Here is a 72,089-nt window from a genome sequence, read left to right as displayed (position 1 = left end):
CAGCTGCACCAGGAATCTTAACCTGGAATCCAGCCGCACCAATGTGTCAGAGGAAACACCGTACACCTGGCGACCGTGTCAGCGTGCATTGCGCCCGGTCCGCCAAAGGAGTCGCTAGTGCGCAATGGGATAAGAACATCCCTGCCGGCCAAACTCTCCCCTAACCCGGACAACGCTGAGCCAATTGTGCGCGGCCCCATGGGTCTCCCGGTCGCGGCCAGCTGCGACAGAGCCTGGACTCGAACCAGGATCTCTAGTGGCACAGCTAGCACTGTGATGCAGTGCCTTAGACCACCACACCACTCGAGAGGCCCTAAGTTGGGAGCTCTGGCTTGTTTTTTTTGTACTGTTCCTACAATCGTCAGCTTCGTCTTAAGGAGCTCCTGTCCCAGCTTGTGCGAAGTAAAAAAGTTATTGCATGTGATGTAGCCACGGAGTCCCTGTGTCACGTCCAGGAAAACCCACATCCCTTGGTTCTTCTCAGGAGCTCCTCCATCTGGCTTCCCCATATACACTTGCAAGTTCCACACATATGATGAAACAGCATCACAGGCAGCCCAGATCTTGATTCCATATTTTGCGGGTTTAGAATGTATGTACTGCCTGAAGGTGTAGCGGCCCCTAAATGGCATAAGCTGCTCATCAACAGTAACGTTGGGCCTAGGGTTGTAAAACAGGGGGAAGGTGGTCCTCCCACTTGTCCCACACTAACCTGATTACAGCTAGCTTGTCTCTCTGACGCCGAGCTGGTCTGGTGTCTCGGGTTATCGAAGCGGATAATCCTGGAAATAATGTGGAAGTTTTCCAGAGACATCCCTCCAAATTTGTTCAGTCCAGAATGATTTTCTATATGGTGTCTGGGATGAACGTGAGTTACCGCCATCCGCATCGGCCCTGGTTGCATCCTTATCACATTGGCAGCCATGCGGAGTGGCTCATTCCTTGGGCAAGAAGACCCTTCAATTTCACAATTGTTTTACATGCATATTTCTCCACCTGCAGGCTGCGGATGAGCTGGTTGTTGACGGGCTGGTCCTGGGGCTGGCTGAGGGTCTCACTGTCAGACTCCAAATTGACAGAGACACGATCCTCATTTTCGGACAATTGTTCATGTTCCAAAGTGGAAGACGCTCCTTCCACACTAGCTTCTCTCTGCAAAAATTATTTCTAAGGCCCTCATAGAGCAGCGATTATTTTTGCCATAGTAATTGATTTTGGTAAGGAGCCACACATGCAAAGTTATTTATTTGTTGTGTCCCTCCCCCAATTTGCACCTGGGTGGGGTAGAGTGTGGGAAAATACTTAATTCTTTACAATGTGTCCAAATAATGTATTGTAATAACATTGTGCAGGTTCCCGCAAGACATTGTGTAGTTTCACAGACTACAAAGGGTAAAGAGTGTGAGAAAAGTAGGAGACGGGCAGTGAGACAGACAGACAGGTTATTGGTGCTGTGTTGAAACAGCAGGCCCAGGGAAGAGGAAGACAGACAGGTTATTGGTGCTGTGTTGAAACAGCAGGCCCAGGGAGGAGGAAGACAGACAGGTTATTGGTGCTGTGTTGAAACAGCCGGCCCAGGGAGGAGGAAGACAGACAGGTTATTGGTGCTGTGTTGAAACAGCACGGCCCAGGGAGGAGGAAGACAGACAGGTTATTGGTGCTGTGTTGAAACAGCAGGCCCAGGGAGGAGGAAGACAGACAGGTTATTGGTGCTGTGTTGAAACAGCCGGCCCAGGGAGGAGGAAGACAGACAGGTTATTGGTGCTGTGTTGAAACAGCAGGCCCAGGGAGGAGGAAGACAGACAGGTTATTGGTGCTGTGTTGAAACAGCAGGCCCAGGGAGGAGGAAGACAGACAGGTTATTGGTGCTGTGTTGAAACAGCCGGCCCAGGGAGGAGGAAGACAGACAGGTTATTGGTGCTGTGTTGAAACAGACGGCCCAGGGAGGAGGAAGACAGACAGGTTATTGCTGCTGTGTTGAAACAGCCGGCCCAGGGAGGAGGAAGACAGACAGGTTATTGGTGCTGTGTTGAAACAGCACGGCCCAGGGAGGAGGAAGACAGACAGGTTATTGGTGCTGTGTTGAAACAGCCGGCCCAGGGAGGAGGAAGACAGACAGGTTATTGGTGCTGTGTTGAAACAGCAGGCCCAGGGAGGAGGAAGACAGACAGGTTATTGGTGCTGTGTTGAAACAGCCGGCCCAGGGAGGAGGAAGACAGACAGGTTATTGGTGCTGTGTTGAAACAGCAGGCCCAGGGAGGAGGAAGACAGAGTGTAGGCACACAGCAAACCTTTATGTTTAATTTTGACTTGTTTTCACCTACACACACACTTCTCCACACTTATATTACCCTCGGGTCCAGTAGACCCGAACACCGCATATGTAATATAAATGTGTAGGGAGGTGCACAGTGTGCACTCAATGAAAATGTGTTCTTTTACATGTTTTTCACAGAAAATGGGACAAGGTCAATGAGTCTCAGGTTGAAAAAGTTATTAATTGTATAATCTTTATTTTAGTAAACATTGAAAATGAGTCCCAAGGACCCACAACACCACACAAAGGTTAAATATCTTCAATAAAATATAGGTTAATGTCAATTTTTTGTTTAGCTCACACAGGGCTGACTGCTTGTGAATATTGCCAGCAGACAGTTTTGCTTGTCTTCAAAATGGGGTTCAGGACTTGAGGCCAGTCTGCCCTCTAGTGGAGTGCTGTGACTGACTTCCAAAGTCTTTCCACAGAGTTGCATCATCTCAAGAGGAGCATTGTTCCCTCTGCTCTTGACAATAGTTAAACAGAATAAATCACTCAGTACATTCATAGAAAATGGTATAGTAACACTGTAACTGCACTCTGTATCAAAATATATACACTACCGTTCAAAAGTTTGGGGTCACTTAGAAATGTCCTTGTTTTTGAAAGAACATTTTTATTTTTGTCCATTAAAATTACATCAAATTGACCAGAAATACAGTGTAGACATTGTTAATGACTATTGTAGCTGGAAACGGCTGATTTTTAATGGAATATCTACATAGGCCCATTATTAGCAACCATCACTCCTGTGTTCCAACAGCAATTGTGTGTGCTAATGTAACAGTATAGCTTCCGTCCCTCTCCTCGCCCCAACCTGGGCTTGAACCCGGGACCCTCTGCACACATCGACAACTGACACCCACGAAGCATCGTTACCCATCGTGCCACAAAAGCCGGGGCCCTTGCAGAGCAAGGGGAACAACTACTTCAGGCCGCAGAGCGAGTGATGTCACCCGATTGAAACGCTATTTGCGCACACCACCGCTAACTAACTAGCCATTTCACATCGGTTACACTAATCCAAGTTGATCATTTTAAAGGCTAATTGATCATTAGAAAACCCTTTTGCAATTATGTTAGCACAGCTGAAAACTGTTGCCCTGATTAAAGAAGCAATAAAACTGGCCTTCTTTAGACTAGTTGAGTTTCTGGATCATCAGCATTTGTGGGTTTGTTTACATGCTCAAAATGGCCAGAAACAAATAACTTTCTTCTGAAACTCGTCAGTCTATTCTTGTTCTGAGAAATGAAGGCTATTCCATGCGAGAAATTGCCAAGAAACTGAAGATCTCGTACAACGCTGTGTACTACTCCCTTCACAGAACAGGGCAAACTGGCTCTAACCAGAATAGAAAGAGGAGTGGGAGGCCCCGCCGCACAACTGAGCAAGAGGACAAGTACATTAGAGTGTCTAGTTTGAGAAACAGACGCCTCACAAGTCCTCAACTGGCAGCTTCATTAAATAGTACCCGCAAAACACCAGTCTCAACGTCAACAGAGAAGAGGCGACTCCGGGATGCTGGCCTTCTAGGCAGAGTTGCAAAAAAAAAAAACATATCTCAGACTGGCCAATAAAAAATAAAAGATTAAGATGGGCAAAAAACACAGACACTGGACAGAGGAACTCTGCCTGGAAGGCATCCTGGAGTCGCCTCTTCACTGTTGACCTTTACAATTACAATAGACTTACATGTAATCATTTCCTCTTAACTGGGTAAACTTTGAATGAACAAAAAGATGGGTGCACTCTCATCTTTGTTGAGAGATTAGAGATGTTTATTTTCATGGGTGAAGAACATGGTAAACTCCAGTCCCCAAGTACACTGTCCAGTCCCCAAGTACACTGTCCACCTTGGGGTCATTCTCTTCCTAAGCTGTTTGGACAGACCAGTCTTCAAAATCCCCGCAAGCAAAAACAAATGATTCCTCCATTGAACGAATAAGAGTCTGTTTTTGGACAAGGATCAGATAATGGAGGAAATTGAAATGTATCCGTCCATCCACATCCACAGATGCTCTCAACTTCTGGACAGATCAGGCAATGCTGTGATGATCGGAAGTAGCCTCAGTGACTTCACTCTCTCTATTGTTATGATTCCCTGTGCAGCCCATAGACTTATACTGTATATTAGGTGTAACAGAGGATATTACTGAAAGGACAGTCACGTCATTAACAGTTAACGATAGCCACAAAAACGGCGATATATGCATATAAATAGAATTATACACACCAGATTAATACAACAACAAACACGGTCCAGAAGCTACACATAATGCTAAGCCGTTGCTAGACTGTGACTGAACTCATTTGAAATATCCCTCGTACATTCGTTATTATTACATTAAACCATTGACTGTATGGATTAAACTCACGATACACTGTTAGATCCTACGTAGTATTTTGTTGATAGACAACTAAATAGGCCAATATTCCTTACCGGTAGCGGGTCTCTATAACAGATTAAGTTTTAAAGAATCTGGAAGATGATAAAATACAGCAGCCTACTTCCTAATGTTTTGGAGCCGGCCCGATAACGAAACCTTACCTGACGCAGGTGCATTGACAGCCGAGAGCTACACCCAACTGAAACCGACAGAGAGCGCCCTAAATTCTAATATGTGTGTTTCAGCCACTGTTGTGGTCAATCAAAACGCATAATATCTGTAGGTGACAGAGTCGATTGTCAAGACATGACTAGGCAGTGCATGTTTTTGTGGCTATCGTTAATTGTAAATGACGTGGCTGTCCTTTCAGTTATATCCTCTGAAGAGCTCTTCCATACCACTCCAGTCAAGCAATCAAGGACTATTACTGTGCGTAAACATGTATTTTCTTGGGAAATAAATTCACAGCCTGACTGACTCTTATGGTTTCACATAATGAGAACAATTACATTGGAGGAAATATTTATATCCATCCACATGGTTAAAATCAAAACTACAGACTCAGTTAGTAGTAATAGTACACACTGTTCCTCACTGACAGATTCTGACAAGACTCATGTGATAAGACTTTTTTTCCAAGTCTTGTTGACAGTATAATGAAAATGATTTTGGGCATTCCTCAACACCATTTTACTCAAGGCATGCCATGTGAACTCAGAATAGTAATTGTAAAAGGAAGTGCCAGGTGGCAAATATGTGACAGCAAGTTATTGCCAAAGCATTCATGCAAAACCCCACTGGGCACACCAGTCATTTCAACGTGGACGTTTGGGTAATATTTGGTTGAGACGTTGATCAATGAGAGCTCAACCTTTATTCACCCACTCAAAAAGACAGCCAGAAGTTTGTTGAATTCCCAATTTCAACCAAATTCCAATGAAAAACAATGTCAGATTTTTTGTTTAGTTGTCATCTAAATGTGTTATCACTACACTTTCAGCCATTTAAAAGCACAACAAAGTTCAGATGGGAATACAATGTCAGATATTTTGTATTTATACACAACTTAATGTATTATCACTGTGCTTCATCTAATTGCACATCCAAATTACCTGGAATGCAGTTGAGATTACATTAAAAGTGCATAGTGTAAGTGACCAATGCTATTCAAGATTCTGAACAGATTATTACAGCAATTTCGCTCAAGGTCCTAAACGATATCGTAACCGCCATCGATAAGAAACAATCATTGACCTGGCCAAAGCTTTCGACTCTGTCAATCACCACATCCTCATCGGCAGACTCAATAGCCTTGGTTTCTCAAACGATTGCATCGCCTGGTTCACCAACTACTTCTCTGATAGAGTTAAGTGTGTCAAATCGGAGGGTCTGTTGTCCGGACCTCTGGTAGTCTCTATGGGTGTGCCACAGGGTTCAATTCTCGGGCCGACTCTTTTCTCTATATACATCAATGATGTTGCTCTCGCCGCTGGTGATTCTCTGATCCACCTCTACGCAGACGACACCATTCTGTATACTTCTGGCCCTTCTTTGGACACTGTGTTAACAACCCTCCAGACGAGCTTCAATGCTATACAACTCTCCTTCCGTGGCCTCCAACTGCTCCTAAATACAAGTAAAACTAAATGCATGCTCTTCAACCGATCGCTGCATGCACCTGCCCGCCTGTCCAGCATCACTACTCTGGACGGTTCTGACTTAGAATATGTGGACAACTACAAATACCTAGGTGTCTGGTTAGACTGTAAACTCTCCTTCCAGACTCACATCAAACATCTCCAATCCAAAGTTAAATCTAGAATTGGCTTCCTATTTCGCAACAAAGCATCCTTCACTCATGCTGCCAAACATACCCTTGTAAAACTGACCATCCTACCGATCCTCGACTTCGGCGATGTCATTTACAAAATAGCCTCCAATACCCTACTCAACAAACTGGATGCAGTCTATCACAGTGCCATCCGTTTTGTCACCAAAGCCCCATATACTACCCACCACTGCGACCTGTACGCTCTCGTTGGCTGGCCTTCGCTTCATAATCGTCGCCAAACCCACTGGCTCCAGGTCATCTACAAGACCCTGCTAGGTAAAGTCCCCCCTTATCTCCGCTCACTGGTCACCATAGCAGCACCCACCTGTAGCACGCGCTCCAGCAGATATATCTCTCTGGTCACCCCCAAAGCCAATTCCTCCTTTGGCCGTCTCTCCATCCAGTTCTCTGCTGCCAATGACTGGAACGAACTACAAAAATCTCTGAAACTGGAAACACTTATCTCCCTCACTAGCTTTAAGCACCAGCGCACAGATCACTGCACCTGTACATAGCCCATCTATAATTTAGCCCAAACAACTACCTCTTCCCCTACTGTATTCATTTATTTTATTTATTTTGCTCCTTTGCACCCCATTATTTCTATTTCTACTTTGCACTTTCTTCTACTACAAATCTACCATTCCAGTGTTTTACTTGCTATATTGTATTTACTTTGCCACCATGGCCTTTTTTTGCCTTTACCTCCCTTATCTCACCTCATTTGTTCACATTGTATATAGACATATTTTCTACTGTATTATTGACTGTATGTTTGTTTTACTCCATGTGTAACTCTGTGTTGTTGTATGTTGTCGAACTGCTTTGCTTTATCTTGGCCAGGTCACAATTGTAAATGAGAACTTGTTCTCAACTTGCCTACCTGCTTAAATAAAGGTGAAATAAAAATTGTGAAGATCTCCACAGACCTACGACCTTTGCACGCTATCTTGAACATTCCTACTTTCTATAATTACGTAAGAAGACATTTATAATTACAGTAGGCTAACCTCAAAATGTGCCCATGGATGTGTTAACTTAAGGCTATTTACTGTATTACAAAAATATTATTGAATTATTTTTGTTTGACAACCAATCTCAACATTTAAAGGATACAGTATGCTTAGATATAGTTTCATCTGAACAACTGGCTCAATCCTATTCCTTAGCTTTTATTTTTGATTTAGTTGGAGAAGTGAATCCATCATATCATTTGTCAACAAGATAATAGGATATCATTTACTGTGTTGCAAAATAATATTGAATTGTGTTTGCTTGTCAACCAATTCCAGTTTGACTCCAAATGAATAATTGATATGTTGTAGTCACGTCTCCATCTCAACCAATAATCAAAGTTAAAGAACAAGACTAAATCAAATCAAACTTTATTTAAAGTGCATTTAAAGTTTGATTTGATTTATTTTAGTCCTATTCTTGAACTTAGATTTTTGGTCGAGATGGAGACGTGAATCCAACATATCAGTTATTAATTTGTAGACAAACTGGAATTAAATGTATGACTTATAAAGTATGTTTACATTTCATTTAAAACATTTATTTATTTAACTATGGGACTCCCAATCACGGCCATCTGTTAAACCTATGGGACTGGGACTCCCAATCACGGCCATCTGTTAAACCTATGGGACTCCCAATCACGGTCATCTGTTAAACCTATGGGACTCCCAGTCACGGCCATCTGTTAAACCTATGGGACTCCCAGTCACGGCCATCTGTTAAACCTATGGGATTCCCAATCACGGCCATCTGTTAAACCTATGGGACTCCCAGTCACGGCCATCTGTTAAACCTATGGGATTCCCAATCACGGCCATCTGTTAAACCTATGGGACTCCCAGTCACGGCCATCTGTTAAACCTATGGGACTCCCAGTCACGGCCATCTGTTAAACCTATGGGATTCCCAGTCACGGCCATCTGTTAAACCTATGGGACTCCCAGTCACGGCCATCTGTTAAACCTATGGGACTCCCAGTCACGGCCATCTGTTAAACCTATGGGACTCCCAATCACGGCCATCTGTTAAACCTATGGGACTCCCAGTCACGGCCATCTGTTAAACCTATGGGATTCCCAATCACGGCCATCTGTTAAACCTATGGGACTCCCAGTCACGGCCATCTGTTAAACCTATGGGACTCCCAATCACGGTCATCTGTTAAACCTATGGGACTCCCAGTCACGGCCATCTGTTAAACCTATGGGACTCCCAGTCACGGCCATCTGTTAAACCTATGGGACTCCCAGTCACGGCCATCTGTTAAACCTATGGGACTCCCAGTCACGGCCATCTGTTAAACCTACACTTTGGAATGACTTCAATAGCAACAGAGAATATATTTAGTTATTAAGAGGTCTCTCAATAATAATTCTCACGATAGCACATTAGTAGTAGTCAGTAACAAATATAAAAGCTAAGCACTGCTGGTTAAAAACCCTGGATGGGAGACAAAATGAATAGCTGTACATCAACTCTCCAGCAAGAGTTGCTGCTCAGCCTATTGTTTTTTTTAAATGGTGGATATAACGTTGAAGATCTGGCGTTGTTTCAAAGGTACAAATGAAACGTATTTTATACAAGGTGTGTGTCTATGTTGAAAATTAGTTACAGTGATGACATAATCCAGAAAATTCACCCTCAAAACAGTTTATGTTGATGACTTTTTTCAAATCCATTGCATTTTCCACGTAGATTCTACCTCACAATACATTGACAAATTACGTTGAAACAAAGTTGTTTTAACCAGTTTGTGCCCAGTGGGAAGTGATGCAAAACAGCAACAATCAAGAGGACACGTTCTCTGAAATTCTGAGTTTTTTAATCCTAAAGTCTTCACTAAATTACCTTGAGGATCCCTGCTATAGTGAGGGCCCACAATATTAAATTCAAATGAGATATAATTTCAAATGAAAAACCAATATAATGCTGTTCAGTCGTGTGGTCAGGTGCCACAAAAAGGGACTTAGGAAAATTACAATTGGCTCAGAACAGGGAAGCACATCTGGCCCTTGGATGTACACAGAGAGCTAATATTAATAATATGCTCGTCAATATCTCTTGGCTCAAAGTGGAGGAGAGATTGACTTCATCACTATTTGAATTTATGAGAGGTATTGACATGATGAATGCACCGAGCTGTCTGTCTAAACTACTGGCACACAGCTCAGACACCCATGCATACCCCACAAGACATGCCACAAGAGGTCTCTTCACAGTCACCAAGTCCAGAACAGACTATGGGAGGCGAACAGTACTACATGGAGCCATGACTACATGGAACTCTATTCCACATCAAGTAACTGATGCAAGCAGTAAAATTAGATTTAAAAAACAGATCAAAATACACCTTATGGAACAGCGGGGACTGTGAAGCAACACAAACATAGGCACAGACACATGCATACACATATGATAACATACGCACTATACACACGTACACATGGATTTTGTATTGTATATATGTAGTGGTGGTAGAGTAGGAGACTGAGGGCACACAGTGTGTTGAGAAATCTGTGAATGTATTGTAATGTTTGAAAAATGTTATAACTGCCTTAATTTTGCTGGACTCCATTAGCTGCTGCCAAGACAGATCCATAATAAATACACTGCTCAAAAAAATAAAGGGAACACTTAAACAACACAATGTAACTCCAAGTCAATCACATTTCTGTGAAATCAAACTGTCCACTTAGGAAGCAACACTGATTGACAATAAATTTCACATGCTGTTGTGCAAATGGAATAGACAACAGGTGGAAATTATAGGCAATTAGCAAGACACCCCCAATAAAGGAGTGGTTCTGCAGGTGGTGACCACAGACCACTTCTCAGTTCCTATGCTTCCTGGCTGATGTTTTGGTCACTTTTGAATGCTGGCGGTGCTTTCACTCTAGTGGTAGCATGAGACAGAGTCTACAACCCACACAAGTGGCTCAGGTAGTGCAGCTCATCCAGGATGGCACATCAATGCGAGCTGTGGCAAGAAGGTTTGCTGTGTCTGTCAGCGTAGTGTCCAGAGCATGGAAGCGCTACCAGGAGACAGGCCAGTACATAAGGAGACGTGGAGGAGGCCGTAGGAGGGCAACAACCCAGCAGCAGGACCGCTACCTCCGCCTTTGTGCAAGGAGGAGCAGGAGGAGCACTGCCAGAGCCCTGCAAAATGACCTCCAGCAGGCCACAAATGTGCATGTGTCTGCTCAAACGGTCAGAAACAGACTCCATGAGGGTGGTATGAGGGCCCGACGTCCACAGGTGGGGGTTGTGCTTACAGCCCAACACCGTGCAGGACGTTTGGCATTTGCCAGAGAACACCAAGATTGGCAAATTCGCCACTGGCTCCCTGTGCTCTTCACAGATGAAAGCAGGTTCACACTGAGCACATGTGACAGACGTGACAGAGTCTGGAGATGCCGTGGAGAACTTTCTGCTGCCTGCAACATCCTCCAGCATGACCGGTTTGGCGGTGGGTCAGTCATTGTGTGGGGTGGCATTTCTTTGGGGGGACGCACAGCCCTCCATGTGCTCGCCAGAGGTAGCCTGACTGCCATTAGGTACCGAGATGAGATCCTCAGACCCCTTGTGAGACCATATGCTGGTGCGGTTGGCCCTGGGTTCCTCCTAATGCAAGACAATGCTAGACCTCATGTGGCTGGAGTGTGTCAGCAGTTCCTGCAAGAGGAAGGCATTGATGCTATGGACTGGCCCGCCCGTTCCCCAGACCTGAATCCAATTGAGCACATCTGGGACATCATGTCTCGCTCCATCCACCAACGCGACGTTGCACCACAGACTGTCCAGGAGTTGGCAGATGCTTTAGTCCAGGTCTGGGAGGAGATCCCTCAGGAGACCATCCGCCACCTCATCAGGAGCATGCCCAGGCGTTGTAGGGAGGTCATACAGGCACGTGGAGGCCACACATACTACTGAGCCTCATTTTGACTTGTTTTAAGGACATTACATCAAAGTTGGATCAGCCTGTAGTGTGGTTTTCCACTTTAATTTTGAGTGTGACTCCAAATCCAGACCTCCATGGGTTGATAAATTGGATTTCCATTGATTATTTTTGTGTGATTTTGTTGTCAGCACATTCAACTATGTAAAGAAAAAAGTATTTAATAAGATTATTTCATTCATTCAGATCTAGGATGTGTTATTTTAGTGTTCCCTTTATTTTTTTGAGCAGTGTACAAATAAAACTGTGTCTGTCACTTTGGCTGGAACTAGAGCACGTCTTCTGCTGTGTATGCAAAACAAGAACCATGGTATGCCACGGGGTTATGCAAGTTACACTCCTCAATTGAATTAACTCAAAATGAATTATGAAGATGGGTAATTAAAGGCAGAGTATAAGTTATTAGTCCGCTCTGCACTGTTCTCACATTACCAAGCCAACGTGGGGATTCTTTTCATACTCGACCGTTCAACATCAACATTTTACAGGTCTTGTATTGGCGCAGTAGTCTCCATCATGTGGTGATAAAACATGTTTTTCTCTTGTTATAACATGGCCCTCAGTCATATAGAGCCAATGGGGAGGGGGATTTTGAAGCTGATGAAATTTGCCATGTAATGTGCAAATGTTTACTAGGCCTAATGTCCACATGTCCATCAGAGCTACCGTATGTTACTCAACCAAAAACCATGGTAGGAACTGAAACGATCTATATGTTGCCTATTTATTTGCACATTTAACCATTATAGGTCTTCACTCATTCATACAGGCAAAAATACAGGTAACTGCCAAAATAAAGGAAACACTAACATAAAGCGTCTTAATAGGGCGTTGGGTCACCATGATCCCCCAGGGCTGCCAGAACAGCTTCAATGCGCCTTGGCATAGATTCTACAAGTGTCTGGAACTCTATTGGAGGGATGCGACACCATTCGTCACAAGAAATTTCATAATTTGGTATTTTGTTAATGGTGGTGGAAAACACTGTCTCAGGCGCCACTCCAGAATCTCCCATAAGTTTTAATTGGGTTGAGATCTGGTGACTGAGACACACACACACACACACACACACACACACACACACACACACACACACACACGCCCTTTAAACACCCTATACTCCTTTGAGACCCCTCTTTCAAAGTCACTAAAGTCTCTTCTTCTAGCCATGGTACCCGAAATAATGGGCAGCTGGGAATTGTTATACGTGACATGATGGGATGTTTTAATTGCTTAATTAACTCACCTGTGTGGAAGCACCTGCTTTTAATATACTTTGTATCTTTCATTTTCTCAAGTGTTTCCTTAATTTTGGCACTTACTGAACCTGTATTTTATCATATCAGAGGGAGTCAACCCAAATCCACATTAGTTGTCCTAATCTGGTTCATGGAAAATCTGTTAAATGTTTAGTATTCATTATACGATTAAGATGTTTTTCATTGCAGTAAATCACCATTAACAATGCTTTATTTCTCTTTCATTTGCTAAACAAATACTACAGTGGATTTATTCACTTCTTGACTTTTTCCCTTTTGCAATTCCTTCCTAAGTCCCATGACAAGAGCAAATCTCAAATCTGTCTCAGATTGATGTAGAGACAAAGCATGGAAATGGAGGGATGTAACTAACTTGCTCTTTCTCTGCCTCAGCTTTCTCACATTTACAGATGGGAAGTACATTTACATCTACTGCACCATCAGATATCTCTCCCGTAAAGACATGGGCAGTTATATCAAATGGACACAAAAAAAGTACACAGAAACATGTTCTTGATTTTCTGAGTTCACTAGTTTTCCGTTGAGGAATGCATGCATTATTTCTGGAAAGCACATTTCTTAGACTAACACAATTTTGTGCAGCTCTGTCTTTGTGGGCACAGAGGGCATTATTGTTGACATGGTCCATGAAGGACTTTCGGATTCATCAGCATTTCAGGTGGAGACTGGAGATGCCGGAAAGTATACATAACATTGATTTTATACTTAAATGGCAGACAAAAGGGGTCCTGTCCTATAAGAAAATGATGGAAAAATCTAAAATATGCATGACTTAGGATCTCATGATGTTTAGTTTCCAATGGTGTTTTCATGTTTATGGATGGAAGTTGTTTGTACAAGGGTATAGGTATGTATCTGTGTATATGAGCTGTGTTTGTGTGTTTTGTAGGCTACAGATGTCATTTGATGCCTAGATGTCTGGGAACCTTAGGTTGGTTGTTTACGGTGTGCTTACTGGAGCCGATGCCTAAATATCACCCCTCGTCCTACTTGTGTGACCTTTCTTTGAGCATCTTCTCACAGGATTCTACACACTTCAACTTTTTTAAAGGAGGTTTTCTGGAACTGATCTAGGTAACATCATATGCTGCTGGATGGCGCTAAAGACACATACACCTTGCATAGCGGCATACAGTATTTCTTCTCCACATACTATATAGTGACAATGAGGGCAACCTCATAGTCAATATCTTCAGCACCAAACCAATGTCTACATATTTTACCTTTATTTAACTAGGCAAGTCAGTTAAGAACAAATTCCTATTTTCAATCACGGCCTCAGAACAGTGGGTTAACTGCCTTGTTCAGGGGCAGAACAACAGATTTTTACCTTGTCAGCTCGGGATTTGATCTTGCAACCTTTCGGTTACTAGTCCAACGCTCTGCCGCCCCAGGTAGCCTGGCGTGTTTCTATGATCTGTGGTTAAAAAGATAAGAAGAAAGGGCCTAAAAAATGCTTCTCTGTGACATCACAGGGTAGAATTAAAAGTAAGAAAAAACATGATTTTCAATACCTGCAAGGTGTTTCTAGCCAGAGGGAGGACATTTTCTTGCTCCCCACTTTGCCACGAATGTCATAGTGTTTGAAAATCAATGTTTTCTAAATGTTTTAACTTTTGATGATGTCACGGGGTAGAGCTTTATTGTTTATTTTATTGAAAAAAAAATGTTACCCCCTTTTTCTCCCCAATTTTTCCGATCTTGTCTCATCGCTGCAACTTCCTAACGGGCTCGGGAGAGGCGAAGGTGGAGAAATGTGTCCTCCGGAACATGACACGGCTAACCGCGCTCCTCAACACCCGCCAGCTTAAACCGTAAGCCAGCCGCACCAATGTGTCGGAGAAAACAGGTGCCTGCGACCGGGGACAGCCTGCAGGCACCTGGCCGACACAAGGAACCACTAGAGCACGATGAGCCAAGTAAAGCCCCACCGCCAAACCCTCCCCTAACCCGGACGACGCTGGGCCAGTTGTGCGCCGTCCTATGGGACTCCTAGCCACTGGGGGTAGAACTTTTTAACGTTATATTATTTTCTACAAAATAATGGAAATGTGCCGGTTTCACATATGTAGACACTAGTTTGGTGCTGGAGATAATGAATATGAGGTTGACAAGTGGATGAGTTGCCCTTTAATGCTGGGTTTCTGATATTATAAAATATTGTATGGTGCTTTTCAGGAGCATGAGATCCACAAAGAAGATTAGGTATAGCCTGATTATTTTGAATGAGTACAGGATGAATGGGGATACAGAATTGTCATGTTTCTCTTGGCCCAGCATTGATTCTGGTTTGGATTTGTTGTTTGATCCTGTGCCAAAAGCTAATGCAGTATCATCTAACAGCTCTAAAAAAAGGTCTGAAGAAGACTGGCAGTAATGTATATGCAACTGTCCTGAAGTGACCAAGCCATCGAGTTGGAAATATGGAATTCATTAGAATCTAACCAATACAGTATAATAATTAGGTGGGTGTATATATTTGTTCTATTTCAAACATGTACAAGTGTGTATTACAGTTGAAGTCGGAAGTTTACATACACTTAGGTTGGAGTCATTAAAACTCGTTTTTCAACCACTCCACAAATTTCTTGTTAACAAACTATAGTTTTGGCAAGTCGGTTAGGACATCTACTTTGTGCATGACACAAGTAATTTTGTCCAACAATTGTTTACAGACAGATTATTTCACTTATAATTCACTGTATCACAATTCCAGTGGGTCAGAAATTTACATACACTAAGTTGACTGTGCCTTTAAACAGCTTGGAAGATTCCAGAAAATGATAGAAGCTTCTGATAGGCTAATTGACATCATTTGAGTCAATTGGAGGTGTACCCATGGATGAATTTCAAGGCCTACCTTGAAACTCAGTGCCTCTTTGCTTGACATCATGGGAAAATGAAAAGAAAACAGCCAAGACCTCAGAAAAAAAATTGTAGACCTCCACAAGTCTGGTTCATCCTTGGGAGCAATTTCCAAACTCCTGAAGGTACCACGTTCATCTATACAAACAATAGTACGCAAGTATAAACACCATGGGACCACGCAGCTGTCATACCGCTCAGGAAGGAGACGCGTTCTGTCTCCTAGAGATGAATGTACTTTGGTGCGAAAAGTGCAAATCAATCCCAGAACAACAGCAAAGGACCTTGTAAAGATGCTGGAGGAAACAGGTTCAAAAGTATCTATATCCACAGTAAAACGAGTCCTATATCGACATAACTTGAAAGGCCACTCAGCAAGGAAGAAGCCACTGCTCCAAAACCCGCCATAAAAAGGCCAGACTACGGTTTGCAACTGCACATGGGGACAAAGATCGTACTTTTTGGAGAAATGTCCTGTGGTCTGATGAAACAAAAATAGAAGTGTTTGGCCATAATGACCATCGTTATGTGTGGAGAAAAAAGGGGGAGACTTGCAAGCCAAAGAACACCATCCCAACCATGAAGCATGGGGTGGCAGCATCATGTTGTGGGGGTGCTTTGCTGCAGGAGGGTGTGGTGCACTTCACAAAATAGATGGCATCATGAGGGAGGAAAATGATGTTGATATATTGAAGCAACATCTCAAGACGTCAGTCAGGAAGTTAAAGCTTGGTCGCAAATGGGTCTTCCAAATGGACAATGACCCCAAGCATACTTTCAAAGATGTAGCAAAATGGCTTAAGGACAACACAGTCAAGGTATTGGAGTGGCCATCACAAAGCCGTGACCTCAATCCCATAGAAAAATTGTGGGCAGAACTGAAAAAGCATGTGCGAGCAAGGAGGCCTACAAACCTGACTCAGTTACACCAGCTCTGTCAGGTGGAATGGGCCAAAATTCACCCAACTTATTGTGGGAAGCTTGTGGAAGGCTACCCGAAACATTAGACCCAAGTTAAACAATTTAAAGGCATTGCTACCAAGTACTAATTGAGTATATGTAAACTTCTGACCCACTGGGAATGTGATGAAAGAAATAAAAGCTGAAATAAATCATTCTCTCTACATTATTCTGACATTTCACATTCTTAAAAAAAAGTGGTGATCCTACCTGACCTAAGACAGGGAATTTTTTACTAGGATTAAATGTCAGGAATTGTAAAAAACTGATTTAAAATATATTTGGCTAAGGTGTATGTAAACTTCCAACAACTGCACATTACTGCCCTGCATGTACAGTATACTGCCTTGCATTTGTGTTGTATTGATCGCCCTCTGCCAAAACATCATGTCTAATGTACTCTGGGGTAAAACGTCACTTAATGTCGAATACACTTAAAGATGGGATAATAAATCAGTGTTATGGTTTATGGATGACCAGCTATGTTTCATCTCTGTTCTCTCTATATAAGTGTATGCTATATAATGTAAAACACAGGTCCACATCTTAGATGTACACCAGCACAGCCATGGAACAGCCCCAGTCAGTTAACCAGACCGCAGTAGTCTCTGACCAACAACACACACAAGGATTGCAAGTAGACAAACTACAAACAAGGTCTCTCATCCTAACCAGTTGACAATCTATTACGCAAAGCAAGCTTTATGATTAGTGCCTGATTAGTGCCTGGCTTTTAGTGCCTGATACTGTCTTTTCCCTGTGTGGGTTTGTACATGATGCTTGTCTGGCCTGGGTTACTATGCAGCGGTCCTACTCACTCTCTCTTGCTGTGAGCTCATACTTTATTTTAGCCCAGGCTCTTAAATCATTTAACAGGAAGCATCCCTTTGAAAACACACCCAGACTCAGACAAGGTGACTAGGCACCACTGCGGCACCTCAAATTTTTCATCATCGTCCCTCTCTCTGATGAAACCCTATATACACACTCTCTAAAGTCTGTGTTTAGCTCCTCTTTTGCCTTTCCCTCTTATACACGTTTCCCAACAACTGTAATATGTAGCATGTTGTCCTGTGAGAGATTAGTCTGATCTATACTGCTGGTGAGGGGGGGCTGAAGAGAGGGGTGGGGTGCAGCCCCTCCCATAATTGGGTTAGCGTGCTGCTCCGGAGGTCTATGTTTACAGGAGAGATTAGAAGAGCCCTGCGTCACTCCAGTGTGGACTGCTCCGACTGTGGATGCTGCAGAAATCCCTCTGTCTCGCCGGCCGCTTGTTCGTTCGCTCACTCCCTCACTCTCCTCTCTCGCTCTCTCTCTGGTCCTGCGACTCATCCCTTCCAGCTGTGACTGACTGAGAGAAGGCAGTTTGAGGCAGAGGCTGCAGTTCCAGCCCCGCCAGGCCAGGGAAACTGCCAGAGCTCATCAGCAGCCAGGGCAGGGCCGTTGTGCTGCCGACTGCCAGTCCCAGGACAGGACCCCCTCTCCCTCCCAGGACCCCGGTGGACCGACAACATGTGTGACTGTTTCAACCTGGGCTTCCCCAACTGGCATGGCTCACTGGGCACAGGTGGGCATCCCTCTCTCTCTTATCTCTGTTTCTATCGTTGTCCTCAACTATTCTCTGATTCAGTGCTAGAGCTCAGCATGCGTGAGTGAGTGTGTTGGGAGGCTGCTGCTGCTAAGAGCAGAGTGCTGAGTCGTGTTGCTGACCTGCTGCTTGTCTGCTTGCCTGCAGTGTGTGGATGGGTGTGTCTGCAGTGTGCTGCCTGGGTGTGCCTGCTGCATAGGGATGTGCTTGATGTGTTTACATGAGTTGATGTACTTTTTTCCAGGTGTATAGTCATTATCCAAGAGCCCAGGCAGAATGTATCAAATGATGAATGCACAGTTCGCCATCTGTCATTCACTATGTAAACTTCACTTATTTAAGTTTCATATAGACATATTTTGAAGGCTGAACTCATTGACAGTTTGTAACATAGCCCATGTTTGCTTGAACCATTTAAAATGAATTCAGTTTTGCAAACATTTCTGGGAAGGTTTAGAAGTAATTGATCTTTAGTTGAAATTGTGATAATAAAACTTTCCTTTATGGTCACTAAGAATATGTTGTGCCTTTCCAATGTTAGCTACGGATTTTTCTTTTCTTTAAATGTTAGATTTGTGGACATTGTTATTAGATTTTGACTATTTAAATTATTGGGTCATTGACATGTTCAAATAATGTTTATTTTTGCATATTATCTTCACTTAAATAATTACATTTTCTTGACTAATGCAGTCCATATCGTCTCAATGTTATTCTCTAACATAATCTGTAAGGGTCCATCCCACTGGGGAAAAACTGATTGAATCAACATGGTTTCCATGCTATTTCAACAAAGAAAATCTTTGTGATGACGTTGAATCAATGTGGAAAACTGATTGGATTTTTTAACCTTTCTTTTAGCCTAAATCCAATGACAGGGTGACATTTTTTTGTTGATTTCACTTTGAATTCATGTTAGTTGACAACTCAACCAAATGTCAATCAAAACTAGATGTTGAACTGACGTCTGTGTCCAGTGGGATAATACTACAACATGAACTGCCTTCACAAAAACTGTGTAGATGCGTGAATCCAATTGTGCTCTAACCAAACAACTCTGACTACTTTCCCAAAGATGGTGGAGAAGATTGCCTGTGTCTGATGAATCTATGTTGACTCAAGGATTTTTTTTTTTACACTTATCTGTTTGTAATTAGAATATCTGGAAGCTTTAGCTACCTTTCACCACTTTGTAATGCAAACTGGGTGGACATAACTGTCCTGAAAGAACTTAATTTATTTGAAAAAATGCATTTGTAATCTTTTTATACAACACACTATTGTGAATTTCACATTGCTTTCTGATTGATTTTGTACGCATTGTGCGGCAGGTAGCCTCGAGGTTAGAGCGTTGGGCCAGTAAATGAAAGGTTGCTGGTTTGAATACCGGAGCCTAGAAGGTAAAAATCTCTGTTGCTGTGCCGTTAAACAAGGCACTTAACCCTAATTTCTCCAGGGATGCTGTTCAGTGGTGACCCTGGCTGTGACCCCACTCCCTGTGGGTGTCTCAGCGGGAGTTGGGATGTGCAAGAAACACATTTCCATTACACACTTGTGTGTAACAGGACAAATATAAGCATTCCATTTACAATGCAGTATTTAGTGTATCATATTTTTGTACAAAAAGTGCTTTACTTGGGCACAGGTTCAAGATTATGGAGGAAAGTGAATTCCTAGGTCTGGGAGGGACTGAAGCCAAAATGGGGCAGGGATAGTGATGATCTAATGAGATATAAGTGCCCTCTCCCCTGAGCAGAGACCTGTGCCAAACACTGGCCCAGAATTACTGTAATACATGGTCTACTCAGCATTAGAGCCCATTGAAAGTCCATTTAAGATATCATCAATGATATCATCAATTATACACCATATACATTGGCAATCTCTTACAGACAGTCTGGGGGATGTTGCTGACTTTTATAGACATATTATTGTACTTTGCCCCTCTGCATAGAAGTATTCAGCAGTACGGGTCCCATTCGAGGGTGGGTATTCACTTATTGTTTGCTTCTAAATGTAATATATGCATGGACATGTACTCTCTCCCAGTGAGGCTATTTTTTGTACTAGTATTGGGAGGGCATCATGTGAGAATAGGGGCTAATTCTGATAGTTGAATTCCAAAACCATTATGAAACTCCTGCCACGTTAGGTGAGTATCAATTCATGTTGTGGCCTGCTAGATTGAAAGCATGCGGGATCACAGTCCCATGTCCACATAATCGTGGGGAGAAATCCAATTCTGTTTTTTTCTCCCTGTCAGAAATCTGATTATACTTTAAATGCAAACAAACCACCCCCCAGAGAAAGGAGCTAGTGTCTCTTATAAAATTGGATAGGAATTATGCCCTGCTTCCCTGTAAACGAGGGACATGTAATTCATTTGGCTAATGTATTTGGCTAATGAGCAGAGCTCAGGGTCCTCCCAGGGCCTATGAGGATGAAAACAAACTCTAATGGCTGTAACAAGGGTCATGGGTCAGCTGGTTATATTCAGAGAAGATGTTTGATAAAGTTGTTAGAGGAAAAAAGGATGCTGTAGTGCTCCAGGTTTTTATTATTACATTATTTATTTGAGTATATATAATTATAAAATAGTTATGTAGCCACAGTTGATACAAATGCATTCAAAGACAAGATTTTGAATGGCCTTCCACATATCAAGGTGCAATCCCATTTATTAACAGGAAATTGCACATCAATCAAATTTCAACCAATCAAATGTATTTATAAAGCCCTTCTTACATCAGCTGATGTCACAAAGTGCTGTACAGAAACCCAGCCTAAAACCCCAAACAGCAAGTAATGCCGGTGTAGAAGCACGAGGTGTAGAAGCATGACTATTTACTATTTGATGTTGGCTCTGTTTAAGACTGAGAGTAACATTTAGTTTCCCAGCCTAACACGTTGTTCAGGGAGGAGACTAAGGCCCATTCCCTATCACATTATTGCTAGCTAGATGCAGCCTTGAGGGTGACCACACCCAAAGACAATGGCGCAGTTGCACCCGACGTGAGTAAACCTAGATTAACTCAAAGAAATGTTCCAACATATTCCCTGTACTGTTTTGTCAAATCTTTACAATGTAAAATATTTTGCTATTATAAAATAATAGTCATATAGACTAATGTGTTTTGGGTCCTGAACAGCAGTGGACAAATCAAGCAGAGATGTGCAGACAGTACGTGTCTGTGAGTTGGGCCCTGTCCTTGAATGGCCATTGATTTATGGTATTACCTGATGGAATGCAGAATTCATTATTTGGTCCCACTTTATATAAGTGTCACTAAAACAATGTGTTTTACACAGTAATTACATTGTCATGTACGATGTGGTTAGACATTATTACAGATTACTTACCCAACTGTTATAATTGTTTGTGACTTGGACAATTTTAGAGATGTGCAATTGTACATTGAGGTGAACATTGAGGTGACCTTTTATATTGTACAGTAACGGAGAGTTTGCTGTCAAATCTAAGGCCTGCAAAATTAATCATTTAAATGTATAATCACATAAAATCCAATGTACAATCACACACCAACTATAAAACGGGTTACCTAATTACACCTGCCTACAGTATGCAATTACTATGTCAACACAGTTTGTAGGGACAACTTATATAAAGTACGGCATACAGTGAATTAACTTAGATACTTTTAGTGTGTCACCTTTCTGCTGCACCCATATGACAAATATTTGAGTAGGGAGTTTCTCCACGCTAAGTGCCAGTCTTGGTATGAGGAATATATGCCAGCCCCTGCCAACAAAATATAATATCACATGAACATCAGCAATTCTGGCAATTTTTTTATTGAGATATCAATTTGGAATTGTTCAGGATTATTTGAAGTATGCCCTTCTATTCAGCCCACACAGGGAGAGTTCCCTTGTTCCTCAGAGAACACCGAGTCCACTGTCTCTCTCCACAGTTATGACCCACTCCATTACTACCCTTCTCTCTGAACATGTATACAGTGTTTGCTGAAAATCTGTCAATCTGGAGAAAAAAGTGTGTAAAGAAGTCTCTGTGAGATGAGAGTGGAAATGACGAAATACTGTAAAGTTTACATAATATTTCTATATTTATAGCTGCGGTGTACATCCCTTGTAGGAGTGGAAAGGGTTATATACAGATATGTATTTTGGAGAACATCCACACCTTCATGAGAAGTATTTCAACTATGATTTGCAACTCCAATCCTAGGATTTGGCACACTGTCCCCTGCTGTGTGTTACTCATACTGTTACAAGATTGATCTAGAAGGCTGAGCTGCAACTGAACCGGAACTCAAAAAGTGGGCAGTATCCACCCTTCATCAGAGGCTGGTTGCTCTTACTCTCTTGGGAGCAAAAACATAGCAGCTACGTTGGGAGTTTCATTCAGTCTGTTGGTTGGAATGGTTGAGTGGAATCTGTCTGAGGCGGTATTAAATGGATAAAGCAGGTTGCTACTTCAGCTTTAAGGGTGAGATATTTCCTTCAGGTAAGCCCTCTTGATATAAGAATTTCTCCATGAAAGTGTTCTTATGTGGTTGAATTAGCCTTGGCTGAACCTGTGTTGGACAAGCAAACATAGTAGTAGTAGTTATTTAACTAGGCAAGTCAATTAAGAACAAATTCTTATTTACAATGACGGCCTACGCCGGCCAAACCCGGGCCGGTTGTGATACAGCCTGGATTCAAACCAGAGTGTCTGTAGTGATGCCTCTAGCACTGAGATGCAGTCCCATAGACCGCTGCGCCACTCGGGAGCAGACACTTTGATGGCTTCTTTTATTGTCTTGACTGCTTATGTTGACATCATGATTATTATGGACTAATGATGATTTTTACATTTCACAACACTAGCTAGGTTTCCATCTAATTGGCAACAGATTTTCATGCGAATATTCTAAAATCTGCATGAAGAAAAGATGTGCATTTTCCCTCTAGTGGTGTGTTTCCACCAAACGGACTTGTTGCGAATAAAAATCAGTGTGTGATGACGTAGTGCACAAAATATAGACTTTTTTTGCTTACCTTTTAATATACCTAAATAAAAATTGAAAGTTCAGTGTGTATTTAACTCTACTGATTTTTGTCACGATAGTTTTGTCACAAAAACTGTTGCATTAAATAGCAAATGTGCCTACTCTAGTCTTGGCACGTGTGCTCTAGCCAACAGCTAGCAGATAGCCTACAGTGAGGGTAGGCTGTGTGGGTAGGCTAGTCTACATGATGAGATTATTATGGAATAGAGCGAGAATATTTTTATTTGTCAAACAGCAGTCAAGCATCGATCATCATGTCACCAGAATAAGACCCTCGATATTTATTGAAAAGGAGCATCAAGCTCATCAACGTGCACTTCCTCCACCCTGTGAAGTTCATCATAATTGATTTAATCTGTAGCCTAATAAACTGCATGGTTTCACGAGTAGTAGTGGGAGAACCACACACCATATCATTGCGTGACTCCAAGTTGACTTCAACATGACGGTTATTATATCATTATTGTTACGACTTCCGCTGAAGTCGGCTCCTCTCCTTGTTCAGGCGGTGTTCGGCGGTCGAAGTCACCGGCTTTCTAGCCATCTGTAACAGTTGTCGTCGGGAATAGAGGACCAAAACGCAGCAGGAATGTGGATGCTCATCTTGATATTTATTTTAAATAAAGAGAACACCAAAACGAAGAACACACGAACAACAAAACAGTCTTGTCATGCTCACACAGGCAAAACAAGAAACAATCTCCCACAAACACCTAACCAAACACATACCCATATATAGGACTCTCAATCAGAGGCAACTAGAAAACACCTGCCTCCAATTGAGAGTCCAACCCCAATAAACTAGACATAGAAATACAAAAGACTAGAGACCACATAGAAATACAAACATAGAACATAACCCCAAAAACCCGGAAATAATAAATCAAACACCCTACTACATAAATCACCACCCCGAACCACATAAACAAAATACCCTCTGCCACGTCCTGACCAAACTACAATAACAAATAACCCTTATACTGGTCAGGACGTGACACCATCGCCGCTCCATTTTTCATGTATCCATTTGTTTTGTCTTGTTCCCTGCACACCTGGTTTTTATTCCCCAATCAATCTACATGTATTTATTCCTCTGTTCCCCATCATGTCTTTGTGAAAGATTGTTTGTGTTACGTGTTTATTGTTGACGCGCCAGACTGGTTTGTTTTTTCCGTGGTATTTTTACGAATATGTTTATTGTTAAACATAATTCTTGTGACTGTTTTGCGCATTTTGCACTTTTGCCTCAATAAAGTGTGCGCCTGTTCACAAATCTCTGCTCTCCTGCACCTGACTTCGCTACCAGTACGCACACACCTGACAATTATTTGCGTATGAAGGGATTTCCACTACCATTTCTCGCATATTTAATTTTACAAACACAAAACTATACCACCATGTCGAACAAACAAATGATCTATTTGCATTTATAAAATTGTACAAAAACTTCCTGTTTCCATCATAGTGGTTGTGAGTTTTTATTTATATGGTATGACTTTACTTGCATAAAAACTGTGGATGGAAAGGGGGTTAATGTCTAGGCCGGACTCTAGGCTGTGGAATGTCAGAGGCAAGAATAGAAAATCTCTTTTCAGTGTGGCAATCTTGATTAATGCTTAAATTGTTTCTCAAATACCATCAGGTACTTGTATTTTAGTTACATGTATAGTGCTTTCAGAAAGTATTCACACCGCTTGACTTTTTCCACATTTTGTTGTGTTACAGCCTGAAATTAAAATGGATTAAATTTAGATTTAGTTGTCACTGGCCTACACATAATGCCCAATAATGTCAAAGTGTACTTATGTTTTTCAAATTAATTAAAAATGAAAAGCTGAAATGTCTTGAGTCAATAAGAATTCAACCTCTTTGTTATGGCAAGCCTAAATAAGTTCAAGAGTAAAAATGTGCTTAACAAGTAACATAGTAAGTTGCATGGACTCTCTATGTGCAATAATAGCGTTTAACATGATTTTTGAATGACTACCTCATCTCTGTACCCAACACATACAATTATCTGTAAGGTCCCTCAGTCAAGCAGTGAATTTCAATCACAGATTCAACCACAAAGACCAAGGAGATTTTCCAATGTCTCGCAAAGAAGGGCACCTATTGGTAGATGTGTAAAAAAATAAAAAAGCGGTCATATCCCTTTGAGCATGTTGAAGTTATTTATTACACTTTGGATGGTGTATCAATACACACAGTCACTACAAAGATTCAGGTGTCCTTCCTAACTCATTTGCCGGAGAGGAAGGAAACAGCTCAGGGATTTCACCATGAGGCCAACTGTCACGTCCTGACCAGTATAAGGGTTATTTGTTATTGTAGTTTGGTCAGGACGTGGCAGAGGGTATTTGTTTTATGTGATTCGGGGTGGTGGTTTATTTAGTAGGGCGTTTGATTTATTATTTCTGGGTTTTGGTTTATGTTCTATGTTTTGTACTTCTATGTTCTTTCTGGTTTGTGGTATTTCTATGTGTAGGTTAATGGGGGGTTGGACTCTCAATTAGAGGCAGGTGCTTTCTCGTTGCCTCTGATTGAGAGTCCTATATATGGGTAATTGTTTGGTGTAGTGTTGTGGGAGATTGTTTCTTGTTTTGCATGTGTGAGCATGACAAGACTGTTTTGTTGTTTGTGCGTTCTTCTTTTTGTTATTTTGGTGTTCTCTTGATTTAAAATAAATACAAGATGAGCATCCACACTCCTGCTGCGTTTTGGTCCTCTATTCCCGACGACAACCGTTACAATTGGCTAATGGGGTCTGAATACTTATGTAAAACATATATTTCTGTGTTTCATTTTCAATACATTTGCAAACATAAAAAACTTGTTTTCACTTTGTCATTATGGGGTATAGTGGGTAGATGGGTGAGGATTTTTATTTATTTAATCCATTTTGAATTCAGTCTGTAACACAACAAAACATGGAAGAAGTCAAAGGGTATGGATACTTTCTAAAGGCACTGTATGTGCAGTTTAATACTGACACACTGACACAGCACATCATGTTGAAAAAGTTGTTCTACAGCATAGTGTGACTCCCTTTGAACCACCTGAGCTTTGATCCTCATAAGGTACTTGCTAAGGGAATGATACACCCTTTCAATAGGAAGTTCCCACGTATGTCACACCTGCTCCCGCTCCCCCTCCCTGGTGCTCGAGGGCGCCAGGCTGCCCATCATTACGCACATCTGTCACCATTGTTACACGCACCAGCGCCTCTTTGGACTTACCTGGACTCCATTACTTTGTTGATTGCTCCTCCTATATCTGTCTGTTCCTCAGTTTGATCCCTGTGTCAGCATTATTGTTGTTATGTTTCCCCTGTCCAGACGCTGTCCTTGTTTGTTTCATGTCAGTTATTTATTTAATGTTCACTCCCTGTACTTGCTTCTCGTCTCTCAGTGTCTGTCCTTACACTGAATAAACACAAACTCACAAGCGCACAAAGAATTATATACACAACAATGCCCCATTACTTATCGCTCAAACTAACCAGCATGTTTTCAAGTGGGGCATACAATGTCAATTAATTTATGATTCTAAAATCTTGTGAATGTTTTCATACATGTTTTGGGCTCTCTACACTTTATTGCTTGCAATGTTTCGACCAGAACACATCAAACATGTTTACTTGCCTAAGTCAATCGATATCACATACAGCATCTCAGAATGTAAACTCATCATTGGATAATACTGAGCGGGGAACTTGTCTCACCTGTAACCTTGTTACAGCATTTTTGATAGACAATCGTGATTTTCACATCAACATGAAAAGAGTCTATTCAACCACACTGCAACTTCTGATTTTATGAGACACCACTGCTTTTCACCGCTGCAATGATCTGACCAGTGAATTACAGTAGGCCTATTGTGAAGCTTCAGTCCAACAATGAGGGTACTCAGCAGCTAATATGATAACATTGATAGCATTATTTGTTTTTGAATAATTGTTTTATTTTTCAGAAATGGATACTCAAGTGGCATCAGCGCAGGGGTAACTTGACAATGGAAAATATGATCACAGTATGATTGTATATCAAAGATGATAATAATAACAATCACATTTCTCCGGATGATACATTTTGAAAACTACACTCCCTTACCTACTGTAGACTTCAAGGCAAATTTCGAGTCAAATCTCCAGATCAATAGAGTGGATCACTTAACAGGCAGCTGTGGAAGCTGGTTCCTTTGGGAATTCTTGCCAGGAAGAACTTGCAATAATCTCCTCCTGGGCTTTAGTATCTCTAAAGAACTCTGATACCCTGGTCAGACAGGGAGGGAGGGACGATCATCTGAAATATTTTGATAATGTTATATCCCGATAATATTCACAATATATGTGAACAAAACATGGAAATCCTCTCTAATACCTGATTACCTAATGAGAGATATTCTGAGGCTTTATTTGTATTTTATTTTACTTAACATTTATTTAAATAGGCAAGTTGTCACAGTATCTAACGAAGGTGGCGCCCCTCCTCGGTCGGGCGGCGCTCGGCGGTCGTCGTCGCCGGCCTATTAGCTGCCACCGATCGTTGTTTCTGTGTCTTTTGGTTTTGTCTGTCTGTCTATCTCGCACCTGTTTTGTGTTTGTCATTAGTGGGGGGTTATTTAGTGTGTATTTTCAGTTGAGGTTCTCGTGCGGGATTGTTTATTGTCCACTCAGGACAGTTGTGATTGTAAATTGTTATTGTCGATTATTATTGCCGGGCTGCGCCCCGTGCGCTTTTTGTTTCCAGTGCGCTTATTTTGGGAAGGTGTTTTTCCCCTGGCAGACTTCGCCACGCGCCTGGTGCCCTACGGCTATTGCGTGTTACTAATATTATTAAAACACAGTTGCTCCGGCCCTCTGTCTCCTGATTCCACATCTCCACTGGTCCTAGACAGCCGTGACAGAATCCCGCACCCAATATGGAGTCAGCAGGAGCAGAAGCGCCGTCCATGGCTAAGCAGGTCTCTCAACACGCCAGCCTCCTCCACCGCCTAGGCTCGGCCATGGACCAGGTGTTGGCCCGGTTGGAGAACTGGGAGAGAGGTGCTTCCCCAGCTGGACCAGCTCCGGTCCCTCACCCTGCGCCCCTACACACACCCCCTGAAGCGGTCGCCGGTGGTATCCGGATTACTCCTCCCCGGGAGTTCGATGGGACGGCCGCTGGGTGCAAGGGGTTCTTGCTCCAATTGGAACTATACCTGGCGACCGTCCGCCCCCCCCCCCCCCTCCGACGAAGAGAGGGTGAGCGTCCTCGTCTCCTGTCTCACGGGTCGAGCCCTGGAATGGGCCAATGCGGTCTGGGATGGCCCAGACTCGGCTCGGGGCGACTACCCTGAGTTCACCCGCCGCTTCCGGGCGGTTTTCGATCATCCCCCGGAGGGCAGGGCGGCGGGTGAGCGGCTATTCCACTTGAGACAGGAGACGAGGAGCGCTCAGGATTTCGCCCTAGAATTCCGGACTCTCGCCGCTGGATCGGGGTGGAACGAGCGGGCCTTGATAGACCACTATAGGTGTAGCCTTCGCGAGGACGTCCGCCGGGAGCTGGCCTGTAGGGACAACGCCTCCACCCTAGACCAACTGGTGGATTTGTCCATTAGACTGGACAACCTGCTGGCTTCCCGGGGACGTTCCAGTCGGGGCCTGTTCGTTCCGCCTCCCAGTCCCCCCGCTCCACAGCCCATGGAGATAGGGGGGACTGCGTCGAGGAGGACCGGAGGGGGGGGGTCTCTCCTGTACCCGATGTGGACGCAGCGGACACACTGTGGACCGGTGCTGGAGTGGTCCCCCCGGGAGTTCGGAGGGCAGGCAGAGCGCTACTTCGAACCCCCAGGTGAGTCCGCACCAGCCACACCCAGAGCCCCCTGTCGACCACATGTACACCTCTGTTTGTTTTCCTGATTTTTCCCCTCACTTCCAGTATAAGGCACTAGTCGATTCAGGTGCAGCTGGGAGTTTTATGGACCGTGGGTTAGCGAAGAGGTTAGGGATTCCCCTGGTTCAGCTGGACCACCCCTTCCCTGTGCACGCCCTAGATAGTCGACCGCTAGGGTCAGGCCAAGTAGGGGAGGTCACAGTGCCACTGGTTATGCAGACGTGGGGGGGTCATGAGGAACGTATCAGCCTGTTCCTCATTGACTCCCCAGCGTTTCCGGTGGTACTGGGAATCCCCTGGCTAGCCACGCACAACCCGCAGATTTCGTGGAGACAGAGGGCTCTTACGGGGTGGTCGAGGGAGTGCTCAGGTAGCTGCATAGGAGTTTCCATCGGTGCGACTACGGTGGAGAGTCCAGACCAAGTCTCCACCGTGCACATTCCCTCAGAGTATGCCGATTTGGCTATCGCCTTCAGTAAGACGAAGGCGACTCTATTACCCCCCCATCGACGAGGGGATTGTGCGATAAACCTCCAGGCCGACACGGTTCTTCCTAGGAGTCATGTGTATCCTCTGTCTCAGGAGGAGACAGTGGCTATGGATACATACGTCACTGAGTCCTTGAGACAGGGATACATTCGGCCATCTAAGTCCCCCGTCTCCTCAAGCTTTTTTTTCGTGAAGAAGAAGGAGGGAGGTCTGCGCCCGTGCATTGACTATAGAGGTCTAAATGCTATCACAGTGGGTTTCAGTTACCCGCTACCTCTCATTGCTACGGCAGTGGAGTCATTTCACGGGGCGCGCTTCTTCACGAAATTAAATCTCAGGAGCGCATATAACCTGGTGCGTATCCGAGATGGAGACGAGTGGAAAACCGCATTTAGTACCACATCGGGCCATTATGAGTACCTCGTCATGCCGTATGGGTTAAAGAACGCTCCCGCTGTCTTCCAATCCTTTGTGGACGAGGTCCTTCGGGACATGCTTGGGCAGGGTGTGGTGGTGTACATCGATGACATCCTGATTTGCTCCGCCACACGCGCCGAGCATGTGTCCCTCGTGCGTAAAGTGCTTGGGCGGCTGCTGGAGCATAACCTATACGTCAAGGCTGAGAAATGCGAGTTCTTCAAACGAGCCGTCTCATTTCTAGGATATCGCATTTCCACCTCGGGGGTAGAGGTGGAGTGTGACCGCGTGACGGCTGTGCGTAATTGGCCAACCCCAACCACTGTGAAGGAGGTGCAGCGGTTCTTGGGGTTCGCTAATTATTATCGGAGGTTTATCCGGGGTTTTGGCCAGGTGGCGGCTCCCATTACCTCACTGATGAAGGGGGGGCCGGTGCGGCTACGATGGTCAGCAGAGGCGGACAGAGCCTTCCATCGTCTGAAGGTTCTGTTTACCAATGCACCTGTCCTGGCGCATCCGGACCCCTCCTTGCCATTCATAGTGGAGGTGGACGCGTCCGAGGCTGGGATAGGAGCTGTGCTATCGCAGCGCTCGGGCGTTCCTCCGAAGCTCCGCCCATGTGCCTTCTTTTCTAAGAAGCTGAGCCCGGCGGAGCGCAACTATGATGTGGGGGACCGGGAGCTGTTAGCCGTGGTCAGGGCTTTGACGGTGTGGAGACATTGGCTTGAGGGGGCACGTCACCCTTTTCTCATCTGGACCGACCACCGTAACCTGGAGTATATTCGGGCAGCGAGGAGGCTTAATCCCCGTCAGGCAAGGTGGGCCATGTTTTTTACGAGGTTTCACTTTACCCTCTCGTACATTCCAGGTTCCCGGAACCGGAAGGCTGACGCACTGTCGCGTCTCTACGACACCGAGGAGCGGACCATCGATCCCACTCCCATACTCCCCGCCTCCTGTCTGGTGGCACCGGTGGTATGGGAGGTGGATGCGGACATCGAGCGGGCGGGTCGGTCAGAACCCACTCCTCCTCAATGTCCCGTGGGCCTGAAATACGTTCCGCTTGGTGTTCGCGATCGCCTGATCCGATGGTCCCACGCTCTACCCTCCTCGGGTCATCCTGGGGTGGAACGGACAGTGCGGGGCCTGAAGGGAAGGTACTGGTGGCCCACCTTGGCTGAGGATGTTCGGCGTTATGTCTCTTCCTGTTCGGTATGCGCTCAGTGCAAGGCTCCTAGGCACCTGCCTCGAGGGAAATTACAGCCCCTCCCCGTTCCACAGTGGCCTTGGTCTCACCTCTCGGTGGATTTCCTCACGGATCTCCCGCCGTCCCAGGGAAATACGGCAATCCTGGTCGTTGTGGACAGGTTCTCTAAGTCCTGCCGTCTGCTCCCTTTGCCCGGTCTTCCTACGGCCCTGCAAACCGCGGAGGCCCTGTTCACCCATGTCTTCCGGCACTATGGGGTGCCCGAGGACATCGTATCTGATCGGGGTCCCCAGTTCACGTCCAGGGTGTGGAGATCGTTTATGGAGAGGCTGGGGGTCTCGGTCAGCTTGACCTCGGGGTTCCACCCCGAGAGTAATGGGCAGGTGGAGCGCATTAACCAGGATGTGGGCAGGTTCCTGCGGTCGTATTGCCGGGACCGGCCAGGGGAGTGGGCGCAGTTCGTGCCATGGGCCGAGATGGCCCAGAACTCTCAGCGCCACTCCTCTACCAACCTATCACCCTTCCAGGTGGTATTGGGGTATCAGCCGGTCCTGGTGCCATGGCAACAGAGCCAGACGGAGGCTCCTGCGGTGGAGGCATGGGTGAAGCGCTCTCAGGAGACCTGGAATGGTGTCCAGGAGTGCCTAAGGAGGGCTGGTGAACGTCACAAGGAGAGCGCTGACCGCCACCGCAGTGACGCCCCCGTGTATAATCCGGGGGACAGAGTCTGGCTCTCGACCCGGAACCTGCCTCTCCGCCTGCCCTGCCGGAAGCTGGGTCCGCGGTTTGTGGGGCCGTTCAAAGTCCTGAGGAGGATAAACGAGGTGTGTTACAGGTTACAACTCCCTTCATATTACCGTATTAACCCCTCGTTTCATGTGTCTCTCCTCAGGCCGGTGGGAGCTGGTCCACTGCAGGACGATGAGGTGCTGGAGGTCCCCCCGCCCCCCCTGGACATCGGGGGGGCCCCGGCGTACACAGTCCGAGCCATCCTGGACTCCCGACGTCGGGTCGGGGGCCTGCAGTACCTCGTGGACTGGGAGGGGTACGGTCCGGAGGAGAGGTGCTGGGTTCCGGCGGCGGACATTCTAGATCCACCTATGCTACAAGAATTCCACCGTCGCCGTCCGGATCGGCCGGCGCCTCGCCCTCCGGCTGGGGCCGCGCGTCAGGGTAGGGGTACTGTCACAGTATCTAACGAAGGTGGCGCCCCTCCTCGGTCGGGCGGCGCTCGGCGGTCGTCGTCGCCGGCCTATTAGCTGCCACCGATCGTTGTTTCTGTGTCTTTTGGTTTTGTCTGTCTGTCTATCTCGCACCTGTTTTGTGTTTGTCATTAGTGGGGGGTTATTTAGTGTGTATTTTCAGTTGGGGTTCTCGTGCGGGATTGTTTATTGTCCACTCAGGACAGTTGTGATTGTAAATTGTTATTGTCGATTATTATTGCCGGGCTGCGCCCCGTGCGCTTTTTGTTTCCAGTGCGCTTATTTGGGGAAGGTGTTTTTCCCCTGGCAGACTTCGCCACGCGCCTGGTGTCCTACGGCTATTGCGTGTTACTAATATTATTAAAACACAGTTGCTCCGGCCCTCTGTCTCCTGATTCCACATCTCCACTGGTCCTGACACAAGTCAGTTAAAAACAAATTCTTATTTACAATGACGGCCTACCAAAAGGCAAAAGACCTCCTGCGGGACGGGTCTGGGATAAAAAGAAATGTAATAAATAAGATAGAAATATAGGACAAAACACATCACGACAAGAGAGACAACACAACACTCATAAAGAGAGACCTAAGACAACAACATAGCAAGGCAGCAACACATGACAACACAGCATGGTAGCAACATAACAACAAAATGGTAGCAACACAACATGGTAGTAGCACAAAACATGGTACAAACATTATTGGACACAGACAACAGCACAAAGGGCAAGAAGGTAGAGACAACAATACATCACGCAAAGCAGCCACAGCTGTCAGTAAGAGTGTCCATGATGAGTCTTTGAATGAAGAGATTGAGATAAAACTGTCCAGTTTGAGTGTTTGTTGCAGCTTGTTCCACTCGCTAGCTGCAGCGAACTGAAAAGAGGAGTGACCCAGGGATGTGTGTGCTTTGGGGACCTTTAACAGAATGTGACTGGCAGAACGGGTGTTGTATGTGGAGGATGAGGGCTGCAGTCGATATCTCAGATAGGGGGGAGTGAGGCCTAAGAGGGTTTTATAAATAAGCATCAACCAGTGGGTTGCAACCTTTTGAGAACTGTGGTGGTTTACCTTGAACTAAATATGCTCTTATTATTTTTCTCTTTTTATTCTTTATTTTGAGTAGGGTCCGGACGAAGGCTGAAGGGACCAGAGCCTGCCACGGTGGATGATTCAGTGAGTGGCTCTACTGATATGGCAAACCTATTGTTTGCATTGGTGGACATCATGTGAATACTAAAGACTATGGGAAAGAGACCCAACTCATTTGAATGAATCTCCATATAGTAACAAAAGGATCTTACTTTTAACATATTTTTGTTGTAGATATGTGAAGAGCCATCTGAGTTTATAGAGGGGGAGAGACCTCGCCCTCAAGGATCCTCCCCTGTAGATGAATACCCTGAGACTGACAGATACAAGGACAGTGATAAACAGGTACAATGCTGTATATTTCATCCAACCATCATGTTGACTTGCAGTGTGAATTTTGTCAGAACGTCTGATTTCTTTAACATTAATTTTAGGGTGGAGGTGGGAGTGGCAAAAAAGGAAAGAGAGGTTTTGGGTCCCTGTTTGAAAAGCGTTCCCCTGCCAAGATGAGTCAACTGGAGGTCAGACAAGTCTGCATTAATCTTTAACTCATGGAGAAGCATGGCTTCAGGTTTTCATTGGTGGTACATAACATGTTGGTATTTCAACATTTCTCATGTTTTTCTTTCATTCTTTTTTTTTCGTGTAAACTCAGAGCCCAGAGTCAGGAGTGATTGTGAAAATGGCAAAAGAGACATGTGCCGAGGGCCTCGTTGTAAGTGGAGGGAAGGAGGGAATCTTCATCAAGGAAGTGAGGCCAGAGTCACCAGCCTCAAAGCTTCTTAGTGTACATGAGGGTAAGCAGACAACCAGCTCATACCATGTTCTTTCAGAAGCTGAACAACAAAAGTAGCCTATAGACCAAAAAGTTAACCTGAAAGCAAAGGACATATCGGTGAAATGTGGAGTGAAATAGGTTAAATGTGAAGTAATGGAGCCAAGATTGTTTTTGCTATCCAGGGTAAGAGACTCCCACATTTTTGGCTTTGAATGATCGTATATGCTAGAGTTCTACAGTTCAAATGTTGATTTATTGGTCTTTCTATGTCTTCCTTTTGTTCATTCAGGTGATCAGATACTCAGTGCCACTGTGTATTTTGACAATGTTACATATGAAGATGCTCTACAGATATTGGAACATGCCCAGCCTTACAAGATGGAGTTACTTCTGAAACGCAAACCAATAAAGACATCCACCCTTGAGAGTGAACCAGCCCTTGAAATCATTCAAGTAACTATCACTATGTTCTTTTTCTGGATATGTAGAGTAGTGTTATGTCTTTGGCTCTTTTTCTCATTCAGCAATCAATCAGCTATTCACTTTTTGTTATCCTACAGGTGGAAGAAGGTTCCTCTCCGGAAATGAGGGGACATTCAAAGACAAAACGGCATGGTGACCGAATCTCTTGGCCCAAGTTCCCCTCCTTCAGCAAAAGTCAAAAGTCCCATTTTAAGAGGTCTCACAGTACTTCAGAGGCAGATGATAAGAGGAAGCTGGAGCTTAGCCCTACAACAAGTGACACAGAGTCGCCAATAAAATCTCAGGAGGCTGTCAAGGGCAAGACAAAAAAGCACAAGATAAAGTTATCAAGCATGAAGATGAAGGGCCGCAAGAGCATGTCTGTTGAACAGCCGGACCAGGACACAGACATACTAACTGTAGAACATGTAGAGGGTATGGAAAACCAACAGAGTCAAGATGACATACACTCACCGGATGGTCTAGAGAGCGCATCAGTAGATACATCTCAAGTATATGTGTTAGAATCAGAATCTGAAAAAATGGAATCCACCAAGATAAGAAATGAATGCATTCTTCCAGACCTGGCAGGCTCTGAAACTAAACAACACAAGGTAGAACTCATTAGTCTGGACAAAACTTTGAAAACCACAGACATAACAGTTGCTCTTGCTGATCAAGAAAGTCCCTCAACCAAGAAATCTCCAGAGGGAAAGAAAAAGAAGAAAGAGAATAAAGAGAGGTCAGAACTAAAGTTTACATTCAAGGGAAATGAGAAAAAAGACAAACACAAGCAAAACATACCAGTAAAATTATCACTAAAAAGCCTGAAGACACCAAGAGAAGATATGATAACATCTGATCTGTCTGCACATGACAATACATTGCTGAGCCCAACTGTAGTATCACATACTGAGCTGGAGGAGTGTCAACTCCCAATTGATATCAACACTCAAGTAATCATCAATGAGAGTTCAGGGAAAACCCTCCCCTCCACTGATATGGAAATGAGCATGCCAAAAGTAGACATCTGCCTTGACATGTCAGATATAGGACTTATCAGGAAATCCCCTCAGATTGGACAAGAACAACACTTGAAAGAAACATATGTTAAAACTGATGTGAATGCACAGGAAATTAGCATACATGCTAAGGTCATCAGTATTACAATGGAACCTGACTCGCAGATGGAAATACAAGCTTCAAAGTTACCTACAGAGAGAAGCATTGATGATGTTTTAGCACAAATTGGTACAAGATCTGCTCCCAAATTCAAACTGCAGAGGGTGGACCCTGCTGACTTTGTTATTGACAAACCCATAAAAATGACAGACGTGAAGATTGTAGAAATGGACGTGAAAGGCCTTACAGTTGAGGATAAGGGGTTAAAGATACTTCCAAGCCGTGAGGATATTGAGATCCCAGGCATAGAAGATGCATCGTTAACTAGCACCAAGGCCCCAGTGATAAAACAGCCTAAAACAGCATTCACTCTTCCTGTTGAAGAAATCCAGGCGCAGACTGTACAGATGGTTATAGACGTTGATAGAGTTAAAGAGGCTGTCTCCAAATTGCCAGGGTTCAAGCTGCCGAAGGGTGACATTGCAGGCCTGCCTGCTCATCAACAAATCACAATGACAGACGTGAATGCAGAAAGAGTAGATGCCACCCTATCTAAAATCACAGACATAAAGGCACAGTTGGACACGTATGTCAAAAAGACTGACATAAATGCTTTACCAGAAAAGTTGAGCAGGAGCTCAGTTACCACATTCAAATTGCCAAAGACACACATTTTTGATCTAGGTGCTCATGAACCTATTACTATGACAAAAATAGACCATACAAAAACAAAACAGGAAGCTGGAAAGACCAATGAGGATGAAATCCAAATTGAACTCCATAAACGAGAGAACGTAGAGAAAGCTGGAATGGAAACTATACAACAAAAAGGAACTCCCAACAAAGTGGAAAAGGAAAAAGAGACTGGTGAAATTCTGGAGCCTAAGTTTGCAGTACCAGTACCTGAGGGGCCAACCATCACATCTGAGGAGAGAAATCGTATACCTGCCACTTACACTAAAGGATTAGATAAGAAGTCAAAGAAAGCAAATATTTCAATGCCTAGGTTTGGAATAACACAAACGGATATTAGATTCCCAGACATTGGGATTGGACTACCAAAAAGAGACCCCTCGGTGGAAAAGAAGGATGAGGTCAAAGATGAAAGCAATGCATTGCACCTTGAAATGAAAATGTCAGAGGCTGAAATTAAACTCAGCAAAGTACCAGATTCTGAATATTCCACTATCAAAACTCAAACACCTACAATACGAACTTTAAGCTCAGAAACAATGCCAGAGGTACCTTCATCTGACATTAAAGGAGCAGTTATGGGCATTGATGTCCAATCAGTTGATGTTGAAGTACCCTCCGTTGAAGTTGAAATACCAGAAACAGTTTATAAAGATATTGATGTGAAAATGAAAAAACGACAGATGTCATTCCCCAAATTTGGAGTTAAAGCCCCAGAGATTGATGTTAGTGTGCTAAAACCAGACATCTCTCTTCCCGAGGGAAACATGGAGGTCAAATTGCCTGAGGTGGAAATTGAAGTTCCAGAGCTTCAAGTGGAAGTGAAAGATACTGTAGAGTCCCCATCAAGATTTAAAATCCCAACTTTAAAATTCCCTAAATTTGGAGCAGTTTCTCCAATCGTCACAGTAGAGTTACCTGATGGAACTGAAAGACCAGAACCCAAGCTGTCAATATCAGGAAAAGTACATGCAGTTGACTTTGAAAAACAGAGTGATTTAAAGAAATCTAGTGTTAAGATTCCATCTATAGATGTGGATGTGAAGACTAAAGGACTTGAACTGGAGGGACAAGGAAGCAAGTTTAAACTGCCAAATCAGGGAATTTCATTACCAAAAGTAAAATGTCCTGAGATAGATTTAGGTCTATCGAAGAAAGACATAGATGTCACTTTACCAGAGACCAACGTGGAGATCCAACCACCTGATGTTGAACTCAAAGTGTCTTCTGGTGAAGTTGAAATGCCTGAGCAAGCTGCTACAGAGATTGATGTGAAAGTGAAAAAGCCACGGATTTCATTTCCAGGGCTTGGATTTTCAAAACCAGAAGTATGTGAGGTTGATGTCAGTCTTCCAAAGGTGGATATTTCTCTTCCAGAAGGAAATGTGGGGGTCAAAAAGTCAGAGGTGGAAATGACAGCTCCAGAGATTCAAGTTGAAGTGAAACATGATATTGAGCTTGAGGGACAAGGAAGTAAGTTCAAACTACCCAAATTTGGAATCTCAATGCCAAAGGTAAAAGGTCCTGAGATTGATTTAAGTTTATCAAAGAAAGTCATAGATGTCACTTTACCAGAGGACAAAGTGGAGGTCCAACCATCTGATGTTGAAATCGAAGTGCCTTCTGGTCAAGTTCAAATGCCAGAGGGAGCTGCTACAGAGATTGATGTGAAAATGAAGAAGCCCCGAATGTCATTTGGATGGTTTTCAAAACCAGAAGTGAAACCACCGGAGGTTGATGTCAGTCTTCTAAAGGTGGGCATTTCGCTTCCAGAAGGAAAGGTGGAATTCAAAGAGCCAGAGGTGGAATTTAAAGCTCCAGAGAGTCAAGTTGAAGTGAAACATGATATTGAGCTTCATGGACAAGGAAGTATGTTCAAACTGCCAACATCTGTAATCTCATTGCCGAAAGTTAAAGGTCCTGAAATAGATTTAAGTTGGTCAAAAACAGATGTAGATGTCGAACTACCTGATGTTGAAGTCAAAGTGCCCTCCTTTGATGTTGAAATACCAGAAGTAGTTTCAAAAGACATTGATGTGAAAATGAAAAAGACACAAATGTCATTCCCCGAATTTGGATTTACAGAAGTGAAAGCACCTGCGCTTGATGTCAGTCTTCCAAAGGTAGACATTTCTCTTCCAGAGGGAAAGGTGGAGGTCAAAGAGTCAGAGGTGGAAATTAAAGCTCCAAAAATTCAAGTTGAAATGAAACATGGTATTGAGCTACAGGGACAAAGAAGTAAGTTCAAACTACCTAAATTTGGAGTCTCATTGCCGAAGGTTAAAAGTTCTGAAATTGACTTAAGTGTGTCAAAAGCAGATGTAGATGTCGACTTACCAGAGAGAAGAGCAGCTCTCCAACTACCTGATGTTGAAGTCGGAGTGTCCTCTGTTAAAGTTGAAAAACCAGAAGCCGTTTCTAAAGATATTGATATGAAAATGAAAATGCCCAGAATGTCTTTCCCCAAATTTGGATTTTCAAAACCAGAAGTGAAAGCACCTGAGGTTGATGTCAGTCTTCCAGAGGTGGATATTTCTCTTCCAGAGGAAAAGGTGGAGGTCAAAGAGCCTGAGATTAAAATTGAAGCTCCAGAGATTCAAGTCGAGGTGAAAGATACCATAGGCTCCCCCACAAGATTCAAAATGCCAACTTTAAAATTCCCTCAATTTGGAGCAGCTGCTCCAAACATCACAGTAGAGGTACCTGATGTGGACAAGGACATCAAGGTTCATGGATCTGAAATTCCAGAGCCCAGGCTGATAATGTCAGCAATTAACATTGAAAAGCCAAGTGTTGATCTTAAAGGCCCATCTATAGATCTGGATGTGAAGAGCAAAAGACTTGACATTGTCACTTTACCAGAGGCCAGCGTAGAGGTCCAACCACCTACCACTGAACTCAAAGTGCCTTCTGGTAAAGGTGAAATTCCTGAAGGAGTTGCTACAGAAATTGATGTAAAAATGAAAAAGCCACGGATGTCATTTGGATGGTTTTCAAAATCAGAAGTGAAAGCACCGGAGGTTGATGTCAGTCTTCCAAAGGGGGATATTTCTCTTCCAGAGGTAAAGGTGGAGGTCAAAGAGTCAGAGGTGGAAATTAAAGCTCCAGAAATTCAAGTTGAAATGAAACATGGAATTGAGCTTGAGGGACAAGGAAGTAAGTTCAAACTACCTAAATTTGGAATCTCATTGCCGAAGGTTAAAGGTCCTGAATTTGACTTAAGTATCTCAAAGACAGATGTAGATGTCAACTTACCAGAGAGAAGAGCAGACCAACTACCTGATGTTGAAGTAGGAGTGCCCTCTGTTGAAGTTGAAATACCAGAAGCAGTTTCTAAAGATATTGATGTGAAAATGAAAAAGCCCCGAATGTCATTCCCCAAATTTGGATTTTCAAAACCAGAAGTGAAAGTACCTGAGGTTGATGTCAGTCTTCCAGAGGTGGATATATCTCTTCCAGAAGAAAAGGTGGAGGTCAAAGAGCCTGAGGTGGAAATTGAAGCTCCAGAGATTCAAGTCGAGGTGAAAGATACCGTAGGCTCCCCCTCAAGATTCAAAATGCCAACTTTAAAATTCCCTCAATTTGGAGCAGCTGCTCCAAACATCACAGTAGAGGTACCTGATGTGGACAAGGACATCAAGGTTCATGGATCTGAAATTCCAGAGCCCAGGCTAACAATGTCAGCAATTAACATTGAAAAGCCAAGTGTTGACCTTAAAGGCCCATCTATAGACCTGGATGTGAAGAGCAAAAGACTTGACATTGTCACTTTACCAGAGGCCAGCGTAGAGGTCCAACTACCTAGCATTGAACTCAAAGTGCCTTCTGGTAAAGGTGAAATTCTTGAAGGAGTTGCTACAGAAATTGATGTAAAAATGAAAAAGCCACGGATGTCATTTGGATGGTTTTCAAAATCAGAAGTGAAAGCACCGGAGGTTGATGTCAGTCTTCCAAAGGGGGATATTTCTCTTCCAGAGGTAAAGGTGGAGGTCAAAGAGTCAGAGGTGGAAATTAAAGCTCCAGAAATTCAAGTTGAAATGAAACATGGAATTGAGCTTGAGGGACAAGGAAGTAAGTTCAAACTACCTAAATTTGGAATCTCATTGCCGAAGGTTAAAGGTCCTGAATTTGACTTAAGTATCTCAAAGACAGATGTAGATGTCAACTTACCAGAGAGAAGAGCAGACCAACTACCTGATGTTGAAGTTGGAGTGTCCTCTGTTGAAGTTGAAATACCAGAAGCAGTTTCTAAAGATATTGATGTGAAAATGAAAAAGCCCCGAATGTCATTCCCCAAATTTGGATTTTCAAAACCAGAAGTGAAAGTACCTGAGGTTGATGTCAGTCTTCCAGAGGTGGATATATCTCTTCCAGAAGAAAAGGTGGAGGTCAAAGAGCCTGAGGTGGAAATTGAAGCTCCAGAGATTCAAGTCGAGGTGAAAGATACCGTAGGCTCCCCCTCAAGATTCAAAATGCCAACTTTAAAATTCCCTCAATTTGGAGCAGCTGCTCCAAACATCACAGTAGAGGTACCTGATGTGGACAAGGACATCAAGGTTCATGGATCTGAAATTCCAGAGCCCAGGCTAACAATGTCAGCAATTAACATTGAAAAGCCAAGTGTTGACCTTAAAGGCCCATCTATAGACCTGGATGTGAAGAGCAAAAGACTTGACATTGTCACTTTACCAGAGGCCAGCGTAGAGGTCCAACTACCTAGCATTGAACTCAAAGTGCCTTCTGGTAAAGGTGAAATTCTTGAAGGAGTTGCTACAGAAATTGATGTAAAAATGAAAAAGCCACGGATGTCATTTGGATGGTTTTCAAAATCAGAAGTGAAAGCACCGGAGGTTGATGTCAGTCTTCCAAAGGGGGATATTTCTCTTCCAGAGGTAAAGGTGGAGGTCAAAGAGTCAGAGGTGGAAATTAAAGCTCCAGAAATTCAAGTTGAAATGAAACATGGAATTGAGCTTGAGGGACAAGGAAGTAAGTTCAAACTACCTAAATTTGGAATCTCATTGCCGAAGGTTAAAGGTCCTGAATTTGACTTAAGTATCTCAAAGACAGATGTAGATGTCAACTTACCAGAGAGAAGAGCAGACCAACTACCTGATGTTGAAGTTGGAGTGTCCTCTGTTGAAGTTGAAATACCAGAAGCAGTTTCTAAAGATATTGATGTGAAAATGAAAAAGCCCCGAATGTCATTCCCCAAATTTGGATTTTCAAAACCAGAAGTGAAAGTACCTGAGGTTGATGTCAGTCTTCCAGAGGTGGATATATCTCTTCCAGAAGAAAAGGTGGAGGTCAAAGAGCCTGAGGTGGAAATTGAAGCTCCAGAGATTCAAGTCGAGGTGAAAGATACCGTAGGCTTCCCCTCAAGATTCAAAATGCCAACTTTAAAATTCCCTCAATTTGGAGCAGCTGCTCCAAACATCACAGTAGAGGTACCTGATGTGGACAAGGACATCAAGGTTCATGGATCTGAAATTCCAGAGCCCAGGCTGACAATGTCAGCAATTAACATTGAAAAGCCAAGTGTTGACCTTAAAGGCCCATCTATAGATCTGGATGTGAAGAGCAAAAGACTTGACATTGTCACTTTACCAGAGGCCAGTGTAGAGGTCCAACTACCTAGCATTGAACTCAAAGTGCCTTCTGGTAAAGGTGAAATTCCTGAAGGAGTTGCTACAGAAATTGATGTGAAAATGAAAAAGCCACGGATGACATTTGGATGGTTTTCAAAATCAGAAGTGAAAGCACCGGAGGTTGATGTCAGTCTTCCAAAGGGGGATATTTCTCTTCCAGAGGTAGAGGTGGAGGTCAAAGAGTCAGAGGTGGAAATTAAAGCTCCAGAAATTCAAGTTGAAATGAAACATGGAATTGAGCTTGAGGGACAAGGAAGTAAGTTCAAACTACCAAAATTTGGAATCTCATTGCCGAAGGTTAAAGGTCCTGAATTTGACTTAAGTATCTCAAAGACAGATGTAGATGTCAACTTACCAGAGAGAAGAGCAGACCTCCAACTACCTGATGTTGAAGTAGGAGTGCCCTCTGTTGAAGTTGAAATACCAGAAGCAGTTTCTAAAGATATTGATGTGAAAATGAAAAAGCCCCGAATGTCTTTCCCCAAATTTGGATTTTCAAAACCAGAAGTGAAAGCACCTGAGGTTGATGTCAGTCTTCCAGAGGTGGATATTTCTCTTCCAGAGGAAAAGGTGGAGGTCAAGGAGACTGAGGTGGAAATTGAAGCTCCAGAGATTCAAGCTGAGGTGAAAGATACTGTTGGCTCCCCCTCAAGATTCAAAATGCCAACTTTAAAATTCCCTCAATTTGGAGCAGCTGCTCCAAACATCACAGTAGAGGTACCTGATGTGGACAAGGACATCAAGGTTCATGGATCTGAAATGCCAGAGCCCAAGCTGACAATGTCAGCCATTAACATTGAAAAGCCAAGTGTTGACCTTAAAGGCCCATCTATAGATGTGGATGTGAAGAGTAAAACACTTGAAATTCTCACTTTACCAGAGGCCAGCGTGGATGGCCAACCACCTAGAATTGAACTCAAAGTGTCTTCTGGTGAAGTTGAAATGCCTGAGGGAGATGCTACAGAGATGGATGTAAAAATGAAGAAGCCACGGATGTCATTTGGATGGTTTTCAAAACCAGAAGTGAAATCACCGGAGGTTAATGTCAGTCTTCCAAAGGCAGACATTTCTCTTCCACGGGGAAAGGTGGAAGTCAAAGAGCCAGCTGTGGAAATTAAAGCTCCAGAAATTAAAGTTGAAATGAAACATGGAATTGAGCTTCAGGGACAAGGAAGTAAGTTCAAACTACCTAAATTTGGAATCTTATTGCCAAAGGTTAAAGGTCCTGAAATTGGCTTAAGTATCGCAAAGACAGATGTAGACGTCGACTTACCAGAGAGAAGAGCAGCTCTCCAACTACCTGATGTTGAAGTTGGAGTGCCCTCTGTTGAAGTTGAAATACCAGAAGCAGTTTCTAAAGATATTGATGTGAAAATGAAAAAGCCCCGAATGTCATTCCCCAAATTTGGATTTTCAAAACCAGAAGTGAAAGCACCTGAGGTTGATGTCAGTCTTCCAAAGGTGGACATTTCTCTTCCAGAGGGAAAGGTGGAGGTCAAAGAGCCTGAGGTGGAAATTGAAGCTCCAGAGATTCAAGTTGAAATTAAACATGATGTTGAACATGAGGGACAAGGAAGAATATTCAAGCTACCAACATTTGGAATGTCATTGCCAAAGGGTAAGGATCCTGAGATGGATTTAAGTGTATCAAAGAAAGTCATAGAAGTCACCTTACCAGAGGCCAGCGTGGAGGTCCAACCACCTAGCGTTGAACTCAAAGTGCCTTCTGGTGAAATTGAAATACCCGATGGAGCTGCTACAGGAATTGATGTGAAAATGAAAATACCACAGATGTCATTTGGAGGGTTTTCCAAACCAGAAGTGAAACCACCTGAGGTTGATGTCAGTCTTCCAAAGGTGGACATTTCGCTTCCAGAGGGAAATGTGGAGGTCAAAGAGCCTGAGGTGGAAATGAAAGCTCCGGAGAGTCAAGTTGAAATGAAATATGAAGGTTTATCAGTTGATGGAAAACTAGAAACATCAGAGATGGGATTCAAAATGGCAACATTCAAATTCCCTAAATCTGGTGCAACGTCAAAGGTTGTAGTCGATGTCTCTGATAAAGAGAAGGATATTAAAGTGCCTGGGGTAGAAATTATAGATCAACTACTTGGAGCTTCATTACAAATTGATTTACCGGAACACAGGGACACAGTTGACATTAAAGGATCTAGAGAAGTACAGCTACATGATGCTGGATCTAAAAGGCCCTCAGTTAAAGGTGGAATGGCAATAGCCGAAGTGGATGTTCATGAAGTTGAAGTTTCAAAACTGACAATTGATGATAAAGGCCATGGCTCCCCCAGCAAAGGTCAAGGCTCACCCAGTAAAGGTCAAGACTCGCCTAGTAAATTCAAACTTCCAACCTTCAAAATGCCCAGATTGAGCATTTCAAAATCCAAACCTGAGAATGAACATGATGATATAAATCCAAATGTTATTTTGGAGAATTATGAGATTCCAGTGAAACCACAAGGACCAGAGAAATCACCAAAGTTGACTTTGACAACATTTGGGGAGGTATTAAGAAGCATTGATGTTGAATTTGATGTTCCCAAATTGGAGGAAGTGGAAGAGAAGCTCACAGGCTCAAGGGAAGATATAACAGCCTCAGGGAAAACCGAACTAAATGCTCAAACCAGTGTTGAAACCCAGTCTGTGCATAAAGAGGAAGAAGCCAAAGAAAAATCTAAGTTTGGGTGGTTTAAGTTTCCCACATTTGGACTATCTTCTCCTTCAGAATCTGCCAAGATTTTAGAAAAAGACACTGCTGAGAAAGAAGGAAGTGAGAAAAGCCCTGACTCTGTGGAACAGGACATCAGCTTGACCTTTTCAGTACACTCATCGGATGCTTTTGCAGATATTAGTTCAACAGTCACAAGCGAACAATTTGGTCCTTCATTGGCCTCTCCAACCAAAGTCACAGTGAAATGCTCAGACCCTATTGCCACTGAGGTACAGGGTGATGTCATCACCTCCACAGCAAGGACACAATTGATCGCCTTTGAACCCTACTTGGCAGAGAAAGTCACCATTCCAATGTCCTCCGGAGTTTCCTCCTCATCAGTGGACACCCTAAAATTGGAGTCTGGTACACATGTCAGCACATCCAATATACAAGCAATACCAGACACACAGAAGGCCACACTCTTAACAGATTTTGGATTGCAGACAGGGACCGCCGGAGTTTCTTTTGCATCTTGGTCAGTGGACGACACCAACAAAACACAGAGTGATGGGCAAACACTTATTGAGAGGCATGTAGTTAGGGAAATGTCAGGCACTGACAGGGAAACGGTTTTCATAACCCAAAATGTTACACATGTGTTTGGGGCTGAGCCCATCTCAGATGAAACAGCCTCATCTATCAAACAGATGAAAGACACTACGCAGTCTGAGAAAAATGACATTTTTTGATGGGGCTGAATTGGAGTGACTGGGAGGAATACAGTATGATAAATCCCTCCATTGAGGAGTAATATCAGTCATATTATTATTGTGCTCTTATTAATTGTGCTTTAATTTATGACCAAGATTTAATATATACAGTTCAATGTTTTGAGTGTGTACTTAGTACACTATATAAGTACACAAATTGGCATACAAGCCCATGATACAGGTAGCGATGTAAAAGCCAACTTTGTCACTTCAATGTAATTACTACCACTGAGACCAGGTCAATTCCACAGTAACAGAGTGACAGCAGCTAGGTTTCCATCCAATTGGCGACAGATTTTCATGTGAATATTCAAAAATCTGCATAAATAAAATATGTAATTTTCAAAATACATAAATCATCCCTGTATGATGCAATTTGCAGCATACAGGGATGATTTCTATATTTTGAAAGTTAGATATTTTGAAAACTTGATTGCTTACAAGCAAAACATTTTGGGACTATGTCAACAATGAACTAATGAAACAAATACCAAAAGATCGTTTCTGGGTGGAATTTTTCTTTAAGTTTATGCATTAACTCAGAATTATTCAAGTTAGGCATTAACTCCATCAAGGTAAAGGTTAAGGATTGGGACAGGCATAAAACCAAAATATCAAAAACAACTTTATTTCGCTGGATTCAAACATGCAACCTTTGGCAGATGCTTTATACATCATCTCCCAACTTCCTCAGACATAAACGGTCATCCAATACTGACATCTATCGGGTGACTTGCCTCTTCCAAAGTCATAGTGGGTGGACCACACAATAGCATTCAGCCTGGTCTCATAGACTAGACGTAACATAGTAAACGCAATTACGGGATACAAATTAGTTTGGTATGGTTACATAAGACAGAAGGTTACATAAAGCAAAAACGAATGTAAGGTGGCTGGTCGGGGTGGGTGTATAACGGGAAAGTCTAGCAACCGAAAGGTTGTCTGTTTGAATCTTATCATGGACAACGTTTGCATTTTAGCTAATTATCAGCATTGCAACTACTTACTACTTTTGAGCTACTTTGCTACTACTTAGCATGTTAACTAACCCTTCCCTAACCTTAACCTTAACCCTTTAACCTAACTCCTAACCATAACCCTTAATCCCTAACCCCTAGTCTAGCTAACATTAGCCACCTAGCTAACGTTAGCGTTAACCACCTAGCCACCTAGCTAACATTAGCCACAACAAATTGGAATTCTTAACATATCATACCTTTTGCAAATTCATAACATATTGTATGATATGTATCGGATATACATTTACTATGGTAGGTCTACCCCTGAGTTCAGGTTGCAGCATCATGTGACTCCAATTGACTTCAATATGATGGTTTTTATATACAGTAAATATTTGCACATAAAAGCCACCATTTCTCGCATAATTAATTTTACCGACACAAAAAGATCCCACCTGGTCTAGCTTATTTCGTTTTGTCCAAAAAATAAGTTTACTGACAAATTTGCTGTTTCCATCAGGCCTGTTGTGAAAAAAAATTATCTGACGTAGGCTACTTTCTTCGCATAAAATCTGAACATTTTACAAAAATACATTTACTTGAAGAACAGTACAAATGCAAAGTTTTATAACAGAATGAGAGTTTGTGCCTCATTCTGTTACCAGCATTTTCGGTGGTTGTTTCCTGGTTTGCAATTTTTTTTTATAGTTTGCCTAATTTCAGTTTTTGTGACAAAACAAGCATGTACAGTGTGAAATATATTTCCATAACTAAAAATAGAGCATTTTCAGCTGTTTGAGGCTGGTGTACAAAACTGGAAGTATAAGACGCAAAAACGAAACGTAAGAACTGGAAGCATAGAAATAGCGCACATACAACAGATCTACCACTTCTTGCTTTCAAAGAAAAGGACAGATCTATAACTCACATTTCAATGTGAATTTGGTCCCGTTGCCCAAAAAGTTACATAATGCAGCTTTAAAAGTAGTCGTTGTGCATAGAGTTGTATGGTTTGTTTAACTTTGCAATCATTGATTTTGGTTTGACATACATTTTAAAGTAAAATATCTGAGTCTCAGTGTCACTCTGTTACCATGGAATTGCACACCACTGAGACCATTGCTGTTTTTAGACATCTCTGCAAATTGTTATGCTGTACATATAATGAAGAGGAACTTGTTAATCCACTGCCATATGCATTTATGAATGACCTCTGATGTCTGCTCTTTATTCGACTTCTGGGCAGCCATATATAAGATATAAGGTATAAATGATTATGAGTCTGAAAAAATTTATACGTAATGATATACATACAAACCATGCAACATTAATAGAACAAAAACAGAACACATATAAGGAACTATTCAAATCTGTACACTTAATACCATGAAATACATGTTGCTAAAATTGAATGCTTGTAATCACAGTAAAAAGCTGAAAATATATATTGATGCAACTATATTTTGATTATAATGATGTCTAGATTTGATTTGCCATAATGTAAAAGTAATTTTAAAAAAAATCTGAATTTGTGCAAAGTAGAAACATTTTAACGCCTATGTAAATAGTTGATTTATTCATTTATATTGCTGAGTTACTTTGATTGTTGCTCTTATTCTGCACTGATGTAGTCAATGTATTTGCAAAACTATACATAATAAATCTTCTAAAATATTAAGAAGTGCATGTCCTTACTGCAACATGTATCTACATTTAATATCACTCAGATTTCTGTTTCTTTACAGACATGCCATATCCAGCAATGTAGAATTGAGCAAGTTTCTATAGCAGGCTACGGGCCATTGTTGTGGATTATGTAGGCTGGCTAGCTACAGACTATGAGTTATTCAACATCATTTAATTGGTAGGCCCACTCTTGGTGGTATGTGTGCACATTTGACAGTGTGGCTTTAACTACCATAAGACCCTTGCTCAGGCAGGCTTAGTTAGATGTCTAGGAGAGGAGAGGTTTGCAACTATTAGTGAATAAACATGACTAAATGCCTCCCATTTAATGTGGATGGTAGGAACATTTGCAAAGCTGTATGTTTGCTTGAGGAAGTACGTTGAAGTGTTTCAATCATGTTGCATGCAGCAACGGAATGAACTGATGCAGTAGTACTTGAATGCTGTCACTAGAGGTTAGTAGTGTTCTAATCATATGGCTCAGAATGAATTTGGCACTCAGCTGTGTAAGAGCAGTGTCAGTAAAGTTGTCCGTGCCTGAGAGGATGGCAGCAGGGATGACAGTGATATCTCGTAGCTACATCAGCAGCTCCACAATGAATCAGTCAGACAGACCACTGACTGTTAACCAGTTCTCCAATTGCCCTATCTACACACAACATAAACACAACCCTATATCCAAGTGTTGTAACTGTAGGCCTACAGTAGCCTACTGTAGCCTACTCTTTCCATATTGCATAAAAAGAGGGAGGTAGATAGCCAGTTAACTGTTCACCTGCTCTGAGGGAAAATGAGTGAGCTTCATAATGTAATACAAATATGAATGGTACAACACACAGGGTAGGCTGCTATGTATGTGATGTCCAATAATGTCATAGCATCTCCATTTGTGGGATCTGTTTCAATTGAAAGTGACTTAAGGGAAATTCCATGGCAACAGAATTACTCAAGAGACTTTTCACTTTAAAATGTATACCAAACAAAAAACCTTGATTTCAATGTTTTACAAACCATACAATGTTATGCACAAGAACTACTTTTCACAATTTTCATTGAAAATTGTACAAAAACAAATTTAAAGGAATAACTGTGCAGATACAAAGTTTGTTAATAGAAATAAAACTGAGGGAGATTTTATTGTAATTCTGTTGCCAAACTTTGCATCTGCACAGTTTTTCCAGTAACTGTTTTATTTAATTTGATTGACTGTGTAAATTGTTCAAAGTAGTCATTGTGCATAGAGTTGTATGGTTTATTAAACTTTGAAATCAATGGTTTTTGTTTGGCAGACATTTTCAAGTAAAAAAACTGAGTATCAGCATAAATCCGTTATCGTGGAATTTCCCATGATCAAATTTGAATTGAAGACACGGAAAAGATAGGGAAATCTCACAAACTCCAGATGTGTGGTGTTACAACTGAAGAATGCCTGGCCTTTGAATTGCAATTGAGATGACGTGAAACTTGACATATAAGACACTGGCAAGGGTGTTTAGTCATGGAGGCTATGAATGGTAGACAGTTGCCCTTATCATGACTCCAATTGCATTGCATTGGAGTCATTCCACATCCCTTTTGATTAGCTGAGGGGATTATTTAAGTGTGAAATGCTCTATCTAGAAACAAATTGATCCTTGATTATGATACGGTTTTGGAAACCTTGAATACTCAACTTAATTATCAGGCCAAAATGTCTTGTTATTAGCTGTTTTACAGATTTACACAGTCTTTTTGTGTAATAACAGCTACATGAGCCAATGTATTTTTTTTCTTCCCTCCCGAGTTTCCATTAGCTCAGTTGTTGTTTTAGGCTAGTTCAGGTAAATGTGCAATGCAAAACACCTCCGTGGGATTCCATTAAAATGGTGCATAGTAAGTTTATCTTTTGTGTTTCAAAAATAATTTTTCCTACGAAAGTTAAGTTCCAAACATTTCCAAAAACCATAGCGCAAGCAGGGATTATAAACGTTTCTAAATGTTAAAACAGAGCGTCGGGATTTTACAGTGAAATGCTTACTCACGGGCCTGTCCCAACAATGCAGAAACAAGAGAAATAATAGAAAAGTGAAACGCGTAATAATATTAGATACACAACGACTAACGATAACTTGGCTATATACTGTACAAGGGGTACCAGTATCAAGTCGATGTGCAGGGGTACAAGGTAATTGAGGTAGATATATAGATGTAATTAGGAATTAAGTGACATATAGTAAACAGTAGCAGCAGTGTATGTGATGAGTGAAAAAGTTAGTGCAAAAAGGGTCAATGCATACATACAGTGCATTCGGAAAGTATTCAGACCCCTTCCCTTTTTTCATATTCTGTCACGTTACAGCCTTAATCTAAAATGTATTAAATTGTTTTTTTTCCTCATCAATTTACACACAATACACCATAATAACAATGCAAATACAGGTTTTTAGAAATTTTTGCACGTTTATTAAAAATGAAAAACAGAAATACCTTATTTACACAAGTATTCAGACCCTTTGCTTTGAGACTCGAAATTGAGCTCAGGTACATCCTGTTTCCATTGATCATCGTTGAGATGTTTCTACAACTTGATTGGAGTCCACCTGTGGTAAATTTAATTGATTGGACATGATTTGGAATGGCACACACCAGTCTATATAAGGTCCCACAGTTGACAGTGCATGTCAGAGCAAAAACCAAGCCATGAGATCGAAGGAATTGTCCTTAGAGCTCCGAGACAAGATTGTGTCGAAGCACAGATCTGGGGAAGAGTAACAAAACATTTCTGCAGCATTGAAGGTCCCCAAGAAAAGTTTGGAACCACCAACACTCTTCCTAGAGCTGGCCGTCTGGCCAAACTGAGCAATCAGGGAAGAAGGGCCTTGGTCAGGGAGGAGGCCAAGAACCCAATGGTCACTCTGACAGAGTGTAACAGTGTTGCTTCCGTCCCTCTCCTCACCCCAACCTGGGCTCAAACCAGGGACCCTCTGCACACATCAACAACTGCCTCCCACAAAGCATCGTTACCTATCACTCCACAAAAGCCACGGCTCTTGCAGAGCAAGGGAAACAACTACTTCAAGGTCTCAGAGCGAGTGACGTCACAGATTGAAACGCTATTAGCGCGCACCCTGCTAACTAGCTACCCATTTCACACCGGTTACACTCACCCCCCTTTTGACCTCCTCCTTTTAGGCAGCAACCAGTGATCCGGGTCAACAGCATCAATGTAACAGTGTTGCTTCCGTCCCTCTCCTCACCCCAACCTGGGCTCGAACCAGGGATCCTCTGAACACATCAACAACTGCCTCCCACGAAGCATCGTTACCTATTGCTCCACAAAAGCTGCAGCCCTTTCAGAGCAAGGGAAACAACTACTTCAAGGTCTCAGAGCGAGTGACGTCACAGATTGAACCGGCATTAGCGTGCACCCCACTAGCTAGCCATTTCACACCGGTTTCAAGAGCTCCAGAGTTACTCTGTGTTGCTGCCATGTTGTTGTCATGTTGTGTTGCTACCATGCTGTGTTGTCATGTGTTTCTGCCAAGCTATGTTGTTGTCTTAGGTCTCTCTTTATGTAGTGTTGTGGTGTTTTGCCCTATATATATATATATTTTTTTTTAAATCCCAGACCCCGTCCCCGCAGGAGGCCTTTTGCCTTTTGGTAGGCCGTCATTGTAAATAAGAATTTGTTCTTAACTGACTGGCATAGTTAAATAAAGGTTAAATTAAATGAAATAAAAATATAAAAGATGGGAGAACCTTCCAGAAGGACAACAATCTCTGCAGCACTCCACCAATCAGGACTTTATGGTAAAGTGGCCAGACAGAAGCCACTCCTCAGTAAAAGGCACATGACAGCCCGCTTGGAGTTTGCCAAAAGGAACCTAAAGGACTCTCAGACCATGAGAAACAAGATTCTCTGATCTGATGAAACCAAGATTGAACTCTTTGGCCTGAATGGCAAGCGTCATGTCTGGAGGAGACCTGACACCATCCCTACGGTGAAGCATGGTGATGGTAGCATCATGCTGTGGGGATTGTTTTCAGCGGCAGGGACTGGGAGACTAGTCAGGATCTAGGGAAAGATGAACGGAGCAATGTACAGAGAGATCCTTGATGAAAACCTGCTCCAGAGCGCTCAGGGCCTTAGACTGGGGGCGAAGCCTCACCTTCCAACAGGACAACGACCCTAAGCACACAGCCAAGGCAACGCAGGAGTGGCTTCGGGACAAGTCTCTGAATGTCCTTGAGTGGCCCAGCCAGAGACCGGACTTGAACCCGATCATACATCTCTGGAGAGACCTGAAAATAGCTGTGCAGCGATGCTCCCCATCCAACCTGATAGAGCGTGAGAGGATCTTCAGAGAAGAATGGGAGAAACTCCCCAAATACAGGTGTGCCAAGCTTGTAGCGTCATACCCAAGAAGACTCAAGGCTTTAATCGCTACCAAAGGTGCTTCAACAAAGTACTGAGTAAAGGGTCTGAATACTTATGTAAATGTGATATTTCAGCTTTGTATTTTTTGTAAATTTGCAAACATTTCTAAAAAACAATTTTTGCTTTGTCATTATGAGGTATTGTAGATTGATGAGGGAAAAAACAATGTAATACATTTTAGAATAAGGCTGTAACGTAACAAAATGTGAAAAAAAGTTAAGGGTCCTGAATACTTTCCGAATACTTTCCGAATGCACAGTATATATTCCAGGTAGCTATTTGGTTAACTATTTAACAAACGATTAAACAGTCTTTTAAACATTATTTTTACATTTTATTATTATACCCATTTTTCTCCCAAATTTCGTGGTATCCAATTGATAGTTACAGTCTTGTCCCATCACTGCAACTCCCGTACGGACTCGGGAGAGGCGAAGGTCGAGAGCCGTGCGTCCTCTGAAACACAACCCAGCCAAGCCACACTGCTTCTTGACGCAATGCCCGCTTAACCCGGAAGCCAGACACACAAATGTTTCGGAGGAAACACCGTACATCTGGCGACGTCTCAGCATGCGTTGCGCCCAGCCTGCCACAGGAGTCGCTAGTGCGCGATGGGACAAGAACATCCCTGCCGGCCAAACCCTCCCCTAACCCGGACGACGCTGGGCCAATTGTGCGCCGCCTCATGGGTCTCCCGGTCGCGGCCGGCTGCTACAGTGCCTGGACTCGAACCAGGATCTCTAATGGCACTGCGCCACTCGGGAGGCATTAAGCAGTCTTATGGCTTGGGGTAGCTGTTCAGGGTCTTGTTGGTTCCAGACTTGGTGCATCGGTACCGCTTACCGTGCGGTAGCAGAGAGAATTGTCTATGACTTGGGTGGCTGGAGACTTTGACAATTTTTAGGGCCTTCCTCTGACACCGCCTGGTATAAGAGGTTCTGGATGGCAGGGAGCTTGGCCACAGTGATGTAATGGGCCTTCTGCGCTACCCTCTGTAGCGCCTTTCTGGTCGGATGCCACGCAGTTGACATACCAAGCGATGATGCAGCCAGTTTGCCACATTGCCAGGTCTCTGAACTCCTCCCTATAGGATGTCTCATCGTCGTCGGTGATTAGGCCTATCACCGTCGTGTCGGCTGCAAACTTAATGATGGTGTTTGAGTTGTGTGCGGCCACTCAGTTGTGGGTGAACAGGGAGTAGAGATCTTCACTGGTCCAAAAAGTTGGACCCGTTCCAAAATGGACTTGGAGCGTTCCCACCCGATATGCATAGCTTATTTTTTTAAATACAGAGACCCGTTCCAAACTGACCCGAGGACAACTAGACCCGTTCCGTATAGACCTGGTTGGATCCAGATCCAGAGTGAGGGAAGCAGCAGAACATTTATTTTTTAAGCTACTTCCTTAACCGGAGCTGATAAAGCATGAGAGGAGGGAGACTGAGGTGCCACTCTAGCATTCGGGGGAGGGGCTGTACTGTGAGCGAGTGACACAGGGAGCAGGGAGGAGAGAGGGAGAGACAGAGACAGTAACCAACCAAGCCAACTCGCGCTACAGTAGACTAATAGCTGCCATAGCTAGGTTATCATAAAATATGATTACATAGTACCTGTCTTGACTGCATCAAACCGGGACAAGCTAGTTAAGCTAGTTAAAGTTACCTAGCTAGACTAATTAAGGCTGCAGTGCATGCGCTTTCTCATCGTACAGTTACAAATAACAACAAATCCAATCAGAATATTAAGTAGCAGCCTACCTGTTGTGGTTCTTGGTCATTGTAGCCCATCCTTCTCCTTTAACTTTTAATCCAGTCATTTCAATTCCATCTTCCATTGATTAGATATCTCCTAACTTTTGCCACACACGGAGGCTATAGCCTGTAGCCTATTGCCGCTTTGATGACTTATGATTGACCAACAACAACAACAAACTACACACGCCACGCTCCACTCTAGTGAAAAGCAAGAGCAGCAGCATAAATGCTAAAATGTATCTCTCTCTCTTTTGCAGCAGTTGCATTTGGGTCTATACAGGCGCTTCCAGACAAGTCAGTTAAAATTACACATACCTGTGACCCGTGACAATTATATCTGATCCGACCCAAACCTGTGACATTTTTATGGATTATGGATCCGGACCCGCTCAGGTCCCGGATCGGGTCTCGGTATTCGGGTACAGGTAGGACTGTGAAGACCTCTAACAAGGAGTATAGGATGGGACTAAGCACACACTCCTGAGGGGCTCTAGTGTTGAGAGTCAGCGTGGCGAATGTGTTGTTGCCTATCCCTCAACACCTGGTGGCATCCTGTTAGGAAGTCCAGTATCCAGTTGCAGAAGGGAAGTGTTCAGTTCCAGGGTCCTTAGTTTAGTGATGAGATTGGAGGGCACTATGGTGTTGAACGCTGAGCTGTAGTCAATGAACAGCATGCTCACGTAGGTGTTCCTTTTGTCCAAGTGGGAAAGGGCATCTGTGGATCTGTTGGGGGAGATGTAATGGTGTGGGGGTGCTTTTCTGGTGACACTGTCAGTGATTTATTTAGAATTCAAGGCACACTTAACCAGCATGGCTACAACAGCATTCTGAAGCAATACGCCATCCCATTTGGTTTGCACTTAGTGGGACTATCATTTGTTTTTCAACAGCACAATGACCCAACACACCTCCAGGCTGTGTAAGGGTTATTTGACCAAGAAGGAGAGTGATGGAGTGCTGCGTCAGATGACCTGGCCTGCAAAATCACCCGACCTCAAACCAAATTAGATGGTTTGGGATATGTTGGACAGCAGAGTGAAGGAAAAGCAGCCAACAAGTGTAGGAACTCCTTCAAGACTGCATTCCAGGTGAAGCTGGTTGAGAGAATGCCAAGAGTGTGCAAAGCTGTCATCAAGGCAAAGGGTGGCAACTTTGAAAAATCTCAAATATTAAATATAATTTGATTTGTTTAACACTTTTTTTTGGTTACTACATGATTCCATATTTGTTATTTCATAGTTTTGATGTCTTCACCATTATTCTACAATGTAGAAAATAGTAAAACTAAAGAAAAACTCAAACTTTTGACTGGTACTGTATATACAGTTGAAGTCGGAAGTTTACATACATTGAGGGAAAAAAGTATTTGATCCCCTGCTGATTTGATACGTTTGCCCAGTGACAAAGAAATGATCAGTCTATAATTTTAATGGTAGGTTTATTTGAACAGTGAGAGAGAGAATAACAACAACAAAAATCCAGAAAAACATGTCAAAAATGTTATAAATTGATTTGCATTTTAATGAGGGAAATACGTATTTGACCCCCTCTCAATCAGAAAGATTTCTGGCTCCCAGGTGTCTTTTATACTGGTAACGAGCTGAGATTAGGAGCACACTCTTAAAGGGAGTGCTCCTAATCTCAGTTTGTTACCTGTATAAAAGACACCTGTCCACAGAAGCAATCAATCAATCAGATTCTAAACTCTCCACCATGGCCAAGACCAAAGAGCTCTCCAAGGATGTCAGGGACAAGATTGTAGACCTACACAAGGCTGGAATGGGCTACAAGACCATCGCCAAGCAGCTTGGTGAGAAGGTGACAACAGTTGGTGCGATTATTCGCAAATGGAAGAAACACAAAAGAACTGTTAATCTCCCTCGGCCTGGGGCTCCATGCAAGATCTCACCTCGTGGAGTTGCAATGATCATGAGAATGGTGAGGAATCAGCCCTAACTACACGGGAGGATCTTGTCAATGATCTCAAGGCAGCTGGGACCATAGTCACCAAGAAAACAATTGGTAACACACTACGCCGTGAAGGACTGAAATCCTGCAGCGCCCGCAAGGTCCCCCTGCTCAAGAAAGCACATATACATCCCCGTCTGAAGTTTGCCAATGAACATCTGAATGATTCAGAGGACAACTGGTGAAAGTGTTGTGGTCAGATGAGACCAAAATGGAGCTCTTTGGCATCAACTCAACTCGCCGTGTTTGGAGGAGGAGGAATGCTGCCTATGACCCCAAGAACACCATCCCCATGTCAAACATGGAGGTGGAAACATTATGCTTTGGGGGTGTTTTTCTGCTAAGGGGACAGGACAACTTCACCGCATCAATGGGACAATGGACGGGGCCATGTACCGTCAAATCTTGGGTGAGAACCTCCTTCCCTTAGCCAGGGCATTGAAAATGGGTTGTGGATGGGTATTCCAGCATGACAATGACCCAAAACACACGGCCAAGGCAACAAAGGAGTGGCTCAAGAAGAAGGACATTAAGGTCCTGGAGTGGCCTAGCCAGTCTCCAGACCTTAATCCCATAGAAAATCTGTTGAGGGAGCTGAAGGTTCGAGTTGCCAAACGTCAGCCTCGAAACCTTAATGACTTGGAGAAGATCTGCAAAGAGGAGTGGGACAAAATCCCTCCTGAGATGTGTGCAAACCTGGTGGACAACTACAAGAAACATCTGACCTCTGTAATTGCCAACAAGGGGTTTGCCACCAAGTACTAAGTCATGTTTTGCAGAGGGGTCAAATACTTATTTCCCTCATTAAAATGCAAATAATTTTATAACATTTTTGACATGCGTTTTTCTGGATTTTTTTGTTGTTATTCTGTCTCTCACTGTTCAAATAAACCTACCATTAAAATTATAGACTGATCATTTCTTTGTCAGTGGGCAAACGTACAAAATCAGCAGGGGATCAAATACTTTTTCCCCTCACTGTATACCTTAGCCAAATACATTTAAACTTAGTTTTTCACAATTCCTGACAGTTATTCCTAGTAAAAATTCCCTGTCTTAGGTCAGTTAGGATCATCACTTTATTTTAAGAATGTGAAATGTCAGAATGGTAGTAGAGAGAATCATTTATTTCAGCTTTTATTTCTTTCATCACATTCCCAGTGGGTCAGAAGTTTACATACACTCAATTAGTATTTGGTAGCATTGCCTTTAAATTGTTTTACTTGGGTCAATGGTTTCAGGTAGCCTTCCACAAGCTTCCCTCAATAAGTTGGGTGAATTTTGTCCCATTCCTCCTGACAGAGCTGGTGTAACTGAGTCAGGTTTGTAGGCCTCCTTGCCCTCACACGCTTTTTCAGTTCTGACCACAAAGTTTCTATAGGATTGAGGTCAGGGCTTTGTGATGGCCACTCCAATACCTTGACTTTGTTGTCCTTAAGCCATTTTGCCACAACTTTGGAAGTATGCTTGGAGTCATTGTCCATTTGGAAGACCCATTTGCGACCAAACTTTAACTTCCTGAATGATGTCTTGAAATGTTGCTTCAATATATCCACATAATTTTCCTACCTCATGATGCCATCTATTTTGTGAAATGTACCAGCCCCTCCTGCAGCAAAGCACTCCCACAGCATGATGCTGCCACCCCCGTGCTTCACAGTTGGGATGGTTTTCTTCGGCTTGCAAGCGTCCCCCTTTTTCCTCCAAACATAACGATGGTCATTATGGCCAAACACTTCTATTTTTGTTTCATCAGACCACAGGACATTTCTCCACAAAGTACGATCTTTGTCCCCATGTGCATTTGCAAACCGTAGTCTGGCTTTTTTATGGTGGTTTTGGAGCAGTGGCTTCTTCCTTGCTGAGTGGCCTTTCAGGTTATGTCGATATAGGACTCATTTTACTGTGAATATAGATACTTTTGTACCTTTTCCTCCGGCATCTTCACAAGGTCCTTTGCTGTTGTTCTGGGATTGATTTGCACCAAAGTGCGTTCATCTCAAGGAGACTGAACGCGTCTCCTTCCTGAGCGGTATGACGGCTGCGTGGTCCCATGGTGTTTATACTTGCGTACTATTGTTTGTACAGATGAACGTGGTACCTTCAGACGTTTGGAAATTCCTCCCAAGGATGAACCAGACTTGTGGAGGTCTACAATTCTTTTCTGAGGTCTTGGCAGATTTCTTTTGATTTTCTCATGATGTCAATCAAAGAGGCACTGAGTTTCAAGGTAGGCCTTGAAAAACATCCACAGGTACACCTCCAATTGACTCAAATAATGTCAATTAGCCTATCAGAAGCTTCTAAAGCCATGACATCATTTTCTGGAATTTTCCAAGCTGTTTAAAGGCACAGTCAACTTAGTGTATGTAAACTTCTGACCCACTGGAATTGTGATACAGTGAATTTTAAGTGAAATAATCTGTCTGTAAACAATTGTTGGAAAAATGACTTGTGTCATGCAGAAAGTCGATGTCCTAACCGACTTGCCAAAACTATAGTTTGTTAACAAGAAATTTGTGGAGTGTTTGAAAAACGAGTTTTAATGACTCCAACCTAAGTGTATGTAAACTTCCGACTTCAACTGTATATATATATAATACGTGTCACATATCAGTTTGCAAACAATGTAAAAAAATATATATTTTTGTTAATAAAGCTGCATACAAACATGGTCTCTTGTTTGCTTTCTTGAGTAAGTCAGCTCCAAAATGCAGGTGTTTCAGCCTAGCTCAGTGCTTTTTGTGGTAGTGGGGCAGCCAGCGGAAAATACAGACCATAGGGCGTTGGTAATGTTCTCTAGTTGTGCAGTGATTGGCTCAGCGTTCTGTCACTCATGGGGACATTACTTCACCACAAAAGTTACGGGGAGAGCTCGAAAATTCAAGCTCCTTGGGTGCTGCCATAGGATTACATTAGAAGTGCTCATCCAAGAAGGCTCAAGGTCATTGGGCACAGATAAAATTACGTCAAATCACGTTTTTCTATCATAGCTTTGATTGGACTGATCATGTCAACATCATACTTTCAAAATCTTACCTAGCAAGCTCGACAAGCAGTCATCATCATGAATCAAGTCGACAATCTACTGGCAAATCCTTTTCAATCCTTGTCATATGAAGATAAATTATAGATAATACGTATCGGTGCTCATTGGCCATTGGACATTAACATTACACAACAAGTTGGAAATAGCAAATTCAGCAATGACTGATTTGGAAGGAATCAATGGCTAACTACAAGCGTTGCAAAGCAATCACTATCTTGCTATTCAGTGGAGTGGGTGTGTGGGCCAAGTCTGGGTTTAAGGGTCTCTTTTCCAAGCTTAAAAGGATAAACATTCAACACAATGGACCAGAAAAGGTTGAATTCATTGGCCATGCTGTCAATCCAGCATGACTTCTGCCTCATTCAAAACAACTGGAAACTCAGAACTGAGAAATGTTAGACTTCAGTGAGTTCAAGACAACTGGGAACTCTGAAAAAAACGAGCGCCGACTGGGAAAATGCGTTTTGAACAGTCATCCAACTCGACTCGGAATTCCAAGTCAGGAACTTGGGCCTCTTTCTAGAGCTCTGGCCTGATGATCACTGATGTCATGATTCAACCTTGTTTTTTTCCGAGTTTACAGTTGTCTTGAAAGCACCATAAATACAGAAAGCCAGACTTTGATGACAAAGTTTGATGACAAAATTTGCCCACAAGAAGGACTGCCGCCCACCTTCCTGTTCAAGTGAGCACAGCACAACAATATGAGTCCAAAAATGTATTGTATGCTGCTGCATAAATTATGTAATATGCCAGGGAGGTTTGTATACTGTAGCCTAGAAAGTAATACTAAGTGTCTGTTATGTTGTGTAGTACGCTGTTAGTAGCCCATGTGCCTCACCCTAATAATTTGGTCCCTTTTCCCCTCATAACTTAGCCTACTGTTCTGACTTGGTTGTGCAGATGTAGCCTATAGCCAGTTCTAGAGAAATGTAATCCTTGACTATTGTAAGAGCTTTCGTTGTCTGCTTATATGCCCCTTTTACTTATCCTACGGTTCTGACTTGGTGTACATAGAGAATACTGTAAGAACGGCCCATGTTCTGAATTCTGTCACTGCACATTTCAAAGTGCTGAACAAATAGTTATAAACGCAGCAAAAAAAGAAACGTCCTCTCACTGTCAACTGCGTTTATTTTCAGCAAACTTAACATGTGTAAATATTTGTATGAACATAAGATTCAACAACTGAGACATAAACTGAACAAGTTCCACAGACATGGGACTAACAAATGTAATAATGTGTCCCTGAACAAAGGGGGGGGGGGGGGTCAAAATCAAAAGCAACAGTCAGTATCTGGTGTGGCCACCAGCTGCATTAAGTACTGCAGTGCATCTCCTCCTCATGGACTGCACCATATTTGCCAGTTCTTGCTGTGAGATGTTACCCCACTCTTCCACCAAGGCACCTGCAAGTTCCCGGACATTTCTGGGGGGAATGGCCCTAGCCCTCACCCTCCGATCCAACAGGTCCCAGACGTGCTCAATGGGATTGAGATCCGGGCTCTTCGCTAGCCATGGTAGAACACTGGCATTCCTGTCTTGCAGGAAATCACGCACAGAACGAGCAGTATGGCTGGTGGTGTCACGTTTGTCGCCGTAGAGAGAAAGGGACCAATGCGCAGCGGGTTTCGTGCTCAGCATATTTATTTATAAAATAATGTGAACACCACGGAAGAAAACAATAAACAAACTAACGACATGAAACAGTGAAAGCAGGCTCAACAAAAAGCAGTGCTCTCAAACAACTACCCACGAAAACAAAGACAAACACACCCTACTATATAGGACTCCCAATCAAAGGCAACTCAACACACCTGCCTTCAATTGAGAGTCCAACCCCAATCAACTAGACATAGAAACACAGACATAGACCAGTGACAAACCCATAATACATACATCAACTAACCTCTGCCACGTCCTGACCAAACTACAATAACCAAATATACTCTATACTGGTCAGGACGTGACAGTACCCCCCCCCCCCCCAAAGGTGCAGACCCCGGAATGCACCTACACAAAACACAGAAAAACCCCAAAACAACCAGAAAAATACCCTAAACAAAAAAGGGAGGGAAGGGAGGGTGGCTGCCGTCAACGACGGCACAGTGCTACACCCCCCCTCCCCAACCCACCTATATGGGAGGCAGCTCAGGTGCGGGACGTGGACTCCGCTCCATCCCTGACATAGTCCACTTAAGTGGCACCCCTGACCTCGCCCGACTGGCGGGCAATTCTTGCCGCGACTGGTTGGCGGGTGTCTCTGGCTGCGCCCGGCTGGCGGGCGACCCTTGCTGCGCCCGGCTGACGGATGACCCTGGCTGCGCCCGGCTGGCGGGTGTCCCTGGCTGCGCCCGGCTGGCCGACGACCCTTGCTGCGCCTGACTGGTGGATGACCCTGGCTGCGCCCGGCTGGCGGACGGCGATGACAGATCCGGACAGGCAGGCCACTCTGGCAGATCCGGAACGGCGGGCCACTCTGGCAGATCCGGACAGGCGGGCCAATAGGGCAGATCCGGACAGGCGGGCCACTCTGGCAGATCCGGACAGGCGGGCCACTCTGGCAGATCCGGACAGGCGGGCCACTCTGGCAGATCCGGACAGGCGGGGCACTCTGGCAGATCCGGACAGGCGGGCCGCTCTGGCAGATCCGGACAGACGGGCCGCTCTGGCAGATCCGGACAGACGGGCCGCTCTGGCAGCTCCGGGCAGACGGGCCGCTCTGGCAGCTCCGGGCAGACGGGCCGCTCTGGCAGCTCCGGGCAGACGGGCCGCTCTGGCAGCTCCGGGCAGACGGGCCGCTCTGGCAGCTCCGGGCAGACTGGCCGATCTGGCAGCTCCTGACAGGCGGGCGGCTCTGGCAGCTCCTGAATAGCGGGCGGCTCTGGCAGCTCCTGACTGGCGGGCGGCTCTGGCAGCTCCTGACTGGCGGGCGGCTCTGGCAGCTCCTGACTGGCGGGCGGCTCTGGCAGCTCCTGACTGGCGGGCGGCTCTGGCAGCTCCTGATGGCGGGCTGCTCTGGCGGCTCTGGATTGGCGAGAACCCACTGGAGGCCTAGTCCTGGGAGGTGGCATAGGACTGACCAGGATGGGGAGACCCACTGGAGGCCTGGTCCGTGGAGCAGGCACAGGACAGACCAGGATGGGGAGACCCACTGGAGGCCTGGTCCGAGGAGGAGGCACAGGCTTAACCAAGATGGGGAAACCCACTGGAGGACTGGTCCGAGGAGGAGGCACGGGCTTGACCAGGATGGGAAGACATGCAGGAGGCCTGGTTCTGGGCGTAGGCACAGGACGTGCAGGGCTGGGAAGACATGCAGGAGGCCTGTTTCTGGGCACAAGCCCTCAGTCCAGCCTCTCTCAGCCTATTGCGGACAGTCTGAGCACTGATGGAGGGATTGTGCGTTCTTGGTGTAACTCGGGCAGTTGTTGTTGCCATCCTGTACCTGTCCCGCAGGTGTGATGTTCGGATGTACCGATCCTGTGCAGGTGTTGTTACACGTGGTCTGCCACTGCGAGGACGATCAGCTGTCCGCCCTGTCTCCTTGTAGCGCTGTCTTAGGCGTCTCACAGTACGGACATTGCAATTTATTGCCCTGGTCACATCTGCAGTCCTCATGCCTCCTTGCAGCATTCCTAAGGCACGTTCATGCAGATGCGCAGGGACCCTGGGCATCTTTCTTTTGGTGTTTTTAAGAGTCAGTAGAAAGGCCTCTTTAGTGTCCTAAGTTTTCCTAACTGTGACCTGAATTGCCTACCGTCTGTAAGCTGTTACTGTCTTAACGACCATTCCACACGTGCAATGTCATTAATCTCTATCCAAAACAAAGGATCTCTGCTGTAACGTGACATTTTCTAAGGCTCCCATAGGCTCTCAGAAGGCGCCAGAACGTTGAATGATGACTTTGCAGCCCATGGCTGAAAAACAGTAGCGCATTTGGTAAGTGGTCGATCTGAGAACAATGAGACGGGTGCGCGCGTGCACGTGAAGAGTCCATTGTAGATTATCAGTCTTTGAACGAAAACAACGACTCCCGGTCGGAATATTATCGCTATTTTACGAGAAAAATCGCATAAAAATTGATTTTAAACAGCGTTTGACATGCTTCGAAGTACGGTAATGGAATATTTTGACATTTTTTGTCACGATACGCATCCGCGCGTCACCCTTCGTTACCCTTCGGATAGTGTCTTGAACGCACGAACAAAACGCCGCTATTTGGATATAACTATGGATTATTTGGAACCAAATCAACATTTGTTGTTGTAGTAGAAGTCCTGGGAGTGCATTCTGACGAAGAACAGCAAAGGTAATCCAATTTTTCTTATAGTAAATCTGAGTTTGGTGAGTACCAAACTTGGTGGGTGTCAAAATAGCTAGCCCGTGATGGCGAGCTATCTACTCAGAATATTGCAAAATGTGCTTTCACCGAAAAGCTATTTTAAAATCGGACACCGCGATTGCATAAAGGAGTTCTGTATCTATAATTCTTAAAATAATTGTTATGTTTTTTGTGAACGTTTATCGTGAGTAATTTAGTAAATTCACCGGAAGTGTTCGGTGGGAATGCTAGTTCTGAACGTCACATGCTAATGTAAAAAGCTGTTTTTTTATATAAATATGAACTTGATTGAACAAAACATGCATGTATTGTATAACATAATGTCCTAGGAGTGTCATCTGATGAAGATCATCAAAGGTTAGTGCTGCATTTAGCTGTGGTTTTGTTTTTTGTGACATTATATGCTAGCTTGAAAAATGGGTGTCTGATTATTTCTGGCTGGGTACTCTCCTGACATAATCTAATGTTTTGCTTTCGTTGTAAAGCCTTTTTGAAATCGGACAGTGTGGTTAGATAAAGGAGAGTCTTGTCTTTAAAATGCTGTAAAATAGTCATATGTTTGAAAAATTGAAGTTTTCGGATTTTCGAGGAGTTTGTATTTCGCGCCACGCCCATCATTGGATATTGGAGCAGGTGTTCCGCTAGCGGAACGTCTAGATGTAAGAGAGTTAAGCAAGTCAGCCATATCAGCAATGTTTTTTAAACGGCAGTAAATGAGTCTGAATGAACTGTTTTGCTGCCAGACAAGGCTCCGCTGATAGCCAGGTGTAGCAGTGGTAAGGATTCACTCCATGGTGCTGAAAAGAAAGCTCTGCTGTTGGGACAGCTCTATGTAGGCCCTAACAGTTTGTGGGTACCTTTTGTCACTGTTATAGTTCAAGTAATGTATTGTTTGGTGTTGTGTAGTGGCTTTACTGGCATGCGTTAATATTTGTTCGATTATTTTGCCCCACCAAGATGTACATGTTAAAATCGCAACTGTCCAAGTGTACACTCTTGGGTAATAATTTTGGCAGAATAATCAATTATTCTCTTGTCTCTATCCTACCTGTGGTCTCTCAGTAGGCAATGGTGTCAGACGAGTCACCCGACTGCGCAAGTGCGCATACTCCAGTACTCGCGTGCTGAGGAAACTTCATTCGGAACATCACTGTGTATAAGGACACTTGTCTCTCGGATTTCTCTCTCTCGAAAAAAAGACATTCTGAAAAAAACATCTTCCTCAACTCCGCTTTGAAGGACGTAAACGCTCCAAACAGGTAGACATTCATGATTAAGGTGCACACAGTTAGAGTTAGTAGCCTATAAACAGTTTGTGTTTATCAACAAATGGCTTAGGACAAACACAAATATCCTATAATAATAGAGAATAGAGTGTTCAAATGTAGTGTTTTACAGTTTAGCACTGATAGATCACTGAGTCTATTGGGTCTGCATTTCGGACAGAGCTGGACAATTGCAACTACATTGTGTCAAGGTATGACATGGGTGCGTCTTAATACTAAGAGCTGCCTCCTTTCCTATGCCATATTTCTTAGTCCTTACTAATATGAAAGGATTGGATATAGGTGAGTGCATTTTAGTAGTTAGTCCAGCTAAACAATATTGCTTGGCTCTGAAATAGGACAATAGTAAAGATTACACTTACTGTATTTGAACCTATGCCGACTTTGCTTTTGAATAGTTGGATGCACCTTGATGACATTCTTTCCATCTGCATCCATCTTATCACTCACACACCTTTCCTCCTAGTCACATCATGCTGTGGTATTTTATTTTAACTTGATGTCTGTTGGTGTCATGCCATCATTACAGTAGGTAGATGTGTTTGTATGGGGTAACACTACATACCAACTCTTAACCCACAGCAATGTGTACCAAAGCTTTCGCAATTACATTGAACCATGCTAATATGACTTCACAACTGCTATTGAATAAGAGAAGCCTTTCCCTTGGAGCGAAGACGGCTGAGGGGTCACGACACAAAGTGACCACAGGAATTCCATCTAGGGACAATATGTGCTTTGAGTAGGATTATAGGAGCAATTAGCTTGAAAATATACCATAGTAATACGACACAAGGAAGAAAAAACAAAACACATCCAGGTTTAAAGGACAGAATTCAGACTTTCATATCATCAGTAATTACTACATAGTACACACTTGAAAACAACCAAATCAGCTGTCTTTTTCCAAACTTTGCCAACTGCTATACTCAGAAAATCACACAGACTGTCATTCCCATTTCATACGCTGCTTACGTTCGCATCAACAACAAAAAAAAAGAAAAAAAAAAGAAGCCTTCTTCAGACAAGTTTCTGCTACACAGTCTTAATATTTTCTGAGTTTAGGTTGTTCTTGAAGTGCCAGGTTTCTGTATGCTTATTTGCATGTGAGACTGGAAGTACAGGACCCTGTAAAGTGACTATGATTTCTGTGTCAAAACACTTTCAACATTAGGGCTGTCTCGTTGGACCACAGAGGCTTGCTTGGCACTACTGTACTCTCTCATCAAAGTTGTCATCAAATAAGCAACAGCTGAGCGAGTGAGGGAAGCAAGAATGACCAAGAAGGGGGATTAAAAAAGCATCACAATTGACTTGAGTAGCTCTGAGTAGAATTGCGATTCAGATGTAGGATCTTCATTTGAGACAGTTTTCTTACAGCAGGAAAATAATCCTGCAGCAACAGGAAATGTGAATTATTATTTGGATTATAATAAATTGACATTTTTGTTGGGGTTTATACATTTTTCATAAGGGAAAATCAAGTCTGAAATTTCTAAGTGGAAATTACAAACTTCAGAAGCCTTTTTAAACCTCAAATACACTACAAGTGTATTGCAAGAATGTTCTCCTGCAACAGGGTGATCAAATTAAGATCCTACATCTGTATGAATGTATTATAGAAATAAACCACATCCGTTTCTTTGCATAAAAGGGTAATACAACAGCAGTATTGCCTTGGTCCCCTTGTTGTCCATAGGATGACTGAGGTGATGAACACACAGGAACCTGTGATAAAGGACTTCAGTGTAGCTGGAGCAGCATCAGGGGATCAGGGCATATCCTTTCAGGTGAGTCTACTGTTGCCTCAATCCATCCATCCATCCATCCATCCATCCATCCATCCATCCATCATCCATCCATCAACAGTCACTCAACCAAGAGATTAATTGACAGCCTACTAATTATGAATGTGCCTTTCATTTTGGATCTTTCTAGTAAAATGTTGTATGAGCTCTCATTGCAAAGATCTCAGATTTGAACTTCAAATCCCTATAAGAAAGAGTAAAACACCCTAATGAAGAGTCAATCGACCCTACTTCTTGTGTCCAGACTTTCCTAGATACCCATGAGCGGAATCCCAAGCTATCCAAGAGACTTCCCTCTATTGTGGTGGAGCCCTCTGATGGGGGCAATGTGGAAAGCGGGGAGCTCCGCTGGCCACCTATGGATCCCAACTCTGTAGAGGCCCCAGGCGGGATGCAGCCCCACAAACACACTCCTCTTCAGGCCACACAGGACCAGACCGCAGGTAGGATAACCTGGCATGATATTCTGATTACCTCAATGTAAAGTGTGTGTGTGTGTGTGTGTGTGTGTGTGTGTGTGGTGTGTGTGTGTGTGTGTGTGTGTGTGTGTGTGTGTGTGTGTGTGTGTGTGTGTGTGTGTGTGGGTGTGTGTGTGAGAGAGAGACTCTTTCCCTATCTGATTGTGACACCTCTCTCCATGTGTCTCCCAGATGAAGATCTGAATCTTGGGGTGCAGGACAGCAGTGAAGTGGTGTATGGGGCCGTAGTGGAGGAATCTAACTGAGAAGATCATCCATCCACCTCCACAGCTGCTCTCACTGTAAATGTGTCCAGAGTAAGAAAGATAGACAGGTGGGCAGGGGCACTGAGGAGAGTGGAGGAGGGCGTTGGAGGGTCATTACCCTCACACCCTGCGCACTGCAAGAAAACCAATGAGTTCATTCTGATGTTTCAGGCTGTACAGCGGTCTGTAAAGCTGTCTTAAATAGCTTGCTTGTGCAGTTTCATATACATGCAGACTAGATCACAGCTACGCAGCACTGAATAATTTTGTTGTCCTCTCATTGTAGATATTTTGATACCTAGTGTAAAAATGTGGAGTACTTTGTAAGAACTGAGGTGTTTTTGAACAGCAGTATTCAAAGTTGTGTCCAGCATGTACTCCAAGTAAAATGTAAGCTAGATAAAGTGGTGACAACTGTGGGTATTCCTGTCTAGTGAAAAACGATGATTCTGATTGTGTAAGTGAGTTCTTTCAACTTGTTCTACTATAAAAAGCAACAGCTAACATCCAGAGATAGTCCTAGTTGTTACAATCAATGGGAGTAAAAATACTGTGTATGTACCGCAACTGCATTTTTCTCATCTGCAGTTTTTATAAACAATCAAAAAGTGAGTGCGGAGATTGAAGCCTCAGTTATTGCACAAACAATAAAGTCTTTAGGCTTGCCAAACCTTTTTTGTTGATTTTGTCAGCCTTTGCCTTTATACTTTTCTCCCCCTCTCTCTCTCACCCCCTTCATGTCGATCCACTCCCCACCATCCACAATCCCCATGTCTGATGGCTCTCGTGGATCTGGTTTCCTGGTATAGGTCAGATTCAGTCTTCATCTAGACACAGACATGAGTGGCAGGGACTCAATCTTATTTTTCTATCTCTCTTTCCTTTTTGGATGTAACCTTTCAGCTGACAGCCTTGTTAAGAGCCCTTCGGCACAGCAAACATGCTCACCTTTGGAAAAACAAAAGGGCAGCATTGGAGAGCAAAGGAGTGAAAGAGAAAAAATAAATATGGTGTAGAATATTTTTATCAAATGTCTATTATTTTAATGGAATGTCAATACTGTGCACTATTTAGAGGTTCACTGGGTCTTCAAATTTGATGAAGACTCACAATGATGTATCAAAATATTAGACAAGGTACCCAACTACTGCAGCAGGACTCTAGTGATTTAGTATGTTACTCCTTGATTATTATTATAACTATTTCATCATAAACACCAGACATCATTTTTCTCTTTGGTCACAATAGCATATTGTGCTCTCAAGTAGAAATAGTTGTGCTTTTACATACAGCAAGATACAGCTACAGCCATGTCAAAAGGTAACAGCCTTTTGACATGGCTGCAGCATCACCATGGCAAGCAGATTTCCATATCATTTCTGAAGCTATATTTGACCCAGTTGTATAAAACATGCCTGTTGATTCTCTCTCTGCATGTTGATACAATCACCATCACCAGTGTCCCCTTTATCATGGTGATTATCATCACAAGTACATTTACAACCTTCTGTCTGTGTTTTTTCCATCCTCTTTGATTTCTATTTTGTTCCATTTTGGAGGACAAAGAGTGAACCACGTCAGACAGCCACTTCCCTCCCTGTTGATGTAAAAGTGCCTTTTGATAGAATAGCATTAAGGTGAGGTGCATCAGGTGTTTTTTCCCAGCTTTTAAAAGGGATCTTTGTTCTTGTGGTGCCCACGCTGTGTTCCCACTTTCATCTTCCTCTTCTGCTGGCTTCAAACAGGTCCTTCAAAGCGGGTCGTGATGGGTCAAGTTAGATTCCCCACCACACACCACACCTAACCTATCTCTGCTCAGTCTCACCACCCATCCAGCATCCTCAGCCTTTAACATCACTTTCAGCCTCCTCTCGCCCAGCTGGAACTGGATGGGGATGTAGTCTCCCCATCATCAGGGCAGCAGGGCAGAGAACTCTCATGGCAGGGTCATTATGCTTAAATGAGGCCAAGGTCAGGAAAGCTAGGACATGCCTGTGCATTTGCGTCCGACTGTCTTTTCCCACCCAGACCAAGGACTGAAATGAAGGCTTTGAGAGGGCATGTCTTTTGGCAGTTATTCACTCACTGTAAATTATGTGAAGATGAGAGAGAACCTTCAGAGGCAGAGCTCCTCCAATGAGGCCATAAAGATTCACAGTATAATCTCCCAACAGTGATTCTCTGCCTCTTGTTTACAGTCCATATGGTAATTTATCCTGCAAAGGCTCTTAACCACACCAACTTAAACTACTATACATTCAGTTCATGTAATCAGGGAGATAGAACAACAGCCTCACTACAGAATTACAAGCAAAAATGCACTTTCTGAATGCTTGCTTTATAGAATAACATTAATCAGTGTAACATAACCACTATCATTTCAGTGAAGAACTCAAGGCTACTTCTCTCTGTTAGTGATGCAGTCCACATATGTACCACATCAGAAGGTCACACCTGTAACCTTTCCAACACGCATTAAATGTCATTTTCATCAATTGTAGATAAGAGGCACTACAAATGGCAGAGCCGAGGAGAACTTCAGTTAGCAGCATAAAATGGCACATTAACAGTTTCTTTGTCACAATCATCTGAACTGTCGCAGTGTGAATCCTTTCATGAGACAGATTTGTTTCTAGTATGTTTCTCTAAGATAAAGTTATAATTATACAGTGCATTCAGAAAGTATTCAGATCCCTTGATTTTTATTCACATTTTGTTACGTTACAGCCTTATTCTAAAATTGCTGAAGTCGTTTTTACCCTCATCAATCTACTCACAATACCCCATAATGACAAAACAGGTGTCACGTCCTGACCAGTAAAAGGGGTTATTTTGTTATTGTAGTTTGGTCAGGGCGTGGCAGGGGGTGTTTGTTTTGTGTGTTTTTCGGGGGTTTTGGTGTATGTTCTATGTTTTCTATTTCTATGTGGGTTTCCTAGTTTTTCTATTTCTATGTTAGTTTTGGGAACGACCTCTAATTAGAAGCAGCTGGTTGTCGTTGCTTCTAATTCTAATATTTAAGTGGGTTTATTTTCTCTTGTGTTTGTGGGTAGTTGTTTTTCGTATAGTCCTTACGGAACTGTTGGTTTACGTCTATTTATTTTGTTTAAGTGTTCACTTATATAAATAAAAGAAGATGAGCACGATACCCGCTGCGCCTTGGTCCACTTTCTACGACGCACCTGACAACAGGTTTTAAAAATGTGTTGCAAATTTATAAAAAATAAATAAAATGAAATATTACATTTACATAAGTATTCAAATCAAATTGTATTAGTCACATGTGCCGAATACAACAGGTGAAGACCTTACAGTGAAATGCTTACTTACAAGACCTTAACCAACAATGTAGTTAAAAAAATTACAAATAAGAAATACAAGGACCAAGTAATTAAAGAGCAGCAGTAAAATAACAATAGCGAGACTATATACTGGGGGTACCGGTACAGAGTCAATGTGCGGGGGCACCGGCTGTTTGAAGTAATTGAGGTAATATGTACATGTAGGTAGCGTTATTAAAGTGACTATGCATCAATAATAACAGAGAGTAGCAGCGGAGAAAAAGAGGGGGTGGGGGGGGCAATGCAAATAGTCTGGGTAGCCATTTGATAAGACTCTTATGGCTTTGGGGTAGAAGCTGTTTATTAACCTGTTGGACCTAGACTTAGCGCTCCGGTACCGCTTGCCGTGCGGTAGCAGAGAGAACAGTCTATGACTAGGGTGGCTGGAGTCTTTGAACATTTTTAGGGCCTTCCTCTGACACCGCCTATTATATAGGTCCTGGATAGCAGGAAGCTTGGCCCCATTGATGTACTGGGCCGTATGCACTACCCTCTGTAGTGCCTTGTGGTCGGAGGCCGAGCACTTGCCATACCAGGCAATGATGCAACCAGTCCGGATGCTCTTGATGGTGCAGCTCTAGAACCTTTTGAGGATCTCAGGACCCATAACAAAAGTATTTTCAGTCTCCTGAGGGGAGAATAGGTTTTGTCGTGCCCTCTTCACAACTGTCATGGTGTGCTTGGACCATGTTAATTTGTTGGTGATGTGGACACCAAGGAACTTGAAGCTCTCAACCTGCTCCACTACAGCCCCGTCGATGAGAATGGGGTGTGCTCGGTCCTCCTTTTCCTGTAGTCCACAATCATCTCCTTTGTCTTGATCACATTGAGGGAGAGGGTGTTGTCCTGGCACCACCCGGCCAGGTCTCTGACCTCCTCCCTATAGGCTGTCTCGTCATTGTCGGTGATCAGGCCTACCACTGTTGTGTCATCGGCAAACTTAATGATGGTGTCGGAGTCGTGCCTGGCCGTGCAGTCATAAGGAGGGGACTGAGCACGCACCCCTGAGGGGCCGCCATGTTGAGGATCAGCGTGGCGGATGTGTTGTTACCTACCCTTTCTGCCTTGGGGTGGCCCGTCAGGAAGTCCAGGATCCAGCTGCAG

The 72,089-nt window shown here is 43.5% G+C and overlaps 2 protein-coding genes across 2 annotated transcripts; both read left to right on the top strand.

Annotated features, from left to right (window-relative positions):
• Positions 1-33,754: 33,754 nt before the first annotated feature.
• LOC106610951 (uncharacterized) lies at positions 33,755-48,292 on the top strand. Its single transcript, XM_014210657.3, has 5 exons — positions 33,755-33,859; positions 33,949-34,035; positions 34,170-34,311; positions 34,582-34,745; positions 34,853-48,292. Exons 2-5 carry the CDS (start codon positions 34,021-34,023, stop codon positions 45,629-45,631), a joined length of 11,100 nt encoding a protein of 3,699 aa, XP_014066132.3. The 5' UTR covers positions 33,755-33,859; positions 33,949-34,020; the 3' UTR covers positions 45,632-48,292.
• Positions 48,293-64,990: 16,698 nt separating this feature from the next.
• On the top strand, positions 64,991-67,977 carry LOC106611086 (protein LBH). Its single transcript, XM_014210950.3, has 4 exons — positions 64,991-65,085; positions 66,812-66,902; positions 67,165-67,363; positions 67,571-67,977. The coding sequence occupies exons 2-4, from the start codon at positions 66,813-66,815 to the stop codon at positions 67,642-67,644; spliced, it is 363 nt and encodes a 120-aa protein (XP_014066425.1). The 5' UTR covers positions 64,991-65,085; position 66,812; the 3' UTR covers positions 67,645-67,977.
• The last annotated feature ends 4,112 nt before the right edge of the window (positions 67,978-72,089 follow it).

This window comes from Salmo salar, chromosome 09 (genome assembly GCF_965601325.2).
Source record: "Salmo salar chromosome 09, fSalSal1, whole genome shotgun sequence".
In the NCBI taxonomy this organism is placed as follows: Eukaryota; Metazoa; Chordata; class Actinopteri; order Salmoniformes; family Salmonidae; genus Salmo; species Salmo salar.
The sequence above is the reverse complement of the archived record's forward strand: the minus strand, read 5'-3'. Positions and strand labels throughout refer to the sequence as shown.

Coding starts and splice junctions, on each gene's coding strand:
- LOC106611086 (XM_014210950.3), top strand. CDS start 66,813: ATGACTGAGGTGATGAACACACAGGAACCTGTGATAAAGGACTTCAGT. Junction 66,903..67,164: donor ATCAGGGCATATCCTTTCAG/GTGAGTCTACTG, acceptor TCTTGTGTCCAG/ACTTTCCTAGATACCCATGA. Junction 67,364..67,570: donor CACACAGGACCAGACCGCAG/GTAGGATAACCT, acceptor TGTGTCTCCCAG/ATGAAGATCTGAATCTTGGG.
- LOC106610951 (XM_014210657.3), top strand. Junction 34,312..34,581: donor GCTTCTTAGTGTACATGAGG/GTAAGCAGACAA, acceptor TTGTTCATTCAG/GTGATCAGATACTCAGTGCC. Junction 34,746..34,852: donor CAGCCCTTGAAATCATTCAA/GTAACTATCACT, acceptor GTTATCCTACAG/GTGGAAGAAGGTTCCTCTCC.